Below are 72,089 nucleotides of genomic sequence, written 5' to 3'. Positions count from 1 at the left end.
ATACCTAACCATATTTGGCAGATGGATGTCACACACTTGCCAGAATTTAGAAAATTAAAATATTTGCATGTTACAGTTGATACTTCTTCTGGATTTTTGATGGGCTCCCTTCATGCCGGAGAAAAAACTAAAGATGTTATAGCTCATTGCTTACAAAATTTTGCCACTGTGGGTGTTCCAAAACAGTTAAAAACAGATAATGCCCCTGGTTATACTTCTACCTCTTTTAAACAATTTTGCTCAACATTTGGCATTACTCATATAACAGGAATCCCATACAATCCACAGGGACAAGGCATAGTTGAAAGAGCTCATCAAACTATTAAAGCAAAAAGAAGGAATTGGGAAGGGGTATATATTCCCCAAAGATAAACTTAAAATAACCCTTTTTACTCTAAACTTTTTAAATTTGGATTCATCAGGACTTAGTGCTGCGGAAAGGTATATGTGTCCAAAAAATGTACATAAGCCCAAAGTACTTTGAAAGGATATTCTAACAGGACAATGGAAAGGTCCTGACCCAGTAATTGTCTGGAGTCGGGGGTCTGTTTGTGTGTTTCCACAGGGAGAACAGCAACCGATTTGGATTCCAGAAAGATTAACTAAGGTCCTGACCCAGTGATTGTCTGGAGTCAGGGTCTGTTTATGTGTTTCCACAGGGAGAACAGCAGCCGATTTGGATTCCAGAAAGATTAACTAAAGCGATTTCTACAGACCAAAAAGAAGATGATTTGGCTCAAATCCATAACAACTGATATCCAAAACTCCAGTTTGGCTATTCTTACATCTGCAACAGAACCAGGATGCTTTTTTCAATATCTATTTTATTATTGCCTTTTGCCATATCATGAAGTTCTATTTTGTTTTTTGAGCTCATACAGACCTAGGTTAATGTTTTGCTGATCAGTTCTATTTTTTGACTATAGAGTTTTTAAACATTGCAATGGAGATTTCACCTGTAAAAAGTTATAAGGCCTTTACTATAATGTTATGTGTTGTATGTATTATATTATGTGTGCATACTTGTGTTTTGTGTTATATGTTTGAGTGTACGTATGTCCATATATCATATATGATGAGCGCTCATGATAAAATGGATCCAAATATTTTTTTTTCACGTGATTTATATGGTTTAATTTAAATTGGGTAAACAACTGTTGAGGATTGTTTTAATATGTAAACAAAAAAGAAGGTTAACAGATCTGTTTGTTTACTTTCACCTTTCCTTTTCATTATATTTAATAATTCTCTTAAAGATAATGTAAATTGTTAAGAAAATTGTTTTCTTTTAGTGCCTTCTGTAATGTTACATAATATTTTCTTTAGCCATTATTGCCAGAATTCCTATCTTCATCCCAGTGCCGGTGAAGACAATGTAAATTGTTAAGAAAATTGTTTTCTTTTAGTGCCTTCTGTAATGTTACATAATTTTTTCTTTAGCCATTATTGCCAGAATTCCTATCTTCATCCCAGTGCTGGTGAAGTCAAAGATAAAACCAATCTACAGCTTCTACAATAGCCATCACTGAACTGCTTGCAGAACTTGCCTGGACACATTGTGAGCTCACCTGTATGCATTGTGAACTATCTGTTGGTGCAGCGACTTGTGGTAGTGTTAGGGTTTTTTTGCTGATGATGTCACCGGTGGTACAATTTTTCAAAGGAGCCCTCAATTGGCTTAATGTCATGGCATTTTGCATCCTCCTCTACTAGTGATGGTCTAAAATTTGGGGGCCAACAGAGGTGAGGCAAAGAACCTCACCCCCCCCACTGGTGCAAAGGCCTATCCACAAGTATAGCTGTATGCTGGACCGGCAGTCAGTGACGGGTATGATCTAATTGCAGTGGTACCAACCTAAGACAGGAGGCTGACGCCTAGAGGTCAGTTCATCCGATGACGGGTAAGGACCATATGTTGAATTGGACTGCCTAACAGACACGGTCCCTAAGCCACATGCTTGTTGTTTAAACAGAGAGGGGGAGATGTTGAGAGCCACAGCCGAAGGGGCCCCAGCAAACTTCCAGCTGCCAGCAAACTTCCAGCTGCCGGCTGATGATTGGCTCACAGCAGCCCCAGCAACATATAGCTGATTGGCTCATCAGCCCCAGCAACATCTAGCTGATTGGCTCCTCTGCGGTGATGCTCATTGGACTGTTTCCCTGCCCTTTCAGACCACGGAGCTGCTCATTGGGGGACTTTTTTGGCTCTGCCCACGTGACCCAGCCAATCGGCCTCAAGAGCAGGAGGATTGTGGGAGGTGGAAAGAAGCTTGTGGGGGGAGAGAGAGGCTTGTGGAAAGCCGGTGGTGGCAGTTGAGGCTCTGAGGATTTTTCCTGAGAGGCTGTTTTGTTTGGCGTGTGTGGTTCTAAAAATAAAGTTAGTTTCTTTTGACAAGTGGCTTCTGATTGTGCCCAGCCAGACTGCGGCAACAATCAACCCATTTTTGAATCAATATACTTCCCTTTCAAATATTGTCAATAACATCCAAAGTATGTTTCCCATACCACTTTTCTTATTTTTGCCAAAATCACAAATTTATTAGGCCTAGAATCTCCCTTTCAAGATAATGAAGACAAGTGTTAACAACTATTTTGCAACTGAATAAATGAAGGATTTCTTTCTCAACCTTGGATAATTATTTTCTTATGAACCACTATCAGGTCCTGAAGTCAATGGTACCGATTTGAGGTTTTGTGTTTTTTACAAGATCTCATTCTACAAATCAATTTTCAAACTAGTTTTTACTAACAAGTAATAAGTGACTTAAAAAATCTGTTTCCTTCAGACACATAATAGGATAAGCATGAAGCTATGTGAGATATAATTTTCTTTAGGCTAATGATGGGAGAAACATGTGACTCTAAAAACAATGACAAACTGACATTAAACTCTGGTATTATTGGTCTCTACATAACACTACTACTAAGCAGCACATAAACTTTACTTCCAAGGATTCACAAACCCTGGGATAAGATAATCCTACAAGAAAGGAGTGGAAGTCCCAAGATGGCCGCGAATAGAGTGCATCACACCCCGTGTACTGCGCCACTGCGTGGGTGAATAATGAGTTAGAACAACAAAAAACTATCTTGTTATGAACTTACAGCAAAATGGGGAAGGATTTCCAGCACCAAGGTCCGGTAATTGAGTCTCATACACGAGCCAACTGTGTGACCGGAGATCCGGGCTGACTGATCCGCGCGGCCCGCCCCGCGGCTACAGACGGCAGGGAGCCGCCGAGAAGTGACCAGCAAGCAGGGAGATTCCTGCAGATTCTGTGGAATCCTGCCGCATGAGCACTCACGGAGCCCTGGGCTGAGTTCGGGATTTCAGACGGGGAAGGAAGCGGGACAGCTCTATCCCCCACAACGGAAAATCCACCAAGGAAACCAGCGGCCACCATCTTGGAGAGCTGAAGTAACCACCGCCACTCTCTGACAGATTGCAACAATAAAACAGGTGCGTGTTACTCAGCTCCTCTCCCATACAGCAGGGAATTCACAAAAAATCTCTCCTAGGCTCTCCGGGGGAGGGATTATCAGAGCAAGCCTGCATAAAGATGCGGGGAGAACTAGAGACACCCGAGCTTCAACTCTCCCTCCCATCAGCGGGGAAAACGAAACCTGTATTGCCAGCGCGGGGGGAGGGGGAAGCGGAAAAAATCAAAACAATAGAGTGCTGGGGGGTTTTCAATAGCCACCCTCCACGCCCAACAAACGGCAGGCCCAGAGTACAGTTTGAACTGCCGAGAGGCATCACTCAGGGGAAATCTGGTCTAGCAGGAGAAACCAGGACAAGCAGGAGAAACCAGGGGACTAGAGGCCAGGCCCTCGCGATTGGGCGGCTGGAGAAACTCCACCCGCTGCCCGCGAGACTGGGTGGCTGGAGTCCTCCCCCCCCCGCCTTTGACCGACCGCACAACTGGGCAGCTAGAGATCGCCCGCCCACCAGCAGCAGCCGGCCCACTGCCCCTGCAACTGGGTGGCTAGAGATCGCCCGCCCACCAGCGACAGCCGGCCCATTGCCCCTGGAACAGAGCAGCTGGAGACCGCATGTCCGCCGGCTGCCTGCGCAACTGGGTGGCTGGAGTCCACCCCCCACCTTTGACCCACTGCGTGACTGGGCAGCTAGAGATTGCCCGCCCACCAGCAACAGCCGGCCCATTGCCCCTGCGACTGGGTGACGGGAGACCGCACGCCCGCCTGCGACAGCCGGCCCATTGCCCCTGCGACTGAGCAGCTGGAAACCACACGCCCGCCGGCGACCAATTGCCTGCCGGCTGCCAGCACGACTGGGCAGCTGGGGACCACCCGCCCGCTGGCAACAGCCAGCCCGCTGGCTGCGCGACTGGGCGGCTGAAGACCGCCCGCCCGCTGGCGACTGACCCCGCAATTGGGCAGCTAGAGATCACCCGCCCGCCAGCGACAGCCCACCCGCTGTCTGCGCGACTGGGCGGCTGGAGACCACCCGGCCGCCGGTGTCCGGGAGCTGAAACCAACCAGAGACAGTCCAGTCCAACCCCTCCATTCGGACACCCCAGTAAGGAGCCTGGGGCCCGCCATAGCAGGGAGGTGACTTCACTGGAGCTCGGCCGTCAGAATTCCTTCTCAGCGGAATCCACTTTAGCAAGCATAGTCTACCAACACAAAGGAGAGACAACAGAGATATACAAAACCAAAACAAATCTATAGGAGAGAGCAGAAACACAGCAATCAAATAGAACTGGAAAGTAGCGTGAACATCATGAAAAAACAAGGGAAAAAAGGAGTACAAACAATGCAAGACAACTTAAATCTACAGGAGGACCTAGAAGCATCAGAAACAGGGATAGGGAAAGAACTCAAGGCATACCTAACTCAGATGGAAAGGAATATTAGAGAAGACATGAGACAGCAAGTCCAAGCAATAAAAGTATATTTTGAAAATGAATTAAACAAACAAATTCAAATGGCAAAGAATGAGCTTTACCAGGAGATAGAGATCCTTTAAAAAAATCAAACAGTAATCCTAGAAATGCAGGAAACTATAAATCAAATTAAAAACTCAAACGAGAATATTACAAATAGACTAGATCAAGTAGAAGTCAGAACATCAGATAATGAAGACAAAGTATATCAACTTGAAAAGAATATAGTCAACACAGAAAAGATGCTTAAATCCCACGAGCAATCTATTCAAGAGATATGGGATGTGATAAAAAAAACAAATCTGAGAGTCATCGGGATAGAAGAAGGCACAGAGAATCAAACCAAAGGAATGGACAACCTATTAAATGAAATAATTCTAGAAAAGTTCCCAGAGATGAAAGATGGAATGGATTGCCAAATCCTGGAAGCCTACAGGACCCCAAACATTCAAAACCGTAATAGACCAACTCCAAGACATACAATTATGAAGATAGCCAACATACAGAACAAGGAGAGAATATTAAAAGCTACGAGAGAAAGGAGGCAGATTTCATTCAGGGGTAAACCAATTAGGTTAATGGCTGATTTTTCATCACAGACTTTGAAAGCGAGAAGATCCTGGAACAATGTATTTCAAACGCTGAAAAATAATGGATTCCAACCAAGAATACTGCATCCAGAAAAATTAAGCTTCAGATTTGACAATGAAATTAAAATCTTTCACAATAAACAAAAGCTAAAAGATTTCACAGCCAGAAAACCAGCACTGCAAAGCATTTTGGGCAAAATTCTACAAGAAGAGGAATGGAAAAACAGTGCCCAAAACCAACAGCGGGAGGTATCTCAGTAAAGGGGGAGGAAAACAACCAAAAAGTAAAAAACTAGCCAAACTAAAATAAATAAATAAATAAACATGACTGGAAGTACAAATCATATTTCAATTGTAACCTTAAATGTTAATGGACTAAACTCACCAATCAAGAGACACAGGCTGGTAACCTGGATCAAAAAAACAAATCCAACAATATGCTGCCTTCAGGAGACTCATATGATAGGAAAAGACATACACAGGCTGAAGGTGAAAGGTTGGGAAAAATCATACCACTCACATGGCCCTCGGAAGCAAGCAGGAGTGGCCATACTCATATCGAATAAAATCAACTTCAAACCTAAGTTAATCAAAAGGGATGAAGAAGGACACTATATCCTGTTAAAAGGAACTATTCACCAACAAGACATAACAATTATCAATTTATATGCACCAAATAATGGTGCAGCAACGTTCATAAAACAAACTCTCCTCAAGTTCAAGAGTCAAATAGACTACAACACAATAATTATGGGTGACTTCAACACACAGCTCTCACCATTAGACAGATCCTCTAGACAAAAGCTGAATAAAGAAACTATTGAACTCAATAGCACAATCAATAACCTAGACTTAACCGACATATATAGAATATATCAACCATCATCAAGTGGATACACATTCTTCTCAGCAGCACATGGATCCTACTCAAAGATAGACCATATACTATGCCATAGGGCAACTCTTAGTAAATATAAAGGTGTGGAGATAATACCATGCACCATATCTGATCATAATGGAATGAAACTGGAAATCAATGATAAAAGAAGGAAGGAAAAATCCTACATCACATGGAAAATGAACAATATGTTACTGAATGATAAATGGGTTACAGAAGACATAAAGGAGGAGATAAAAAAAATTCATAGAGACAAATGACAATACAGACACAACATACTGGAATCTATGGGACACAATGAAAGCAGTTTTAAAAGGGAAATTCATTTCTTGGAGTTCTTTCCTCAAAAAAAGAAAAAACGAACAAATAAATGAACTCACACTACACCTCAAAAATCTAGAAAAGGAAGAGCAAAATAACAGCAAATGTAGTAGAAGACAAGAAATAATTAAAATTAGAGCAGAAACAACGAAATTGAAACAAAAAAAAACATTGAAAAAACTAAAAGTTGGTTCTTTGAAAAAATAAATAAGATCGACAGGCCCTTAGCCATGCTAACAAAGAGAAGAAGAGAGAGAACTCAAATTACTAACATACGGGATGAAAAAGGCAATATCACAACAGACACTACAGAAATACAGAAGATAATTAGAAAGTATTTTGAAACCCTATATTCCAATAAAATAGAAGATAGTGAAGATATCGATAAATTTCTTGTCATACCATCTGCCCAGATTGAGTCAGGAAGACACACACAATTTAAACAGACCAATAACAAAGGAAGAAATTGAAGAAGCCATCAAAAGACTACCAATCAAAAAAACCCCTGGACCGGATGGGTATACAGCGGAGTTTTACAAAACCTTCAAAGAAGAATTAATACCAATACTTTTCAAGCTATTTCAAGAAATAGAAAAAGAAGGAGCTCTTCCAAATTCATTCTATGAGGCCAACATCACCCTGATCCCAAAACCAGACAAAGACACTTCAAAGAAAGAAAACTACAGACCAATATCTCTAATGAACTTGGATGCAAAAATTCTCAATAAAATCCTGGCGAATCGAATACAAAAGCATATCAAAAAAATTGTGCACCATGATCAAGTAGGATTCATCCCCGGGATGCAAGTCTGGTTCAATATACGGAAATCAATAAATACTATTCACCACATCAATAGACTTAAAGACAAGAACCATATGATCATCTCGATAGATGCAGAAAAAGCATTTGACAAAGTACAGCATCCCTTTATGTTCAAAACACTAGAAAAACTAGAGATAATAGGAAATTACCTCAACATTGTAAAAGCTATATATGCTAAACCTCAGGCTAGCATCATCCTAAATGGAGAAAAACTGAAGGCATTCCCTCTAAAATCTGGAACAAGACAGGGATGCCCTCTATCACCACTTCTATTCAATTTAGTTCTTGAAATACTAGCCAGAGCAATTAGACAGACAAAAGAAATAAAAGGCATAAAAATAGGAAAAGAAGAACTTAAATTATCGCTATTTGCGGATGACATGATAATATATTTAACAGACCCAAAAGGGTCTACAAAGAAACTGCTAGAGTTAATAAATGAATTCAGCAAAGTGGCAGGATATAAAATCAACACGCATAAATCAAAGGCATTCCTGTATATCAGCAAAAAAACTTCTGAAATGGAAATGAGGAAAACCACTCCCTTCACAATATCCTCAAAGAAAATAAAATACTTGGGAATCAACCTAACAAAAGAGGTGAAAGATTTATACAATGAAAACTACAGAATCCTAAAGAGAGAGATAGAAGAAGATCTTAGAAGATGGAAAAATGTACCCTGTTCATGGATAGGCAGAACTAACATCATCAAAATGGCGATATTACCCAAAGTTCTTTACAGGTTCAATGCGATGCCAATTAAAATCCCAACGGCATTTCTTGTAGAAATGGATAAAGCAATCATGAAATTCATATGGAAAAACAAAATACCCAGAATAGCAAAAGCAATTCTAAGCAGGAAGTGTGAATCTGGAGGTATAGCGATACCAGAGTTCAAACTGTACTACAAAGCAATAGTAACAAAAACAGCATGGTACTGGTACCAAAACAGGCAGGTGGACCAATGGTACAGAATAGAGGACACAGAGACTAATCCACAAAATTACAACTTTCTTATATTTGATAAAGGGGCTAAAAGCATGCAATGGAGGAAGGATAGCATCTTCAACAAATGGTGCTGGGAAAATTGGAAATCCATATGCAACAAAATGAAACTGAATCCCTTTCTCTCGCCATGCACAAAAGTTAACTCAAAATGGATCAAGGAGCTTGATATCAAATCAGAGACTCTGCGTCTGATAGAAGAAAAAGTTGGCTACGCTCTACATACTGTGGGGTGAGGCTCCAAATTCCTTAATAGGACGCCCATAGCCCAAGAGTTAATAACAAGAATAAATAAATGGGACCTACTTAAACTAAAAAGTTTTTTCTCAGCAAGAGAAACAATAAGAGAGGTAAACAGAGAGCCTACATCCTGGGAACAAATTTTTACCCCTCACACTTCAGATAGAGCCCTAATATCCAGAGTATACAAAGAACTCAAAAAATTAAACAATAAGATAACAAATAACCCAATCAACAAATGGGCGAAGGACCTGAACAGACACTTCACAGAGGAGGACATACAATCAATCAACAAGTACATGAAAAAATGCTCACCATCTCTAGCAGTCAGAGAAATGCAAATCAAAACCACCCTAAGATACCATCTCACTCCAGTAAGATTGGCAGCCATTATGAAGTCAAGCAACAATAAGTGCTGGCGAGGATGTGGGGAAAAGGGTACACTTGTACACTGCTGGTGGGACTGCAAATTGGTAAGGCCAATCTGGAAAGCAGTATGGAGATACCTGGGAAAGCTGGGAATGGATCCACCACTTGACCCAGCTATCGCCCTCCTCGGACTATTCCCTGAGGATCTTAAAACAGCGTACTATAGGGATACTGCCACATCAATGATCATAGCGGCACAATTCACAATAGCTAGACTGTGGAACCAACCTAGATGCCCTTCAATAGATGAATGGATAAAAAAAAATGTGGCATCTATACACAATGGAGTACTACGCAGCAATAAAAAATGACAAAATCATAGAATTTGCAGGGAAATGGATGGCATTAGAGCAGATTATGCTAAGCGAAGCTAGCCAATCCTTAAAAAACAAATGCCAAATGTCTTCTTTGATATAAAGAGAGCAACTAAGAACAGAACAGGGAGGAAGAGCATGAGGAAAAGATTAACATTAAACAAAGACGAGTGGGGGAAGAGAAAGGGAGAGAGAAGGGAAAGCATATGGAAATGGTAGGAGACCCTCAATGTTACACAAAATTACATAGAAGAGGATGTGAGGGGATGGGGGGGGGACAAGGGAGAGAACTGAACAACAGCAGATGAAGTAGAGAGGGATGATGGGAGGGGAGGGGAGGGGGGATAGTAGGGGAAAGGAAAGGTAGCAGAATACAACAGTCACTAATATGCCATTATGTAAAAATGTGAGTGTGTAACCAATGTGATTCTGCAATTTGTATTTGGGGTAAAAATGGGAGTTCATAACCCAATTGAGTCAAATGTATGAAAGATGATATATCATGAGCTTTGTAATGTTTTGAACAACCAATAAAAAAAAAAAAGAAAGGAGTGAATGAGAAGAGGCAAACTTATTTACCAACAATGATCATGTCCCTCTGTATCTGTTCATGTTTAGATAGGTCGTTTTTAGCATATAGTTCTAGGACTCTGGGTAATATTTTATCTTTGTATTGCAGTGAATAAAACTTCCAAAATTGCCTGAGCAAACAAGTGCACAACTATAATACTAGCTACTAGGGAGGGCAAGGCAGAAGAATTACAAATTTGAGATCTGGCTTGGCAACTTAGTGAGATTCTGGCTCAAAAACATAAATAAATAAAAATAACAAAGAAAGAAAGATAACATTAAAATGGCTGGAGATGAGATTAAGTGGTTAAATGTCCTCTGGTTCAATCTCCAGTACCAGTAATGAAACAGGTGGGAGAAGAAAAGTTCAAAATCCCAAGAATCATACATTAGGTTAAGAGAATTTTTTCAACGTATTTCTGTGTTTTCCAATTAAGATATTAATCACTAGGAATAACTACTATCAAGTAATTTATGCACAGTTTCAGCTTTATGATGATAATATTATTCTTTTTGAAAGGAATCAGATCTTGGGGGTTGGGTATTTAGTTAGTGGCAGAGCGCTTGCCTAGCACACTCAAGGTCAGGGTTCTGTCCTCATCCCTGGTGGGGTGGGGGATGGAGTGAGGAATCAAATATCTGAATAAGATTCAAAGTTTTTTCATGTTTTTTTTTATTAAGCCGTTTTCACCAACATTTTTAAATAGATGGGTACAATACAATTTAAGATATTTGTGATTGCATATTATCCAATGCAGTATGAATAAAGGGGAATGTCCCTCTGTTCAGACAGGATTGCAACACTTAGGAGTAATAGAATCCCCTCCAGCAATGACAAATTTCTCATGCCACCAAGAAAAGCATTTTTACCCAATCAGCACAGTAACTTTTAGTCACAGGTTTTATTTGGAAATGTATCCACCTCTGAGAGGCATCTATTTCCAATATCTCTGGGTCTTCCCTGGTGACAGAAGAAATTGTTTCATTTTTTAAAATCCATATTAAGGTAATCTACAAACTGGGATGGAGCTAGAGAAGATAATGCTAAGTGAAGTTAGCCAATCCCAAAAAACCAAATGCCAAATGTTTTCTTTGATATAAAGAGACTGATTCATAGTGGGATAGGGAGCAGGAGCATGGGAGGAGTAAACCAATTCTAGATAGGACAGAAGAAGGGTTGGAGGGCAAAGGAGGGGACATGGGGTTATTAATGATGGTGGAATGTAATGATCATTATTATCCAAATTATAGGTGCGAAGACACGAATTGGTGTGAATATATTGTGTATACAACCAGAGATATGAAAAATTGTGCTCTATATGTGTAATAAGAATTGTAATGCATTCTGCTGTCATATACAAATAAAAAGAGAAATTACAAATAAAAAAATAATATTGCTTTCTAAAAAACAGCAACAACAAAAACAAACAAACAAAAAATCCTGAAAGATGTCTAAATCTGTTTCATCCCAATGATTCCTAGTATGTCTAGTGCTTGTATTTAGACTGTATATGCAAAACTCAAACTTTACATTAATTGTAAGGCATGCTACTTTTCCATCAGCTACTAAATGGTTTCCAGTAATTAAGTTCTCTATTACCTTTCAAACCAAAAATATTTTAGGGGTACTGATTATTACATTTATTGGTTTAATTAAATTGACAAACAAAATAATCCATTTTTCTAATTATCAATATGTGTTTTAATATTCTGTCTATATTTTCATGCAAACAATACAGTCACATATTTTTCTAAAACTTGAGAAGAACAGAATTCAAACTTCTGACACTGGAACCATAACATAAATACAGGTTTGACAATGGTGTGTACCACACAGCACTGATAATTGTGGCAGTTAAAGTCAAACAATTTATTGAGAGAATTAAAATGAAAAGATACTTCTGAAGTCAATATATAGGAATTGTAAACTCCCAGGCAGATCTTAGTTTTTCTCTGTAGCAATTGGATGTCTGCACAAAGAACCAAAACATACTTTAGTTATAAATAAACTTTCCAAGCATTTTTTTTTCATGAAAGAATGAAGTTGTGCAACAGTATTAATTTTGAAGCACATTTTCTTTTCTTAAATTCTGTAAAAATCTGTGTAATTATCCTGATGATATTACTAAATATGAATATTCCTATAGCATTTAAAAATGCCAATTATAAAAGAATTATCACACTTCCTAGTTTCAGTAATAGGACAGAGGAGATCCAAAAAAATAGTAATCTCAGAATCTCTTATCACCCAATTTATTTCATGAAACAGAATATAAATTTCCAAAATTCCCACTGTTCATATCTATTTACAAAGTAAGATACTGCAAAACTTCAATTATAAATATTTTTGCTTAAAATTATTTTTATTTCTTCCTTAAACTGTCTTCAGTGATAATTCACCACATTTCCTACATTCTTATTCAGTAACTCTGAAATAAGTTTATATTTAATATATATGTTTATGTGTGTGCTCTCCCCAAGTTGGAATGGCTTAGTGACAGTTTGAAGAAATAAGGCATGGATATCTGTTCCCTATGATGATTTCATTGTAATTCTAAAGTGCTGCCAAGGTCTGAATTGCAAAGCAGTCATGTGTGAATAAAACAATACACCTAATTTATTGCATCAAGTAAAAAAGTATAAAAACTAAATATGGAAATATATGATAAATAATGATATACTGGCAAATATTCTCCAGGCTGAGCTGCTTTGAAGTGAATGATATCAACAGGCTTGTTAAATATAGATAAAGATAATTGAACACGTATATTGAAAGTCACCAGTTAGCTCAGGATTATTGCTAGAAGCTGTCAGATCAAGGGCATAGGAAATAGAATAGGATATTGATTATTCTTTGTGTTTTGTTTATGGTTTTCAATCATATCTATTCAAGATATAGAGAAGAGAATCATGCATGCCTTATTTGCTGTTTCTTTACTGACGAAAGTTTACCATGCCTCTGTATACAATATAATACCTATTCTACATGAAAATAATACTATCTCTAAGGCTACTTATCCATTTAAATTGCTCGCATCTTTGTGAAAAATAGATATGCTTAAAAAAAACAGTCCTCCATATAGCTTGTATTAATGTCTCATTTCTAACATTTTCTCAGAAGTCCCTCGATTGAGTTCTTCTCTTTCTCTTCATTTCACATACTTCATTGTGGAAAACAAAGCTCCCTTGCTTGCTTTCTCTATAGTTCTGATTAAAAGCTCCCTTGCTTGCTTTCTCTATAGTTCTGATTAAAATATATACATTTCAACTTTTTCAAATGTTCTGTTGAAGCTATGAAGGATTCCATATTGCTAGTGCCTTGAATTTATATAGCACAAAAGACAGACAGCAATATCACTTTCTAAAACTATCCCAAGTTTCCCAAATATATATCAAGTTCACCTTTCTTAATGTTTTCATGGCTTGTCAATACTGCCATCCTCATTATCTGAACTGTTGCAAAACACTTCCAATCGAAGTGCCTCCTGTTCTTTCCACCATTCTAAAGACTTGCCATCTTTAAATATATTGTATTCAGCTTTGTTAATATGCAACTGAAATAAATTGGATTTAAAGTGTACAATTTACATTTTTATGAAAGTGTAAATCTATGAAGGTATGACCACAATCAAGGTCATGAAAACATTTATCATCCCCAAAATTTCCCTTGGGCCTAATTTCTTAATCTGTAAACCTTGCAACCAAGAATTCCACATCAGGTTCCAAGGCAACTCATGACTTATTATTGTCATTGCAGATGAGCTTGCATTTTTGACCATGTCATATAAATGCAATCATCCATTGAGATGGTTTTTAGATATAAACTTTTCTACTCTGAACTGGGATCCCAGAAATCCCTTTCTAGTATTATTTTTACTGCAGAGGCAGCATATTTTAGGTGCTCACTTCATGACTTAAGTGGTCTAGTCTGCAGATCCTTGAAGTTCTTCCTTTGCAGCTTTCACCCACCTGAACTCTCCTCTGTGAACTCTATCTTCTTTGGCCTTGCTAGATTCACTTCAGAACTTTTGACTCAGGAAGATCCTTGAGTCCTAACTAGGTTAGCCCCCGCCCCTTGCTTCACCCTCTCACACAGTAAGCTGCAGCAATTGTAGAGATCCTCTCTTTATTTCCTGGCATTCAAGGACCACTGTCCTTCATTGTCTAATGTCGAATGACTTTAAAACCATATTCATCCATTTTGTTGTTTCAACCTTGAGAGCAATCCCAGCTCCTGTTACTCCACCTTGTATAAAAGAAGAAACTGATACTTTTAAAAGTATAAATTAGTCCATGTAACTCCCTCCTTAAACAGCCTTATCAATATTCATAGAATGAAAACAAATTTCTTTTATGAGGGGTAGGTTACCAGGGATTCAACTCAGGGGCACTCGACCAATGAACCACATCTCCAATCCTATTTTGTATTTTGTATAGAGACAGCGTCTCACTGAGTTGCTTAGAGCCTCACTTTTGCTGGGGCTGGCTTTGAATTCATGATCCTCCTGGCTCAGCCTCCCAAGCCACTGGAATTACAGACATGGGCCACAATACTTGGCTAAAAACAAATTTCCTATTAGTATAATGTTTATAAGATTATTTTCCAAGTTCATGTATCAAAACTTATCAACTCTATTCTGGTTACCATGGCCTAATACCTTAACAATAGATACCTCTCTCAAAATTCATTGATGTTCTTGTACTCAGATTTCTTTCTATGTGGTACATTCTTTCTTCATATTGTTACAGTTACAGTTCTCTCCTTTTAAACATGATAGATTAGTTGATTCAGGGAACAAAAAAAAAAAAACCTGTCCCACAGAGATAAGTATTTGAGTACAAAAGCTGTACACTCTATTTGAAACTGATTTTGAAATCATCAGAGAACACCAAGAGAGCGTGAGCACTTGAGAGACCATGATCCTAAAGAAAAGAGAAGCAATTATTCTCTTGTGGCTTTTTCTAATTCTTATCAGAGGGCATAGAAGTTGAGCAAAAGATCAGTGAAATGAAACTGGAAAAAGTCTTACCTACTAAAGAGAAGAGAGGCTTCTTGAATAGACAGACCCTGGAAAACACCTCTGCTCCTAAAGACTAGATAGTGTTATGCCTGAGGAGGTAGGCCTATGCTGTAAGAGAAAGAACTATGCCCTGGAGTTGAAAGCAAAATTAACAACAACAACAACAAAGAGACCAGATTCAACAAAGCCTAAAATTAGTTTTAAGATGATCAATGTTATTTAATAGTTTCTATTCTACAAGGCAAAGGGAAATTAAATGTTCATCAAGGGAGGTGATAGCATCTACATCTGAATAATTTTTATATGCACCATACCTGGCATTCAATAATATGTTATTAAGTATGTCAAGAAAACTTTTAGAATGACCACTAAAACGGTGAGAAATAAAAAGACATATTAGAGATTATTATTCACATGTTATCAAGTTATAAATGTTATTTGATCTGGACTTTAAAATAACTAGAGTATTATAATCAATAAATTAGAGAACATGGATATATATCAAGTCAATTTAATCAATAATAATCCTTGAAGATTATAACTATCAGTAATTCATTAAAGGAAATTAAGGATGGGCTTGTGACATGGGCTTAATAGATTAGAGAACTCAGAATTTCAATAACAAATATAAAAATTGAAGTGCACAGAGAACTAGAAAGAATAATATAGGTAAGTTCAGAGATTTATGCGATAGAAATATACACATATTTAAAAGTATAAATTAGTCCATGTAACTTCCTCCTTAAACAGATAGCCTTATCAATATTCATAAAATGAAAGCAAATTTCTTTTATGATATTTTTTAACAAAAAGGGAAAGACTCAAAACAAAACAATGAATTATGATGAAATATTGTCACATTATTTTCCAAAATAACAAAAAGACATAAAACCCCAGATTCAAGTTAAAGGAACTATAAACTCAAAGAAGTATAAACACTAAGCTCTATTATAATAATACTTCTCACAACCAAAGGAAAACAGTAAAATCTCAAAATAAAAAGGCCAAAAATAGACACTTTTATCTTCAAAGGAGAAACAGATTGCAAGCTAACTTCTCAAGAAATAATTAAAAACAAGGGAAATTACCATCGTATCATTAAAGTGCTGACAAATTTAATTCTGATACAGAATTTATATAGGCAATAAATATACCTTTGAAATACAAAGGTGGAATAAAGGGCATGTTCAAAAATAAACAAAACCAAAGAGAATTAATGACCAGCAAAAACTTTCACGTTTTAAAATAGATCAGAAGAATTCATTAGATAGAAGAATAACGTTCAAGACAGGATTTTAATAATAGAGTGTGGAATGTCAATCATAAAAAAGTACAAGTAGGTGAGCAATATAAATATTGAATTTTAAACTAACGCAAACAAATTTATTGTGAGATTTAAATTACATGTGGAAATAAAATTCAAATCATACCAGTTAAAGTACACCAAAAATAAACTAGCAAATGGAATATAAGTCTGATGGCCTCAGTTGTTCTATAGGCAATGCAATATAATTTAAAGTCCTCTTTGAGTTTATATAGTACACCATTCTACTTCCAAAAATAATATTGAGTTTCTATTACTGGCAAAAGAATAAATATAAAATTAAATTAGAAAACTACTACCAAAATATAGCTATCTACATCCTGAACCAGATTTTTACAAATATGAACAGAATTTAAAGCATACGAAAATTTTCATACTGTCTCTATACATAATAGTTCAAGAATGCTTAGAAAAATGTGGTTCAAAAATATTCAGAAAAATATTAAAATAGATCACATTGTGGTATGGACATGATGTGTCCCCCTAAACCTTCTGTGTTAATGCAACAATGTGCAGAGGTAAAATTATTAGATTATGATAATTTTAAACATAGCAGTAAATCAATACATTGATGGATTAATAATTTGGAAGGACTGCTTTACTGTGGAGGCAACTGTATCTAGGGAAGGTATGGCTGGAGAAGGTGGGTCACAGGGGTCATGCCCCTGGGGATAATATCTTGTCTTCCTTATTCCTTCTCTCTCTCTCTCCTTCCCACTTCCATGAGTCTAGCAGCTTTCCTCTGCCAAGTTCATCTGCCAGCATGTTCTGCTTCACCTTCTTCTGGCCCAGAGCAAAGGAGGCAGCTGTCCTTTGAACTCTGAAGGCATGAGCTCAAAACAAACTTTTCCTTCTTTTACTTTTGCTGTGATGTCTTTTGATCACAGCAACAAAAAACTGATGAACACAGAACCTTCTTTATTTATAGGCACACATTAATTACATAGAATTGTGGGGGATACCTGGGAATGAACTCATGGGCACTCAACCACTGAACCACATCCCCAGGCCTATTTTGTATTTTATTTAGAGACAGGGTCTCACTGAGTTACTTAGTGCCTCACTATTGTTGAGGCTGGCTTTGAACTTGCAATCCTCCTGCCTCAGCCTCCTGAGCCCCTGAGATTACAGGCATGCATCACTGCACCTGGCTGAATTGTGAGTTTTGTCGTGAATATTGACATATGCAATGCATACAATATAGTTTGATTGATTGCATTCTCTAGTGCCTTCCTTCACACTCCCTTTTCCCATGCATCCCTTGTTTCTACCATATTTTTCATAAATCCTTTTTAACAAATACTAAAATAAAGATTCAACAAAGAATAATTTATCATCTTCTAGCACAGGGTATGGAGAATGATGTGGGTCAGTCCTAGCATATAATATCTAGAATACTCAAACACTAGAAATAATTATTGACCAACCAAGGACTATCTGTTATGTAGTATCAAAATTCAGTTTGGGAAACAGTGGAACCCCAATAATTGAGATGTGTATGATTAGGTGGGTGCTTGGGAAAATTTTGAAATACTGAAAAACTCTAAACTTGGGGGCTTAAAAAATGTGGCTCATGTACTTTTGTTCCTCCCTCAATGACAATGAAGAAATTTCTATCCTATGAAAACATTTTTCCGCTCAGGATGGGCCTCATCTTCCCAGGTACACACTAGACATAAGTAATATTAAGTCAAGACATGACTTAGCTGAGAATTTGCAGAGTATCATGAGAAAGGAAAGATGCTATATCTCAAAAGAACTAGTCAGCATGAATTAGAAGGAGCTGGAAGAAAATAAATAGGATTTAATTTTGAGAATTCTTGACCTACAGAGAGAATTGTTTAAATATGGGAGAGTTTACCTAAGAGAAATTTGTAAGATATAAATTTTAATACCCTATCATGGGCCATACAAGATGGTATGAACTAACTACTAGGATAGATTCCAGAAACTGGAAAAGCAATGAATATGCCAAATGAAGGGAAGATGGCCACATTCCCATTGCAGGCAGTAGACAGTTTCAAAAGTTCAGGGAAATGGGACTATTTGAGTGATTAATTGTACATGGGTGGGGACTCTAGCCAGACAATTACATCCCACAGAAAGATGTGGAGAAACCAACAATTTGCCAAAACCATAAGAAACAGCATCATTAAATTGTACATTAGTAAGAGGGGCAACGACGACATTAAAGTATTTAGTAGTTATTTTCCTTTTCATCAGTAAGCCAGAACTGATGGAAGGAGAGGCAGTAATAGAACTAGGAGCAATAACACAAATAGAAATAGAAATGAGAGAACCCCAAACCATAGAGGGTGTGCTTAGACACCAGAAGCCAGGTGGATGCAATTATTGTAATGAGTAGCAGAATTAGATTAACAGCCAAGATGCCTAGCTATCCCACAGATATTTATGGAGACAGTAAGCAGAAAACAGTGCCCATATGTGCAAAATACACAGGCAGAGAAGTATTATTCAGCTTATACAACAGGACAAATAAAGGTTATATGACCTTTAATTGCTGTTTTCTAAAAAGAAAACATTTTCTGCCAAGATTCAAAACTTGAGCTCATTTCAAGTTTAGAATAATTTTGCTGCAAGGAATGTGATTTCCTGTAATACCATCCAAAACAGTGATTACTCTAGCCTGCTCCAAAGAGTGACTTGTGGACATTTCCTTGGATAATTCTGATGGAGATAAGGAAGATTTAGAATACTGTTTTCCTGAAGGTCTAAATTGACCTTAATACTGGGAGATTTGAAACCCCATCACACTCTTCTAGTAGACTGGAGACATTTGAGGCCAGATAATGAGTATAGCAAACAATGGTTTCATGAATATGTGATTAGGATTTGCATAGTTTGTAGTTGTTTCAATTCTCACATTAGGCTCCTAGACCTAATAAAAACTCTCAGAAAGTAATACCAAGTGGAAGCTTCTATAACTAGCCCCAAAATGTAATAAATTAAGTAATTCAACATCATGGAGTACAATGGCAAACATTACTCCATCCTCTGTAGCCTAAAGGATACAGATGTGGAACCCTCCACATTTGTTGAAAACAAATTACCATCCGGCTTCTGAGGAAACCAGAATGACTCTGAAGGATGATACTACATTATCTGACTATCTACCTGTCAATCTAGCTGGAGCCCCAGTCATAGCTGCTGTGTTATATGCTATTTTTTTTCCTAGATATTAGTGCAACACCTGTAAACATATGGTATGCAGCCACTGATTTGGGAAATAATAATTTTCCATTCTGTTTAGAAAATAGATCAGAAAGAACACATGAAATGAGCGATGGTACCCATTTACAGTTTTTTGGTTCTTTCCCATCCCCCAAGGATATGATCTCTCTCAATCTGGACCTTCTTCACATTTATACAATATTATGAAGGACATAGGAAATGGGCATAAAGATTGTAGCAGTTAAAGTTTGACATTTTTAAAGTAAGTACATGTTGAGATCATATATTAGGCACAAAACAAGCCTTAAGCAATAAAAAGGGGGAGGGCACATAAAATAACTTTTCTCACCACAGTGTAATAAAACTCTAAATCAAAACAGAATAAACTTCCAAATACTATAAATACAGTGGAATTAAACAACATGCTCCTGAATAACCAGTGGGTCAATGAGAAATTTTAAAATTTCTTGAGAAAAATGAGAATACAAACACAACATATGAAAACCCACAGGATACAGTGAAACCAGTAGTAAGAGAGAAGTTGGTAGCAATTAATGCCTACATCAAAGAAGAGAAAACTCTCAAATAAACAACCTATTACCACATCTCAAGAAGCTAGAAAAACAAGAACAAACTAAATTCAAAGTTAGTAGGAAAAAAGTAATAGAATCAAAGCAGAAATAAGTTAGTGACTAAACACACACACACAAAATCAACAAAATGAAGAGTTGGTGTTTTAAAATGATAAAATTGACAAATTGTTTTTAATTAGACTTTAAAAAAGCTCAAATAAAATAAGAGTTTATAAACAAATTACAACTGATACCACAGAAGCATATAGATCATTTAGAGACTGTTCTGAACAAATATATGCCAACAAATTGAAAAACTTAGAAGAAATAGATAATTTCTGGATATATAAAACCCACCAAAACTGATTCACGAAGAAATATAAAACCTCCATGGAACAATAATTAGCAAAGCAATTGAATCAGTAATAAAAAGTGTGACTTCAAAAAATCAGAAAAGCCTGGTGTGGTGGCTCAAGCCTGTAATCCCAGTGACTCAGGGGGCTGAGGCAGGAAGATCACGAGTTCAAAGCCAGTCTCAGCAAATGTGAGGCCCTAAGAACTCAGTGAGATCCTGTCTCTAAATAAAATACAAAATAGGGCTGGGAATGGGGAAGTGGTTGAGTGCCCCTGAGTTCAATACCCAGTACACCCCCAAAAAACAAAATCAGAAACAAGCCCAAGACCTAATGATTTCATTGCTGAATTCTGCTAAACATGCCAATTGTAGTGCCAATTCTTTTCAAAGAATCCAGAATTACCCTGATATCAAAGCCAAAAGAGACTAGCACATGTGCACACACATGCACACACACATAAAAGAAAAAATATCTCCAGAACAATATCTCTGTTTAACATCTTTTAGAAAAATCCTAGCAAACTGAACTGCATAGCACATTATGAACATCATTCACTGTGTGTAAAAGGGATTCCAGCATTAGTGGTTCAACCTATATAACCCAATAAACATATTAACTCTATCATAGTAAAATACATTAGCTTAAAAAATCAAAATCGGAAAACTTGTATGATTCCAATGGAAGCAGAAAATGCACTTGATAAAATTTAACATTCCTTCTTGATTAAAACTCTCAGCAAATTACATATACAAAGAATTTACTTCAATACAATAAGGGTCCATTATGAGAAACCCATAGCCAACATCACAGTCAACAGGGAAAATTTGAAAAGTTTCCTCCAATAAAATCTGAAACAAGACAAAGAAGCCCACTTCCACCACTTTTATTGAATATAATATGGGGAATCCTAGCCAGAGCAATTTGTTTGGAATTACACTTTAAATAAATCACCCTGATGGCTTTCTGGAGAGAACTTTTACCTGGGCACAACCTGAGACAAGATAATTGGCATAAAAAAAGGACACTGAAATAGCCTCACTGAAATGTAACAGACGCTGTATTTTTGTGTGTTAGAGTCCTGGCAAGGCAAGGGACCTGGCATACCCAGTTGAGATAGAGAAGAAATAAAAATGGTCCAGAAGGATGGAGCAAATTTAATTCAGATATAATTTCAGAAGATATTGTGAGTGAGAATATGAAAACTCCCCATAGTCTCTTATATGTATCTTTTCCTCTCAAACATAATAAAAAAATTTTTAATTGGGATAATACAGAAAGATAGATAGATCTCTGCCAAAACCCTGAGGAATGACACTTAATGGAGCACTTCATGGAAGAAAGGCCTGTAGAAAAGTCATTTTCCATGGGGGTGGCCAGGAGAACCTGCAGCTCTGTGGTATCATGTGTGACCAAAGCAATTAGTCATTTTACAGAATTCATAAGCTGATAATTAAAATCAGGTTTAGTGACACAATTTGAAGTTTGTATTTTTTTTGTATAAATGAATAATCTACATAATTGTAGATTATTCATTTGTAGTTTTGTTGTTGTTGTTGTTAGTGTTTTACTAGTACTAAGTTTGAATGTTTACAAGTAGGAATTACTGAACTGTGTCATTCAATGCACTGTAAGAATCTCTGAAAAAGGTCTTAGATCAAGTGTGGCTTGGTATCACTCACACAATAGATAGATAGATAACTACTGTGTTTTTGATAAGGTACTTTACATTCTTCAACGGATTTAATTTTGACTAAACTTAGGTGCAGGTGTATTTATGTTGAGAATATTAAAACCAAGAGAGGATAGTCAAAGTTCACATAAAAAGTAAGAAAATGAGTTGGAATTAAAACCTGTGGCTGATTCAAATAGCTCATGTTTAATGACTAAGTGTTCTTATGCCCAGAGTGTGCAAGGTAATTGTAAATATAAAACTTCCACTCAGAAAAGAAGCTATGCAAGACAGTATTTAATTAAATAAAGTTTTAAACAAAGAAGAAATGATTATGGAGATAAGATTGATTATAGTAGGAATTTGTGAAATTAACATTTCTAGAAATAATCACTGCAGTGTTAAAAAGTAGAGATATATTTATCTGAATCTTAAAAATGAAGTCATTATTTAAGAATCTTCAAAGACAAAATAAACAGTATTGTGGATCCTTTGTCTTAGACATTCCCCTTTTAAAGCTTTTTAAATAAGACACAATTTATCTCTGTGAATTTATGTTTTTTTTTATAATTATTTTCTGATTTTCTTACTAAAATTTCTTTAATTGTCCTTGGTAAATAAGAAAACATTTATAATGTCTACAAATTGAGATTTTTCTCATTAGATATGAAAGAAATATATCCATTCTCTGCATTTCTAGCTACATCTTATTTTGTGTAGCCTGACAAAATTTAGTAAATCACAAAGACAGCTTTGGGCCAAAATAATCAGAGAACTTCCATAAAAAGAAAATAGCAATAATCATAACATATAATTTGCTATTTAAGAGAGTTTGAATAAGGTAAATGATTTTATAGTATTATAGTCACAAAAGATTTGATTCTAATATTTTTATGAGTAAAAATATTTTGAAAGTTGAGATTACTTTCCTGTCTTTGCCTTCACGACTACCTGACAGCTGATTTGTGAGTTTGGGTCACACTTGGATGGTGTGCACCCATCTAAGAAATGACAAACATAGGGACCTCTTGGAACAGATGGAAGGTACCCACGGATGGTTTCATCTACTTAGGGGACTGGTAAATTAACGAAGGAGTTTGGGTTCTGATATTGAAATTTTTGCTTGCTGGCATCGCTTACAGAATTCGTCAATGACAGCTGCTGTCGTTACATATTTTAAACTCTTAGTGATGCCTGAGTTCTCAGGACTCTTCGTTTTGTATTCAGAAAACAAATCCCTGCAGCAACTTCTGGAGTTTTCTTGTTTGTGTCATTGGTTTTTGTTCTTCAATTTTCTGAAGCAGTGCTCTTATACTGAGGATGAAAAGTGTTAGGATATGGGTGGGAGCAATGTTGAACTCGTGGATGAGGAAAAGGAACTCTCTGGAAAATAAATACTGAGTTGCAAGTTTTTCAATTTTGCAGATTATTCATTGAAAGTTCCAATTATAAATAGGTTTCTTTATTTTAAAAAAAACAGTCTAATGATAAATAATTTGGGATCTAATGGTGTCTTACCATTCAGGTCCATGTTTTCCCAGAATTTTAAAAATCCTTGCTGAGAGCTGGGGCTGTATGTAGCTCAGCAGCAGAGCACTCGCCTAGCATGCATGAGGCAATGGGTTGGAGCCTCAGCACCACATAAAATTAACAAATAAAATAAAGGCATTCTTTCCATCTACAATTAAAAAAAAATTCTTTCTGAAACAGGGAAATATCATCTATCCTACTCAGAATTTTCAAAATCTCAAAACCAGTGATCACGTCTTGCTTTTCCTTTTTGATTATTTTTGTTACATTTGAAATCTAATTTTGGCTCAGATTATTATCCTTAATTAATAAAAAAAGTCTGTCGAAAATTAAAAGTATTTTTAAAATCAATATTTTTATTTTTTTTGAATTATTGTTGTTCTTAGCCACATTGATAATAATATTTCATTTGCATTCAGACATTTAAAAACTAATATAGATATTTTTCAAATTTCATTTCTCTTTCTCTTTCTTATCAGTTCTTAATGAATTAGGATACTAAGTTTAAGCATTTCTGCAATAGTTGTTCGGCCACAGCTGCTTCTCTATTGAGCATCCTAGCTAATGATATGTAGAGTAAAATTATATACTAATTAAATTCATGGACAATGCTAAATTGAGAGTTATCATTAACTGAAGAAAGTGCAGTAATGCAAAAGTATTATGATGATATAGAAATGTGAGAAGGAATAAAAGTTTGAAAATGTTCAACTTGAGAAAATGTGATTGGATGGGATGTGCCTGGGCTTTCACCTGTCTTGCCTTTGTTCAAAATATTTGTCCTTTTATAAATTCTGATGAGGACCCTCCCTAGAGAGTAATGAACAGGTAATGATTATTTCCTTGAGCTTTGGATTACAGGGGACCTGTAGTTGTGAGTACTTAATACCTTATCCACAGAATATCATGTGGAATAACTTACAACTATCCTTCACTACACACATAGCTTTGTGTCTTTCAGGCTGCTTTTAAGGCACAATTTATTTGAAGATGCATATCTATCCTACTTTGTACAACGTATGACGCATGGGATCTGCAGCTCACAGATTTTGAAACAGATTTGATTTGAATTAACAACAATAGCATTTATTTTTTTTAATTTTTTTTTAATTGGTTGTTCAAAACATTACAAAGCTCATGACATATCATCTTCCATACATTTGATTCAAGTGGGTTATGAACTCCCATTTTTTACCCCAAATACAAGTTGCAGAATCACATCGGTTACACATCCACCTTTTTATATAATACCATATTAGTGACTGTTGTATTCTGCTACCTTTCCTATCCCCTACTATCCCCCCTCCCCTTCCCTCTCATCTTCCCTCTCTACCCCATCTGCTGTTGTTTAATTCTCTCCCTTGTTTTTTTTCCCCCCTTTCCCCTCACAAACTCTTATATGTAATTTTGTGTAACAATGAGGGTCTCCTTCCATTTCCATAGTTTCCCTTCTCTCTCCCTTTCTCTCCCCCCAGTCGACTCTGTTTAATGTTAATCTTTTCCTCATGCTCTTCTTCCCTGTTCTGATCTTAGTTGCTCTCTTTATATCAAAGAAGACATTTGGCATTTGTTTTTTAAGGATTGGCTAGCTTCACTTAGCATAAGCTGCTCTAATGCCATCCATTTCCCTGCAAAATCCATGATTTTGTCATTTTTTAGTGCTGCGTAATACTCCATTGTGTATAAATGCCACAGTTTTTTAATCCATTCATCTATTGAAGGGCATCTGGGTTGATTCCAAAGTCTAGCTATTGTGAATTGTGCTGCCATGATCATTGATGTGGCAGTATCCCTATAGTATGCTCTTTTAAGGTCCTCAGGGAATAGACCGAGAAGGGCGATAGCTGGGTCAAATGGTGGTTCCATTCCCAGCTTTCCTAGGAATCTCCATACTGCTTTCCATATTGGCCGCACCAGTTTGCAGTTCCACCAGCAATGTACAAGTGTACCCTTTTCCCCACATCCTCGCCAGCACTTATTGTTGCTTGACTTCATAATGGCTGCCAATCTTACTGGAGTGAGATGGTATCTTAGGGTGGTTTTGATTTGCATTTCTCTGACTGCTAGAGATGGTGAGCATTTTTTCATGTACTTATTGATAGATTGTATGTTCTCCTCTGAGAAGTGTCTGTTCAGGTCCTTCGCCCATTTGTTGATAGGGTTGTTTGTTATCTTGTTGTTTAATTTTTTGAGTTCTTTGTATATTCTGGATATTAGGGCTCTATCTGAAGTGTGAGGAGTAAAGATTTGTTCCCAGGATGTAGGTTCCCTATTTACCTCTCTTATTGTTTCTCTTGCTGAGAAAAAACTTTTTAGTTTGAGTAAGTCCCATTTGTTGATTCTAGTTATTAATTTTTGTGCTATGGGCGTCCTATTAAGGAATTCGGAGCCCGACCCCACAATGTGTAGATCGGAGCCAACTTTTTCTTCTATCAGGTGCAGAGTCTCTGATTTGATATCTAGGTCCTTGATCCATTTTGAATTTACTTTTGTGCATGGCGAGAGAAAGGGGTTCAGCTTCATTTTGTTGCATATGGATTTCCAGTTTTCCCAGCACCATTTGTTGAAGATGCTATCCTTTCTCCATTGCATGCTTTTAGCGCCTTTATCAAATATAAGAAAGTTGTAATTTTGTGGATTGGTCTCTGTGTCCTCTATTCTGTACCATTGATCCACCTGCCTGTTTTGGTACCAGTACCATGCTGTTTTTGTTACTATTGCTCTGTAGTACAGTTTGAAATCTGGTATCGCTATACCTCCCGATTCACACTTCCTGCTTAGAATTGCTTTTGCTATTCTTGGTCTTTTGTTTTTCCATATGAATTTCATGATAGCTTTATCTATTTCTACCAGAAATGCCGTTGGGATTTTGATTGGCATTGCGTTGAACCTGTAGAGAACTTTGGGTAATATCGACATTTTGATGATGTTGGTTCTGCCTATCCATGAACAGGGTACATTTTTCCATCTTCTAAGATCTTCTTCTATCTCTCTCTTTAGGGTTCTGTAGTTTTCATTGTATAAATCTTTCACCTCTTTTGTTAGGATGATTCCCAAGTATTTTATTTTTTTTGAGGATATTGTGAATGGGGTGGTTTTCCTCATTTCCATTTCAGAAGTTTTGTTACTGATATACAGGAATGCCTTTGATTTATGCGTGTTGATTTTATATCCTGCCACTTTGCTGAATTCATTTATTAGTTCTAGTAGTTTCTTTGTAGACCCTTTTGGGTCTTCTAAGTATAGGATCATATCGTCTGCAAATAGTGATATTTTAAGTTCTTCTTTTCCTATTTTTATGCCTTTAATTTCTTTTGTCTGTCTAATTGCTCTGGCTAGTATTTCAAGGACTAAATTAAATAGAAGTGGTGAGAGAGGGCATCCCTGTCTTGTTCCAGATTTTAGCGGGAATGCCTTCAGTTTTTCTCCATTTAGAATGATGCTAGCCTGAGGCTTAGCATATATAGCTTTTACAATGTTGAGGTAAGTTCCTGTTATCCCCAGTTTTTCTAGTGTTTTGAACATAAAAGGATGCTGTACTTTGTCGAATGCTTTTTCTGCATCTATGGAGACGATCATATGGTTCTTATCTTTAAGTCTATTGATGTGGTGAATAATATTTATTGATTTCCGTATATTGAACCAAAAATGCATCCCAGGGATGAATCCTACTTGATCATGGTGCACAATTTTTTTGATATGCTTTTGTATTCGATTTGCCAGGATTTTATTGAGAATTTTTGCATCTATGTTCATTAGAGATATTGGTCTGTAGTTTTCTTTCTTTGAAGTGTCTTTGTCTGGTTTTGGGATCAGGGTGATGTTGGCCTCATAGAATGAATTTGGAAGAGCTCCTTCTTTTTCTATTTCTTGAAATAGCTTGAAAAGTATTGGTATTAATTCTTCTTTGAAGGTTTTGAAAAACTCCGCTGTATACCCATCTGGTCCAGGGCTTTTTTTGGTTGGTAGTCTTTTGATGGCTTCTTCTATTTCTTCCTTTGTTATTGGTCTGTTTAAATTGTGTGTGTCTTCCTGACTCAATCTGGGCAGCTCATATGACTTAAGAAATTTATCAATGTCTTCACTGTCTTCTATTTTATTAGAATATAGGGTTTCAAAATACTTTCTAATTATCTTCTGTATTTATGTAGTGTCTGTTGTGATATTGCCTTTTTCATCCCGTATGTTAGTGATTTGAGTTTTCTCTCTTCTTCTCTTCGTTAGCATGGCTAAGTGTCTGTCGATCTTATTTATTTTTTCAAAGAACCAACTTTTAGTTTTATCAATTTTTTCAATGGTTTTTTTTTGTTTCAATTTCATTGATTTCCGCTCTGATTTTAATTATTTCTTGTCTTCTGCTATATTTGCTGTTGTTTTGCTCTTCCTTTTCTAGGGTTTTGAGATGTAGTGTGAGTTCGTTTATTTGTTGGTTTTTTCTTTTTTTGAGGAATGAACTCCAGGAAATGAATTTCCCTCTTAAAACTGCTTTCATTGTGTCCCATAGATTCCAGTATGTTGTGTCTGAATTGTCGTTTATCTCTAAGAATTTTTTGATTTCCTCCTTTATGTCTTCTGTAACCCATTGATCATTCAGTAACATATTGTTTATTTTCCATGTAATGCAGGATTTTTCCTTCCTTCTTTTTTCATTGATTTCCAGTTTCATTCCATTATGATCAGATATGGTGCATGGTATTATCTCCACTCCTTTATATTTACTAAGAGTTGCCCTATGGCATAATATATGATCTATCTTTGAGTACAATCCATGTGCTGCTGAGAAGAACGTGTATCCACTTGATGATGGTTGATATATTCTATATATGTCGGTTAAGTCTAGGTTATTGATTGTGTCATTGAGTTCTATAGTTTCTTTATTCAGCTTTTGTCTGGAGGATCTGTCTAATGTCGAGAGCGGTGTGTTGAAGTCACCCATAATTATTGTGTTGTGGTCAATTTGACTCTTGAACTTGAGGAGAGTTTGTTTTATGAACGTTGCTGCACCATTATTTGGTGCATATAAATTGATAATTGTTATGTCTTGTTGGTGAATAGTTCCTTTTAACAGGATATAGTGTCCTTCTTCATCCCTTTTGATTAACTTAGGTTTGAAGTTGATTTTATTCGATATGAGTATGGCCACTCCTGCTTGCTTCCGAGGGCCATGTGAGTGGTATAATTTTTCCCAACCTTTCACCTTCAGCCTGTGTATGTCTTTTCCTATCATATGAGTCTCCTGAAGGCAGCATATTGTTGGATTTGTTTTTTTGATCCAGGTTACCAGCCTGTGTCTCTTGATTGGTGAGTTTAGTCCATTAACATTTAAGGTTACAATTGAAATATGATTTGTACTTCCAGTCATGTTTATTTATTTATTTATTTTAGTTTGGCTAGTTTTTACTTTTTGGTTGTTTTCCTCCCCCTTTACTGAGATACCTCCCGCTGTTGGTTTTGCGCACTGTTTTTCCATTCCTCTTCTTGTAGAATTTTGCCCAAAATGCTTTGCAGTGCTGGTTTTCTGGCTGTGAAATCTTTTAGCTTTTGTTTATCGTGAAAGATTTTAATTTCATTGTCAAATCTGAAGCTTAATTTTGCTGGATGCAGTATTCTTGGTTGGAATCCATTATTTTTCAGTGTTTGAAATACATTGTTCCAGGATCTTCTCGCTTTCAAAGTCTGTGATGAAAAATCAGCCATTAACCTAATTGGTTTACCCCTGAATGTAATCTGCCTCCTTTCCCTCGTAGCTTTTAATATTCTCTCCTTGTTCTGTATGTTGGCTATCTTCATAATTATATGTCTTGGAGTTGGCCTATTACAGTTTTGGATGTTTGGGGTCCTGTAGGCTTCCAGGATTTGGCAATCCATTCCATCTTTCATCTCTGGGAAGTTTTCTAGGATTATTTCATTCAATAGGTTGTCCATTCCTTTGGCTTGAATCTCTGTGCCTTCTTCTATCCCAATGACTCTCAAATTTGGTTTTTTGATGAGATCCCATATCTCTTGGATAGATTGCTCATGAGATTTAAGCATCTTTTCAGTATTGACTATATTCTTTTCAAGTTGATAAACTTTGTCTTCATTATCTGATGTTCTGACTTCTACTTGATCTAGTCTATTTGTAATATTCTCCTTAGCATTTTTAATCTGGTTTATGGTTTCTTGCATTTCTAAAATCACTGTTTGGTTTTTTTTTTAAGATCTCTATCTCCTGGTAAAGCTCGTTCTTTGCAGTTTGAATTTGTTTGTTTAGTTGGTTTTCAAAATATACTTTCAATTCTTGGATTTGCTGTCTCATGTCTTCTCTAAAATTCCGTTCCATCTGAGTTAGGTATGCCTTGATTTCTTTCCCTGTCCATGTTTCTGATGCTTCTAGGTCCTCCTGTAGATTTAAGTTGTCCTGCATTATCTGTACTCCTTTTTTCCCTGGTTTTTTCATGTTGTTCACGTTACTTTCCAGCTCTGTTTGACTGCTTTGTAACTGCTTTCTCCTATACATTTGTTTTGGCTTTGTTTATATCTGTTGTTTCTCCTTTGTGGTGGGAGATTATGCCTATAGATGTTGGGCTTTATTGTACTTTAGAGCTGATTCATTCAATTTATAAAGGGCTTCCGGATTTTGTATGCATATAGTGATTTGTTTTTTGTTCTTAGGACTTTATGATAGGTGCTATGAAGGTATAAGGGTTAGTATGTCTTGGCTACTTTAGAAGATTGCTCTACTGAAGGGGGATGCTAACCGTCAATTGTATCAGGGTGTTGGTAGTAGCTAGGTATTTAGGAGCACTATAGCCAGCCTCGAAACATTCACCTGTTTGCATTTAGACAGTTACACGAAATGGAGGACGTAATGCTTGGGATTAAAGTTGGGGGAAAGGGGAAGGAAGGTGCTCTTGAAAAGAAAGAAGGAGGGGGAGTTAGATAGCATAGAGGAGAATGGAAAGAACAATAAAACTGGAAGGGGAGAGAAAGAGGGAAAAAGGGAGAGAAAAAATAAAATAAAATTAGGTCTTAGAGATCCATTTTCTTCTCTTCCCATAGGCAAAGCTGTGCCCTCCGGGCTGAGATTTGCCCTCAATGTGTCAACAGCAATCCCTGTAAGGTGGCTCCTGGGAGTCTCTCAATCCTGTTGGTCCAGAGCCGTTTCACTTCTACAGCCCCTCCTCCCCTTCCTCCTGCCAGCCAGCCAGGTCCTGTGCACCGGAGGAGGTTCTCCAAGGATTTGGTTACACTTTCAGCCCCTCTGGGTGCTCTATTTCCCTAATGACTGAGCACTCTCTCTGTCATTCATCTAAGCCCCAGTGCTGTGGAGCTGTGTTCTGGGAGTCAATAGTTTAATTTTTCCGGACCCCTTTGGTGGGCACACCTTCGGAGTCTGGCGGCTAAGACCATTGGTGTCGCCACTGGTGGTAATGGGAGTTGGGGGTCGAGGATCCCATCTGCTTCCCTCAGCCCCTACAATCACGACCACTCCGCTGGCGGTAGGAGGAGTTGGGGGTCTGGAGTGTCCTCTGTTTCCCTCCGCCCCTACTGTCACGCCCTCTCAGTTGGCGGTTGGGGGAGTTGGGGGTGGGGAGTCTTCTCTGCTTCCCTCCGCCCCTACAGTCACGCCCACGTCACTGGCAGTATTGGGAGTTGGGGGTTGAGAGTCCTTTGGCCCTTACAGTCACGCCCACGGAGAGATTTTGAAGTTTCCCGGTTGTTTGTATCTGATGCAGGTGGGAGTCACACACCTGCTAAAGTAGATTCCGCTGGGAAGGAATCTCTTTGGCTGAGCTTTGGTGACTTCCCCTCTCTGCAATGGCAGGCCCCTGCCTCCTTGCTGGAGTGTCCGAAGGGAGGGGTGGAACTGGCTTGTCTCTGGTCTGACCCAATCTCTGGTTTTAGTTCCCAGTTCGCTATTTCATAAAGGCTTGGTTAGATTTCCTTCACGTCGTCTCAGGGGGGGAGCCGTTTGCCGGGTGGGCGGGGCCGTTCGCTGTGGGGGCGGGGCCATTAGCAGAGCTGGGAGGGCACAGGCCGTCTGCCGGGCGGGGACCCTTCTCCCCGTGCAGGGCCGCTGGGGGCCGCCTGCAGAGCCTGGGGTGCTGGCCGCGGGCGGGGCGCCAGCACAGCCGGGAGGGCGGGGGGGCCCGTTTGCCGGGTGGGCGGGGCCGTTTGCAGAGCCAGGAGGGCGCAGGCCGTTTGCCAGGCCAGGCGGGGACCCTTCTCGCCGCGCCGGCCGCCGGGGGCCGCTTGTAGAACCCGGTAGGCAGCGGCCTCGTGGCTAAGAGCCGGTCGGGCGGGGTGGCCGATCACAGAGCGTGCGGGGCCGCCAGGAGAGCCAGGATGGCGGGGGCCGTCTGCCGGGCCAGGCGGGGACCCTTCTCACTGCCCCGGGCCGCCGGGGGCCGCTTGCAGAGCCGGTTGGGCGGTGGCTGCGGGATTAGACCTCTGCACCCGCATGGCCGGCCAAGATTCACTTGTCTGGGGCCAACTGTCACCTCTAATATAACTTACTACTTCCTGGCAGGTCTCCTTTCAGCGGAATTTTGCTAGAAGTTCCTCAGTAGGTAGAATGTAGCTGTTTTAATGGGTGTTTCTGATCCGGTTAATGTGGAGATACTGAAAGTGCTGCTTCCTTGCCGGCCGCCATGTTGGATCTCTCCAATAGCATTTATTTTTGCCTCAACTTTCCTGAAGATGCTGATTTAAGGAAATCCTAAGGGAACTTGTTTCATTTATTAATTTTACTGATCATGGTCATCTCAATCAAAAGCACTAACAGGCACCTACATAAGCCATATACTTTTCTAAATAATAAAATGTCTAATAATATCAAAAAACAAATACTGATATGTTAAATAATTAAAATTAGTGAAAAAATAATATAGTACTCATTTAATAGGTATATACATAATGATATGGTTAAGAATTATTCTTTACATAGGAATTAAAAAGTTTATTTAATTAGATGATGACAAAGTTATGTCATTTTATTCAAGTAGATGATTTTATAGTACAAAAAAATTGAGAGCTAAAAGGACTGTGGGTTAAACAATTTACAGCATAATAAAATATTTTATCAGTAAACAATCCTTAACTTTTTCACTGAGAAAATTGTGGCCAATAAAAGAGGTTTATTTTCATAGTTTATATACCTAAAGCTAACACTCCAATGTCTTTACTTGCAATCTGATGCTATTGCTATAGTGCCCTATGGGCATCACAATGCAACATTTCCTAACAAGCAGATATTAATGACCTTTCACCAAAACATTCATTGATCCATAACATATAAAAACTTGTTTTAATCTATCAGCCATAAAAGTATCAATCATATTCTCTGTAAGTCGGTGCTCATTATAGTGAATATTATTCAAATTATAGAGAAATACAAGAGAATATTCCTGTTATGATGAATTTGTAGCTAGACTTTTTACACAGAGAAGAAAAAAATCTCAACAGCAGAGAGCAGTGTCACATGTCTGTAATCATATTGGCTCTGGAAGGTAAGGCAAGAGCTTGATCAAGGGTTCAAAACCAGCCTCAGCAAATTAGAGAGGTCCTAAGAAACTCAGTGAGAATCTGTTTCTAAATAAAATACAAAATAGGGCTGGGGATGTGGCTTAGTGGATAAGTGCCTCTGAGTTCAATCCTTGGTATCAAAAAAAAAGTTTCTAAAATATATAAAAATAATTAGTTTCAGTTGTTTGCAGTTGTTTAAGTCTCTGTAAGTACTAATTATAATTTATTATATTCATAACAAAAAGAGTTCACTGAAATAGAATCATTAGTTAAGACTTTATTAGATGGATGAAGTTCAAAGCAACTTCACAAACATGAATCTATAGAAAACATTAAAGAGAAAATCATTACACTTGGAGATAATCCAATTTAGGGAATGCTTGGCTATACAAAAATGTTTTATCTTGGTTGGTTGATTTTGTTGAAGTAGACATTGATTTAAATATCACAAGAAGATAGTACATAAATTAATTTAAAATATTAGAATAATTATCTTAAACATTCACATCTCTTTCAGCAAGCTTTTCATATTTAGAAGATACTGTGCTAAATTGTGAAAGGAAATAGAAAATTTTGTAGAAATTATTTGGGAGTAAATCTTATAAACTGGTAAAATACAGCATGGGCTTTCAACATTATGCATGCATCAGCAATTGGTTTGAAATTAGATCCCTGAAATAAACAGTTTTCCTCAGTGGGACTGTCATGGAAAGTCTCTCCCATAGGACTTCATAATTAAACAGATATGTAATCTGAACATTTGATATTTAATCTGATAGGTTGCTACTCATTGTAAATTTTCATAAAATAAAACTTGCAAAATAATTCCATGATGCTTCCATAAACCATAGTGTCAACCAGTAAAATTCTTGGAATATGCAAAATGTTTGTTTCTTGACATAATTTACCTCTTACCTCTTTACCTATGTTTCTTCACTATCTTCCTTAATTTGTTGATTGTGCTTCTTTGATCATATTTTAAAACTTAGTTATATAGACCAAGACTGCAAACTGCCTTTGAGGGAGGGAAAAGAGGAGAAAATGGGAAAGTATTGAGGAATAAAATTGAACAAATTATGTTATGTACATGAACAAATATGTCACAATTAATCCTATTATTATATATAAACATAATGCACCACTTTAAATAAATCAATTTTTAAAATTGTTTGACATAATCATAACTTGTTTTCATCACTTACCTACATATACATCTAAATCTATTTCCATTACATGTTATTCCTTTGCTAAATCTAATTTAATAATTGATTTTTTTAATACTTAGAACTAGCCAATTTCTTGCTTTTGCTAGTAAGTAGAGTGTTCTTGTTTGAACTTTGATATTTAATATGCCATTTAAATTTTGTTACTATGAATTTACAACAAGAAAAGATTTTAAAAGATTAATGTAATTAATATGTGAATAATGGATTAATGTGTAAAAAAAACAACAAAGGAGTCTATTACACTAGTTAAGAATGAATGACACTGACCTCAGCTAGGGTGAATATAGTGTTGCTACAAAGAAAGGGATACTTGTAGATATAATAATAACTGGGAAGAGAATATTCTTAAATCCTAGGACCTAGATATTGACTTTAAAAGAAAGAAAAAGGAATAAAAAGGTTATATTTTATGTTAAAAAATGTCTAATAATAATATCAAAAAAATAAATTGTGAAAATAGAAAATAATGTGATTCACAGTAAAACATGGATTGATTATATACACTTAATTTGAGGCTATAACATGCAGATGAAAATATTCTGCATAAAAATCAAAAGCAGAATAACAAATAAAAGTTCAGTACTAGAGAAATATAGTTGAAAATTATGAGTTCAAAACGAACAAAAGATGCCATTATGGTAGGTGAGACCTAAAAACAAAATAGGATATTGTGGAATGACTGAAATCTAAGAATACAACATTAGGAAAAATAATGGCAGATTATAATGGGATGAAATTTTAAATCAATAACAACACAAAAAATAGGAATAATTTTAATATCTGAAGATTAAATAATATTCTTGAATGAAGAGTGGATCATAGAAAAAATCAGGGGAGAAATTTTTAAAAATTTAAAAGCAAATAAGAACAAAACTACAATGTATCGTATCATAATCTCTGGGGCAGTATGAAAGCAGTTCTAAGATAAATGATTATAACATTGAGTTCCTCCATTAAAAAATAGATCACAAGTAAATTATCTAATATGATACCTGAAGCCCATAGAAAAATAACAAATTAATTTCAAAGTTAGTAGAAGACAGGAAATAATTAAATTCAGAGCTAAAATGAATGATATTGAGAATTTTTTAAAAAATGAAGGATCAATGCAAAAAAAGTGTTATTTTTTGAAAAGATAAAAAAGATTGATAAAACTGTAGCCAAACTAATCAAAAGGGAGAAGACACAAATCAACAAAACTAGAGATTTAAAAAAAAAAAGGAGATATGACCACAGGTAATACTGAAATCCAGACGATCATGAGAAATTATTATGAAAATTTATCCTCCAATAAACTAGAAAATATTGACAAATTTATAGATTCATATAACCTGCCCAAATTAAACTATTAGATACAGTATACTTAACCAGATCAGTATCAAGCAATGTAATTTAAGCAGCATTTAAAAGCCCTCCAACAAAGAAAAGTCCAGGACCAAATGGATTCTCAGCTGAGTTCTAACAGACATTTGAAGAATATGTAGTGCTGCACTTTAAAATAATTCCATGGAATAGAAATGGAAAGGAACTTCAATGAAGCCAGTATCACCCTGATTCCAAAACCAAACAAAATTATATCAAGGAAAGAAAAATTCAGAACAATATATCTGAAAAACATAAATAAAAAAATTCTTAATAAAATTTTGGCAAACCACATTAAAAAACACATTAAGAAGACAGTACATGATGATCAAGTGGGTTTCATGCCAAGAACGCAAGTTTAGTTCAACTATGCAAATCAGTAAATGTAACGAACCACATAAATAGAGTAAGGACAAGAATCACATGATCATTTCAAAAGAGTCAGGAAAAGCATTCAACAAAATTGGACACCCAAAATGCTGAAGAAATTAGGGATAGTAGAAACTTACATCAACATTTTAACATTTTAAAAGATTATATATATAGAAATTATATATATATATATAAAACCCAAAGCCAATATCATACAAAATGGAGAAAAATTTGAACTCATTTCCTCTAAAATCAGGAGTAAGAAAATGATGTCCACTCTCATCACTCCTACTCAACATCATAGTTCTTGAAACTCTAGCCAAAGAAGTAAGGTAAGCAAAGGAAATTAAAGGCATGCAAATAGGAAAAGAAGAAGTTGAATTATCTCTGTTTGCTGATGACATAATTCTATATATAGAAGACCCAAGAAACTTCCAGAAAACTTCTAGAGTTAATAAGCAAATTTAGTTAAGTAGCAAAACACAAGATCAACATCAATAGTTTTCCTATGCTCCAATAAGAAATCTTTAAGAAGTCAGGAAAACTATCCCTTTCACAATAAACCAAACCAAACCAACAAACCAATGACTTGGGAATTAATCTAACTAAGGAGGTGAAAGACACCAAAAATGAAAGCTATTGAATACTTGAGAAAAAAGAAAGAAAGAAAACCCTAGAAAGTGTAAAGACTTCCCATGTTCTTGGATAGGAAGAATTAATATTTTCAAAATAACCATACTATTAAAAGCACTATATAGATTCAATGCAATTCCCCATCAACATAACAATGGCATTCTTCACAGAACTAGAAAAAAGAGTCCTAAAATACATTTGGAAAAATATAAGACTCAGAAGAACTGAAGCTATTCTGAGCAAGAATATTGATACTGAAGACATCAAAGTAATTGACATCAAATTATATTATAGAGCTATATTAATAAAAAACAGCATGGTATTGGCATCAAAATAGACATGATGAAAAATGGAATAGAAGAAAAGACACAGAGAACCACATAACTATAATCTCTTGATAACTCACCAATGTGCCAAGAAGCAGTTGGAAAAAAGATTGCCTTTTTAACATATGGTCCTGGGAGTGCTGGGTATCTATCTATATCTATCTATATATATATATATAAATGAAACTAAATCTCTATCACTCACCCTGTAAAAAAGTCCAACTCAACATGGATAAAACACCTAGAAATTAGACCAGAAACTCAAAAAATGCTAAAAGAAAATATAGCCTCAAAACTCTGACATATTGGTGCAGGAACCAACTTCCTTAATAAGGCCCCTAAAGCTCAAGAAATAAAACCAAGAACCAATACATTGGACTACAAAAATTTAAAAAGTGTAGCAAAAGAAACAAATATCAAGAAAGTTTATACAGAGTCTCTTTCCGCAATTCCTCCAACAGGAGATTAACATCTACAAATATAAGGAAATCAAAATTTAACAGTAGAAAACTAATAACTTAATCACCAAATGGGCAAAAGAATGAACAGACACTTCTCAAAAGAAGACATATAAATAGGCAACAAATGTGAAAAAATGTTCAACATCCCTAGCAACCAGGGAAATGCAAATCAAAGCTACATTGACATTCACCTCATTCCAATTAGAATGGCAATTATCAAGACTACAAATAATTATGAGTGCTGCAGCGGATGTGCGGGAAAAATACACTCATCCATTGTTGATAGGACTTCCAATTAGTACAACCACTTTGGAAAGCAGTATGAAGGTTCCTCAAAAGACTAGGAAAGGAATTATCCTATGAACTATCCCACTCCTTGGTATTTATCCCAAAGAACTAAAATCCACATACTATAATGATGAAGGCACATCAATGTTTAGAATAACACAATACACAATAGCTAAGTTTTGGAACCAGATCTGGGTCCAGCCAACAGATGAATGAGTGAATAGAGATAATGTGGTAGGTATTAACAATGGAGTTTTACTCAGCCATATAGAAGAATGAAATTATGTCATTTCCATGAAAATGGATAGAATTGGAGAACATTATGCTAAATGAAATAAGCCAGGCTCAGAAAGTCAAAATGCAAATTTTTTTTTTTTTTTTTTTTATTCATAGAGGGAAGGTAGAGCAAAATATAGAGGAAAAAAATACAAGGGAGAACAGCAGAGGAAGGGATAAAGGAGGAAGAAGGAGGGACAGAAAAATGGAGTAACTGCAGAATAAAAGGATCAAGTTATGCTCTGTACCTGTATGAACAGGCCACAGTGAATTTTACCTTTATGTTTATGTATAAATCACCAATTTAAGGAAAATCATAAATAAATAGAAGGAAAGCCAGTAGATTATAGAAAGAGGAACAAAGGCTGGAGGAGAAGAGGGAAAGAGGAAGTACTGAAGACTGGTGTGGAGAAAATTATACTCCATGATTTCTGATGGTGTCATAATGAACCCCAACATTAAGTATAGCTATAATACACCAATAAAAATATTTTTTAAAGAATGGATACAGTAAAAGACACAGAGAAAAGAGACCAAAAAGATGACAGTAAAAGAGTGGTAGTGTTGGGGGTTGGGGTTGTGGCTCAGTGGCAGAGTGTTTGTCTGTCATGTGTGTGACACTGGGTTCCATCCTCATCACCACATAAAAATAAATAAATTAAATAAAAGTATTGTGTTCATCTACAACTAAAAAAAAGAAGGGTAGTGTGATCTCAGAGATGCCAATATGGGGTATAAAAAAACAAATAAAAGAAAATAAAAGAATGAAGGAAGGAGAGTTAGAAAGAAAAAAAAAAGAGGAAAGGATAGAAAAAGAAATGAATCAGGGCTGGGGATATAGCTCAGTTGGTAGAGTGCTTGCCTCTCATGCACAAGGCCCTGGGTTCAATCCCCAGCAGAAAAAAAGAAAAGAAAAGAGTCATCATCAATGATTTTCAAAGCATCTGGGAAGTTTCAGAGAATGAAGGCCAAAGAAGACCAATGTCTATTAGACATCAAGAACAACACTGCAATTCAGAATATAGGTGTAGCATTTATAATTAAGTCTATATATTTAATAGTGGTTATAACTAGCAACAAATAATGCTTAGCTTTAAAAAAAACAAGAAACACATACACACACAAAAAAAACTTACTTTGAGATACTAAAAAAAAAAAAAAAATGAGCAGTTGGCTTGGTTTGTTATCTTAACTCGTGCAGCCCTGTTAATTACAGAAGCTCTTAATGTCCAGCAAAGATCACACAACACTGTATTGATGTTAGGAATATGCTTTTCTACCAGGTTTTTCTCTTACTTTTTATTTTTTTTAATAGCATGTCTTTTAAAAAAAAATATTTATTTTCTAGTTGTAGTTGGACACAAAACCTTTATTTCACCCATTTATCTTTATGTGGTGCTGAGGACTGAACCCAGGGCCCTGCACATGTGAGGGGAATGCTCTACCGCTGAGCCACAGCCCCAGCTCTCTCTTATTTTTTAAATGATTCTTATAAACAAGATTGTTCCTTAAAAATTCTGAAATTAAATGTAATAAATTTGAATTTTAAAATTAGCATCTGAATATATCATAAATATTCAATAATAAAGACATTTTCATCTTGAAGTCACCTGAACTTTTTGATGTTATGTTTTTCAATGAGAAATTCTCAAATATTTCAAAAAAAGAGGAGCCATTAAGCCCTTAATATTTAAATAAAATGTCAACTTACATTTGGGAAAACATTTATTTTATTTTGAAAATTGTATGTGATAATTAACAGTTATCTATAGACTGAATAAAATATGTAATGTTAAGAATAAGGTTTTGTGAATAGTGTTCAAGGCAGTTCACAAAGCAGTTGTTTATATGAAAGAGGCTCAGCTTTTGTTTTACTCTCAAATCTACTTGGACTCCCCCACACACTCAAAGTAACACACATTAAGATTTTTTTAAATGCAGAACAATAGAACAAGCTAAAATCATACTGGAATTAGCAAATGTGTTTACAATTTTGTTTTTCTTTTAAATTGATTTGACTCAATAATTGTACATATGTATATAATGTGATAATTCAACATGTACCTATACTCTGAAATAATCAAATCGTAGTAATTAGCATTTCTGCCTCCTCATACATTTATTACTTCTTTTTATTTGGAGACTCTGAACTCTCTTTTAGTTCTTCAAAAACTACATAAGAGGCTATGCTCATCCTACCGTACTGTAAAGTCTGATTATATAATTCTCAAAATTGAAAAATCAAGTTACTGGTATATACATCATTGATTAATTTCAATAGCATCATGCTCAATGAAGTGAGCAGGTCACAAAGCCTACCCACTACACTATTGTGAATAAATGTCATGAGATAGAAGGAAACTGGAGTTTCAATGAACAGAGTGGTTCTTATCAAATGATGGGCTTAGGACAGAAGGGGTAAAGTGCAGAGGGACTCAAGGAAGCTTTGAGGGAGTTAGGCACATTGTGTCTTTTGAATTGGGAGTGACCACACAGCTATACATTTGTCAGACACTTAAAGTCTCTTCTTCAAAATCAGTGATGGAAAATAATATATACTTTTTCTTTTTCCAGTACCAGGTATTGAATCCAACAGAACTCAACCACTGAGCCACATCCCCAACTCTTTTTTGTATTTTATTTAGAGAGAGGGTCTCATTGAGTTAGTTGCTTAGAGTCTCTCCAAGGTGTTGAGACTGGCTTTGAACTCACAATCCCTCTGTCTCAGGCTTCTGAGACACTGGGATTACAGAAATATATACTTTTAATGTATAAATTTGAATAATCTTTTTTAAGATCAGTGAATATAACTATTTAATCATTTTTTATTTTTTGTTTTAGTGACTTAAAGAATGAAATTAGCAATTCCTTAAAGTTTTAGATTTGTGAACGATTAGCTAACTATCCTGGGTTAACATAAATTCCTTAAAAGTGTGGTTTTTCCTTTAAATTTTTTCTACATGCTCTGAAAATTCACTAATTTAATTTTCCTATAATGACCTGTAAGTAGGAAACACTATTAATTTATTTTCTTTTAAAGATGAGTAATTTGATATTGAAAATAGATTTGCCATTTGTCCAGGGACTATTATATGGCTGAACACAATTAATATTATTATAACAGTTTCATAAAGCAGATCAAAACTGGGTTTATGAACATCAACATAATTATATTAAAGACACCTCATTTATTGTCTTTTCCACTGTGGGAGATCTTTTATTATTGAGGCAGTGTGGGAAAGGACTTTTCCTAATTTATTCCACATTTTATTTTCAACACGAAGTGCTAAACCTATTGAACCATGGACCTTTGGTGAATTGATCTCTTCACTTGCGGTATTTACCGCTCCGGTAAATTAGGTGTACATAATAACCAGCTGTCGACCTCCAGATGCAGCAGAGTCAAGCCGCATAAATTCCCAGCCTTTCAGACATACACACTGCAATGCCTTTATCTGAGAATTCGGTCTGCCGCTGCTGTAAATAATTTCATACCGTGGAAACTAATTTCATGCCATCTTTGTTTTTATTTATTTAAAAATAAGGAAAATTTGTGATAAAAGTTCAACCATCGTAGCAATACAGCTGAAGTTTTAAAAAGAGGACATTTTATATGACACAAATTTCACATTTAAAATTGCCTCCACTTTATGTATATCTAGTATCTGAGGAATATCTTTTTCTCAACAAGATCATCTATAAGAGAGAGAACTGTCCATTAATTGAGTCACACTATCTTTACACTTTAATTTCAACCTAGCTAATGAATAAACAAATAGGATAATTATCTTTTTTGAAAAGCTGGAAAAAGTGATTATAGTGTTGATTGGAAAAATAGTTAATGTAGATGACAGTGGCAAGAAAATCGACTAATCAGGGAAAGAGTATTTTCTAAGATCAAAATTTCCTTAAATTCTCATGTATATTAGGAAATCAAAATAATGCAACCCACATACATACATATATACACATATTAAATACTTTGGATTACCATGAGCCACAAGGAATAAAATAAGCAAGTACATTTGAACTGAATCAAAAACTCCTAAAAGAAATATCCGTGTTCAAAGAGAAGCATCATTTAATCCATTTGTAGATTAGTAGAGGAGGTACCCACATCAGCGAAACACTAATAACATGAAAGACAAAGGTCAACAGAAAGGACTTAAGTAATTATTGAAAGGTGCAAAGTGGCCATTTTGGAACTTCATCTTCATTTCAAAAATTGATGGTATTACAGTTATAAATAGATCGATAAATAACAGAAGCTGACTAAGACAGTTAAGGGCTAATTGGTCTTTTCTCAGTCAGAATGATAAATGGAGCAAAAAACTCGATTGTAAATTGCTCCATAGAGACTTTATGATTGACAAAGAAAACACAATATGAAATACAGTTTTATGTATTCTTGAGAATTATAGGAATATTTTTAAAAGCTGTTAGTATGCTAATAATGTATGAGCAATTAAAGTGTTAGCATGACAATTATTACCCATGTCTCATTTTAAATAAAGGCTTATAAAATGAACATATTTAAAGAAACTCCAATTATATATTCTAGAGGAATAAAATTGTATTAAACTTGATGAGATAATGTCCCTACACATAGCAAACTGCTAGTGGATGAGGAGGGGTGGCCATGGACAATTGAATAGTGATAGATCTCTGTTTCCACCACAACATGGTTTGCTTCCTACATATGCAACACATCCCTGCCTCTATTATGAAGATAAAGAGGTAACTAGATTCTATGAAGCAATAGAACATTAGAGGCAGGACTATTCTTGTTCCAGATGAAAGTAACCAAAAACAAAACAACCATCCAAAGACATCCGGGCAGGCAATGTTTTCTTGAATTATATACAACAATTTTTCTAGTTAAACCAGAATTTGCTCCCCAAAGAATTGATAATTAGGAAGTTATAGTGAAAGACACAGATTTATTGTTGCAATAATAAACCTTGATTAACAATTTATGTGGATGTAACCTGTGAGAAGTTAGTCAGTAACCTGTTGTTAAGTTTTATGCCAATAAAATCAAGTTCAGATGATTGATACCATGAAATCCACTAGGACCATGTTGCAAATATCAAACTGATCTACAAGGGCAATGTCCATAAAATAAAAGGTATGAATAGAGAGACTTAGCCTCTCATCTTTCCTTAATACAACGCCTAATCTCTAAGCACATCTTTTAGAGGATATAATGGGAAAAATTATGTTAACAACATATTTCACTAATAGACACTCTTTATAATCCACATTTTACCATAAACATGATTCTGAAAGTCCTGGTTACTCAGATACTAATTATATGCTGCTGAAATCCTACAGTGAAATCCTACAAGAACAAAGGATGTTTACTCCTTTTGAAGAAACTTTCTCCCAAGTAGAACTGCAAAACTAAAATATTATTTTTAAAATAATTTGTATTAATAATTTTCTATCAATCAATATTTTCTCACTAGCACATGGTATATTTTACAAACTGATAAAACTTCTTTTCTATTTTTCTAATAAAATTTGTGTTCTTAGGTATCAGATAAACACTGAACTCTAGATATTTTCAGCATGCATAAGGTAAGTTAGTTTTCATGAGAGTTAAACAATAAGCTGCATCTTTTAATTACTGTACTACTTATCAGAAAGTAAAGAAACCCTAGTACAAAGAAAATAAACCCTTTAGATCAATATTATTGGAAATAATGGGAAAATGGGGGCCAGACTCTGAATTCTCAGTTCTCACAAACAAACTCTCATTTTTAGATACTTTTTAAAAAATAATACAGTATATTGATATCATGCATGACCTTTTGAGTTGTATTAGGGATTTTGACTAATGCATTTCAACATCACATTTTATTATACCACATGCTACCATGGTCAGAAGAGCTCAATTAGTTGAAACCATATAATTTTTAGTTGTATAAGGATTAGTGTTATTTGGATTTTTTTATTCTCCAAACCTTAACATTTGGGGTATTACTGAAAAATTGGATTTCAGGTAGTAAATGAATCTTAGGATGCATGTTATTCTAAATCCCTTATCAGACTACATGAATTTCACAGGTCCTACGGAAATTTCTGTACACTGGTGTTACAGAGAGGTTATATCCTCCATGTTAGTACCAAATGTGGACCATGATCTAAAAATCAAAACTGTCTATGTCAATTCTTTATATATGTTTGCCTTAATGAACTTGGGCTTTCATAAATAATGTCCATAAACTAAGGGGCTATAAACAATAAGAATTAATTTCCCACAGTTATGGAGACTGGTAAGTCCAAGATGAAGGTGCAGACAGACTCATTTTCTGTTGGGGATGTACTTACTACTTCATAGGCATTTATCTTCTCAATGTGGCGGAAGGGGTAAGAGCTCTTCAGGTTCTATTCTATAAGGGCACAAACTGAGGGGAGTCCATCCTTACAATATAATCATCTACCACAAGCCTTACCTCCCAATATCATCATATTTGGGTTTAGGAATTCAACTATGAATTTTAGGGAGACATTTTCAGTACATAGCAATGGCCTAAGATGGCTTGGACAATATGTCTGAACCTTTGGAATTGGGCCATAGAGATACTTAGACATAGTTTAATTCTTCTGGGTTCTGACTGATGTATTTTGTTTTTCACATGTATCAAAGCAGCAAACACAGAGAGGTTCAAGAATAAATTTACCAATTGTCACCAATATTTTTATTGCTCTCTTCCTTTTTTCTTAAAGATTCATGGAAGTAGATACAGATAAGACACTGGTAAGGTCACATTTGAGCAAAAACCTGAAGAATGTGAAGTAGAGCAGTGAGGCATATGTACATTTGGGGAAAGAACTGTCCATGTGGGGGAAGCAGGAACCTGAGAGCCTTATGGGAGGAGCTTGCTAGATGTGTTAGAGAAAGCACAAATAATATACGGTGTCATTTGAGCACTATGAGCCAGAAGATGAGGTTGATGAGGCATTAGATTGTTCAGACACACAGCAATTTGCAGACCATCATAAAGCTTTTGCTTTTCCTGAGCTGTAAAATCAATGCAGGATTTTGAGCAGAGGAATTATAAGATTTAAAATATATTTTTAGAGGAGAGATCTGTCTTGTAGAAATTTTACTGTAGTGACTGAAAAACAGAAATAGGATAACTAGTTAGAAGATTGCTGGAAGATTGCAGGTGATAGAGTTGGTGTATTGGACCAAAGGGCCAGTAGGAAAGTCAATGAAATGTAGTCAGAGTCTTGATATATGCTATACTTAGACTCAACAAGATCTAGTGCTGGATTAGATAGTGTGGAAGATAGAACTAATTCAAGAATGATGGAAAGACTCTTGCCCTGGGAAATTACAGAATGGCCTTACTTAAAAGACAAAGAACATGGCAGTTAAAAACAGGATTACAGGATTTGGGAAGAGGTCAACAGTTCAGTTTTAAATGCTTTATTTTGGTACTCTGATTAGAAAAATAAAGGAAATATTCAATATTATTTACCTACGCAATACAAGATTTTTTAGTATAATCTGGAGTCCTATGTTTGGTGTTTGGAAATCATCAAAATATAGGAGTATTTAAAGCCAAAAGAAAGGAGAAATGCACATTTTCTTTGTGTGTGTGTGTGTGTGTGTGTTTGTGTCCATGTAGAAAGTGTGTGTGGGGGTGTGTTTGTGGAAAGTCTGTGGGGCGAGGAGCCGTCCAATATTCAAAGGTGAGGGAAAAAGGAAAGAAAATGAGAAGAAGACACTTTTAATAGACTATCTCTTTGTTTTTAATTTGCTATAAGATTGCCTATGTTGCCCGTTAGTATGCTGATATGATAGATTTGCTAGAAAGAATCAGATACTACAAGAGTGAAGTAATTATTTTGGCAATGTCCTTGGGTAGGAAATAGTAGAAAATTAGTTTTATATAGTGGTGTAGACAATTCATTTATACTAAAACAGGATGGAAGGTAGACTATGTGGATAAAAATATAAGTGCATTTGATAGTTTTGAAGTTGAAAGTAGAAAATATTTCTTATTTTATTGCTTTATTTCCTCATTGCATTAGTAAACAAGGCCACTGACTGAGACAATAAATTATGAAATTTGCATTTGGGGCTTGGATACAGAGATTTACATTATAGCCTAATAAAAAGAGGCAAATATGGAAATGTAGCAAAATATTCAGACAATACTAAAGGTCCACTACTGGCAGTTGATTTTAACATTGCATCAGTCAGCACAATTTTGTGGTTTTCTCCAGTCACATATAGCTGCTTAGCTCTAGAGGTATAGAGCAGCAGACTTTGGATTAGCCAGAAGACTTTTTTTCCCCATATGAATGTAACTGATAGAGAATGAGACTAGGGGATTTAGGACCTCTATAAGGGTATGGATTGTGGCATCTCAATGAGGAGATGAATAAAGGTATGATATAGGTAAGAAAGAATGAAAAGTCAGTGGACAAAAGGTGACAGGCATTTGTAAGACTTAATAATTCTCAGAACAGGGAACCAAGGAGAGTAAGCATGGGTATAGGGACAAAGTGGGTGTGGAAGAAAAGGAAAGTTAAATTTTAAATTATGTATTAGTTATGATCAGCTTTGGTTTCATGAATACAAGAACAGTAGAGCATTTATGACTCCACACTTATAAGAGTCCTTTCCTCCTTAGTGTTCTAAGGTCATTAACTTGAAATTCTTATTAACTGAAAAAGCAAGGACTTGTGCATTTTCATTTTTCTTTAGTCCCAAGAAAATGGTAACTTTTGAACTCATAGCTAGAAATAAACCCTCACTGCTGATGCTCAACATGTGATTTATTTTTTTTTACTTTATGATGGTTTGAAAGTGATATACATTCAATAGAATGTGTACATCAGATTTTAAATTTTGATCTTTTCCAGGTACCAATATGCAATATAATACTCTGATGTAGCTGAGCAGCAGCCATAAGCCAGAGCTGCAGACCCACATCCACAGAATCATAATGGTAAACACTTGATACACTACAGTGCTTTATGTTACTAAGCTAGAATGTTTTGTAGGCTAAGTATATGAATTTCACTTTCAAATTATAATATTGTCAAGTTCAAATGTGTTCCTCAGTATATAATCTCATCTTATGTTGAGGAACATCTATATGGAAAATAACTGTATCTAGAATACAGTCATCAACATGAGTGGCAAATTTAGTGGTCAGAGAATAATATCATCAGGGAGAAGTAATAAAGTAACTGAAAGGCCCACATACTGAATGAGTTATTTGCAGGGATACTAAGGTCATAGGAATTACATCGTTATTGTAAACAGAAATAGTAGGCCAAGATTTTATTCTCTCTTCAAGATATGGCACGCACAATTTAAATAACCATATATGACTGCCAAAACTAATGATTAATAGCTATCTCATGTCATTAGCTTTAAAACCTTTGACTTTTTTAAGATGAAGAGAGGGATGGGAATAATAAAGTATCAATAAAATACAAGAAAGATACTTATCTCTTCTTTTTTAAAATATTTTTTAGGTATAATTGGGCACAATACCTTTATGTTATTTGTTTATTTTTATGTGGTGCTGAGGATCAAACCTAGTGCATCACACATGCTAGGCAAGCGCTCTACTGCTGAGCCACAACCCCAGCCCCTACTTATCTCCTCTTAAGATACCAAAACAATATTCTTAATTAATCTCAAGGAGGAGAATATTTGATACAAAATAAGAAGTTGAAAGGAAGATTCAGATGAGTTTGTGATTTGGAAGATTCAACTGCTACAGTGTTTAATATTTAAACATGTTGTTTAAATATTTACTTTTCCCATGCCTCAAGACATACCCAAGATAATCAACATATAAAGAGAAAAGACTAATTTTGGCTCACAGTTTTATAGATTGCATTTCATGAACAATTGATCCAATTGCTTTTGGATTGTGGTGAGGCAGCACATCATGGTGAGAGCACATGATGGAGAAAACCTATTTACCTCAATGCTGGGAATGAAAAAGAAGAGCAAGAGATCAGGGTCTCACAGTCTCCTTTGAGAAGATACCTCTAATGACCGAAAGTCACCCACCTGACCAAATCTCACACGGATTTCATCATCTCCTGGTAGAACCATGCTGGCCATAAGGCCTTCAGCACATGGATCTTTGTGGAACATGCAAGATCCAAACTATAGCACAGGGCTAATGAGAACTCTGGTACTAACAGAAAAAAAAATCATTCTATTAATTATAATATAATGTATATAGCGTGCTTCTCTTCTTGTTGTTTTTGTCTACCCAAGTCATATTTAGAATCATTTTACCTACTCCTAGGATACCAAATATTGTAGATGTTTCCTGATGAAAGTCATATTTTGTTTATTCTACTTGTTTCTTAACATTGTGATGAGAGGGTAATATTATTTCAAAATAAAGACTCGTGTTGTACTTCAAAACTGGAAATTGCTTATTTTGTATGTGTTTTCTAGAGGATTAAGCCTATGTTCTTATTTTTTTTCTCTCATATGTTTGTTTTATGTTTTCTTCTACCATATGTGATTACTTCTGTGGTATTTAATGCTTCTGGAATTTCTATTGATATTTTTTGAAGTTTTTTTATTCTCTAAATATATTTTATAATGCTCTAATAGTTCTTTTAATGGTCATATTCTGTTTTAGGAGGACAATGAGTTCCTGATTCTCTCTAATGTATCAGATAAAATATTGGGGGTTTTGGGAGGGGAATCTCTCATTGTTTGAATTAAATTTGTCATTTTTTAAATTTTCACCTAGGACTGCCTGTTGTGAACTAGACTTTTTTTCCTCCCTTTTAGGGAACTAGTAATCTTCAATCATAACACCACTTTGTTAGTTATCCATAAAGAAAATTTGAAGTGACTCTGGGATTTTTTCTATTAGAAAATGGATGTGTTCATGATAGAATATCCCTTAAGGCATCCTGACTTTAATTTAAGGTAGAAGGCAGAAACTTATTCTCAGGCTACATGGCCTCCAAGTCTCAAAGTGTTCCAAATTTTATTCTCTGCTACAAATCTCTATAATGAGCCAATAATTCTTCTAAAATGATTGCTCACTTTCTATAATGAGAGTATTCTGGTATTTTTCTGTGAATAGTTGTTTATGTGAATGATAGTGTCATAAATTAGATGATACTATAGAAACTTGTGGAAAATGTTTTCTGATACGTTACATTATATATAAAAGCACTATTTCAAAATAAATTATTTTTATTTCTATATTATTTTATTTCTGTATTTCCATATTATAGTTATGGATTTAAGTTTATTTTAAAACTATATATGTAGGTGGATGATACTATTTGATTTTCAGTTTGGATAGTAAAAAGCAGCTTTGATCTGATATGGTTATGGCCTGGCTGAAAATTCATTTACTTGGCTGCTTCTATTAATGACCTGAAGTCCAGGTGACAACCATGCTCCCTTTGAAACTATCTTCCTCACAAAACTTTGCTATAGCTTCCCCTCTCCATCTTTTCTTACTATTGTGCATTTATTTGTTTGATATATTTTAATCTCAGTTGGGATCTCTGGAGATATTATGCATGAGTCAAAATAACAGCAAGAAAATATTGGCACAATCAGAATGGTTAGTTAAGGAAAGGTTAATAGAGGTGAATTTAGCAATGTTTGCATAAAGCTAAATAACATAATGGAAGATTCAGCACCCCAGACTAGCAGAATTTGAAAACTAAGTACCTGCTCCTTGTGTCATGGACTCAGCGTCAGTGAGTTGATGGATAGGCTAGAATGAAAAGGTCAAGTGGTTTTCATTACTGTTTTTCCACACATCTTGTGCATTTCTGGTTGTATTAATTTCCTAGGATTTCCATAACAGAATGCCACAAACTCTATAACTTAAAACAACAGAAATTTATTGTCCCATAATTTTGGAGACTTGAAGTATTATATCTAGATGTCAGCAGTGCCATGTTCCCTTTCAAACCTGTGAAATCTTTCCACACCTCTTCTAAATTCTGATGCTTGCTGGCCATATTTTGCTCCTGGGTTCACAGGTATGTTACCAACCATACTGAACTTCCATCATCACCTGGTTTTCTTCTGTGTTTTCACATTATATCATTTTCTTATAAGACTATCAGTCATACTGGATTAAGTGCCACCTCTGCGTAGTATGACTTCATTTTAGTTAAACAAATTACATCTGCAGTGTCTCAATTTTTAAAAGAAATTCTTACAGTTTGAGGTACCCAGAATCAGGAATTAATGTTTTGGGAACACAACCAAATCCAAAAAAAAGTGAGGATGGTAGAAAGCCTAAAATCAATAATGGACTACTCACACAGTTGTACTCTAAGGTAGCCAGACTTCTTACATTGCAAATGTCTCCCTCCTGAGTGAATGATTCCAAAGACAAAAAATGGAACATAATACATTTTTGAGGTTTGGACTTAGAAACTGGAAACTGTTACAGCTAAACTTTCCTATTCTATTGACCAAAACTGCTACTAGGTCCAACCAATTAAAAAAAGGAAGTTTTTTTGTTTGTTTGTTTGTTTGTTTTTGGTGTGTGTGTGTGTGAGGAATTGAACCCTGGGTGTTTACTCACTGTGCTACATTACAGCTATTATTATTATTATTATTATTATTATTATTATTATTATTATTATTATTTTGAGACAGGGTCTCACTAAGTTGCTTAGGATCTTGCTAAGTTGCTGAGGCTGGTTTTGAACTTGTGTTTCTTTGCCTCAGCCTTCTTAGCTGTGGGGAGTAAAGGCATATGCCACTGAACTCTGCCTTTACTTGGTAGAATTGGCAAGTAATTAGAAGAAGTCATTTTTATTCTACCAAGGGTCTCAAATGAGCTGACCAAAGCCTTAATTCCAGGATTCAATATCCTAGAGATCCTGTCTTTAAATGAGCTTTTGCAGATTTTCATTGACCAGTATTATTGAGAAAAGAAATACTAATAACTGTGAACCTTGTTACTTCAGATGTCATCTTTCTAACTACACTAAGAAGCAATTCAAGTTCTTCTTCATATTTGGAATCAAATAGCCAGTGCACAATGAACCCTCTTCTCTGAGTATTGGGCAAGTTGCATGAAGACTTCAAAATGACCTTATTTATTCTTAGCTTCCAAATCAATTGAGCCATGACTGTGTTTCTTGCAAAGTATTTCTTCCTTGGACACTAGCTCACTGAAACCTACAGACCTCAAGTTCACAGGAATAAGAAAAAAAGTTCTTTAAAAAGCATAAGGCCCAAGTACAAAGGGGGATGCTGCCTTCCCCTTCTTTTTGTCAGAGGAGCTTCTGAGAATGCTACACCTCTATATTGGTCAGTGGTTGAGAGAAAAAGAAGATCAAATACTGCAGAAAATCACCCTAGGTACAAAGTGCTATATCTCACCTACCAGGTCATTCCATTGTCTAATTGTCAGTTACTTCTTGATGAGGACAATCATATTAATATCTGTGAATTCCTTATAGTTGTATGTTATTGCAATAAATAACTGTACTTGCAAAATTTTTCATTATGTGCTATATCAGTACAAGGAAGGCAATGGACTGCAAGAAAAATTATGCATGAAATGTTCCTTGCACATGAATATATACTGTTTCCGATTACTTTTGATAACATGTATTGAAAATAACCATTTACTGTAGGGATTCTGACCGTGGAAATATACAGGGAAGCATTCCTCTGGTGAGCAAACTACTGGGGGGTAACTGGCACTCTGTTTCCAACCCTTAGAATGCCCAGAAGTCTCTCCTAGGAACTAGTAATACAACTAATACATGTGTATGTCTACTTTGCTGTGGCAATGCCACTAGAGTTTTAACAGCCACGATCTTCATCTCAGGCACACAGCTCCTGGGAATAAAGAAATTCTTTTGTCAGACAACCACAGTGTCTCACAGAGCCTAAACCTGTCTACATAACAGTAACTTTATACAATGGACTTTCTTGAGAGCTGCACAAAACTCTGAACATTGCACACCGCAACTTAGTATGTGACTGAGGAATAAGCTCCATAATGGTGTTAAGTCTGTAACCTGCCTAGTAATACAATGAACAATAAGCACTAATGATGCCAATGACCTTAAGTAACCTATTGATATAAATAAAACTTGGCAGCTTGGCCTCTCTGCCATTCTGCCATCTTTCTTTCTTGCCCCTGTATCTTGTCTCTGTGTCTCTTTTTTATTTTCCTTACAATTTACCAGGGCAAATGATACATGCTGGATGACTGGTCTATTGTGCTTTGATCCAGTGAATATACCACATATTGATCTATGGATTGCAATACTGTCAACTCAGGTTAATTTTCTAATAATACATATTCTCCTGTAGAGGCAAAATATGAGATAAAAGTATGGGCTATAAATGATCATCTCTGATTTTTTAAAACCATTGATTTTGGTACCTATAGGTCCTTCAGAATAGAACTCCTTCAGAGAAGCTGTATTATTTTTAAATATAAGGCAGAAGTTGAGAGGAATTAAAGAACTAAGAATTGTCAATGGTCTACTTAGACCTACTAGGAAACAGGGTCTGATCAATGCTTACAAATCACAAAACTTCACTTATGGTGATATCTTAATTTACAGGGATATGCACCAATTTTGTTTGCTATTTTATAATTTTATGAAAATTCAAAACATTTCCTCCTTTTTTTTAAGGGGGAGGTCCAGAATCCACTATCCACTCCTTCTACGTATCTTACTGTGATAATAACCAAGCTCTCTCTTCTTATTTTCTGAGGTGTCCCCACTGTCCAAAACCAAGAAGAAGGCAAGGAAATCTGTCTGGTGCAGAATATAGAAACATATTCCTCAATAATATGGAAAGATGGATTATGAAAGTGTAAACATGTCAATCATCCAGGTGTTAAGATTTCATAGCTGTATTTTTCATTTTATTTAAACTTGTTATTTTGGTTAACCTGTTATATTTTCTTCACTAGAATGCTTTATTTTTGTGGAAGTAGTGAATATAACTCATTTAGCTTATACCTTATTATTTGAATTTATTTTCAGGTTTGTTTGACAAAAAATGGATATGACATTAAAATACAAATATCACAGCTATATATTCCCTTTTGAGAATTGCATATAGGAGAATTCAATTGGATTATCTGGATAGTATGGATTACATATTTCAAATTGAAAAAAAGAGTAAAAAATTTGTGAGTTTATGTTACTATATTAATGTTTGTATACGTGTTTAAAAAATCAATCAATAGCTGTAGATATTTCTAAATTTTATTTATTTTTAGAAATTTAAACTTATACAAAATGAGGAGACTTTCACTGGTGATAAAAACATTAGCAATTTGAATCCAAGTGCTGTTGATACTATGACATCTGTCATGTTGAGATGTTGAATTGATACAGTAAATGAACCATAACAAAAGTGGAAAAGATAAAACCTCTGTTATTTTTTTTTTTCACACAACTCCCTGTTTCCAGTGATTACTAAAAGTCAAACTACATGCATTCTTTTCCTTAGGATCAGTAAACATTTTAATCAAATGAGCTGCTTACCTAATTTAGCGTAATAAGAATATCTACCACTGATCTATGAAAATTAACACCCTATGGAAAGTGATTTTATATATGTTACTAATAATAATTGTTCAATATCCTTTCCATAATTCAGAGAACTCACAAATTTTTTATATACCTTCTAATAGATTCCCAGGTAAACGAATGATATAAGCCTTTGTCTGATGGTTGAGTGTTTTTCAAATTTGACTTGGTATATTTTTAAAAATATTCTATATAGTTAAAAGTAAAGATATATCACTTAAATTTTTACTCAATAATCAAAATATGACCAAAGAAAAATTATTTCATCTCCTTGGAACTTTTTTCTTCTCTTAAAACACAAGAATAAGTATATGAACATCAGTGTCAACAATCTTCACAGAGGGAATACAGGCTTAACAGGAGAAAAAGTATTACTTCCACTGCTTTTGTATGTAGAAGATTATTTGTTTATCTTATTAGTAAAATCAACTAAGTGAAACCAAACTGGATATGCCTGATAGATTCTGTTTTTCCTTTCCTTTTTTTTTTTTCTCAGAAGTGGTACATATGTGGAAGATGCAACAGACTGAAACAACTAAATCTTTTGTTTATGTCAGATTTTCCTACATGCATTGAGACCTGCATATAGATCTAATCTCAAATCACTCATTTGGGCCTCATAGACTCCTTCCCAGACTATAAAAAAAAATAGAATAGTATGTTACATGACTGTACTAGGAAGCACAAAAATATTCTATCTGCAACAAAAAGGTAGTATGTTTAAACTAAAGTAAGCTGAAAATAAATCTCGAATAATTATAAACTTTGTATATTTTAAATATAATTTAATTTTCTGTGCTCTCCAAACAATAAAGGATTGCAGAAGGACAATATCTCTTTAGTTATTAAATAAGGTTTGATATGTGAATGAATATTATAAATACCAATCAAACAACTATAATCCAATATAAACAAACTCAACTAAATGTGCATTTGTGTGGGCTTATAATATTTTACCAATTGTAATACCACTTAAATTGGATGTATTACTTTCACTTCTGGATGAGTAAGTATACTTTATAGTACAAGTGTTCTGCTGAAAACACCACCATCCAAAGTAAAAACCTACTCTGATCTTTTTTTTATTTCTGATTGATCCATCCTCCCAGATGGCTGTGAGCAGAATATTGCCTGAAGTGCATTACTGCCATATAATGGAGCAAGAGGTGGCATGGCTATGTGTGAAGGGTCAGGACGTGATGTCTGTCATAATTATTACTATATCACCCTGACTAAATGTTTATAAATTATAAGAATTGTGTAAGCAATTAAAGTCTGACAAAGAAAGGTCATTTATACTTAATGACACTAGATCATGTATCAGAGGATGCAGCTATGACTACATGACGTTGAAAACCTGTGAGGTAGCTAACAGAAATATAAAAAAAAGGTGGAGGAGATATTTGAGGAATTGATAAGAAACAGAAAAAAATCAGTTACTAGAATTTAGATGAATTAATATTGGTTGTGAGAACACACTGTGTCATATTGAAACCAAGATACACCAGAAAACACATTGAAAATAGGAATTGATGTCTGGGGGCAGGGCAAAACTGTCAGACTCCATAAAAAATACAGAGAATATGAATATATAGTTCTAAAAAGTAAAATCAAATGAACAAGACTAAAGGAACATGTGTTAATTGTCCAATACTATCAAAATGTCAAGTAGAGTGAAGAAGAAAAAATGGATAGTGTACTCAGAGGATTGCAAATGAGTGCATATATGAATGTGTCCTGATGAATCCTACTATTATGTATAATTATAATGCACAAATAAAAATTAAGTTTAAAAAGAAGGCTATACATGATTGGAGGAAGTATGTTATTCCTGTAAAATAGTGATGGTTGTAGTTACAGTGTAAAATAGTGACAGTTATAATTATAGCGCAGTGTAAAGAAAATCTTGATTGCAAACATGTTGAGACATGGATGTATAATTTGTGATAAAAAGAAAAAAATCTATGGAAATTTACTTTAAGGTTTTATTTTAAATAAATATGACCTGGTAATATTTAATACACAGAACAAAGGGGGGAAGTTATTAAATGTAAAAAAGAGGTTGATCAATGACTATTAATTTATAGTTAGGAGCAGGAGCTTCTGGTGTGCTATTTTAGAGTTGGATAGCCACAGAAGAAGATAATGTATTATACATTTAAATAGCTAGAAGAAAGGATTTTGTATATTTCTCCATAAAGAAATAATATCTGTTTGAGAAAAGAATGTTTAATTTGATTTAAAAGTTACATAACGTATAGATTTGTCAAAACATCACATAGTATTTCTTAAATATGCATGAACCAGAAGTTTCTATATATCAGTAAAAAATAAATTTAATTAATTTTGAAAACAACAGAGAAAAGACTGAATATGAGATCCCCATCCCAGAGTAATATAAAAAAAATGAAATGTCAAAAATTTTATAGGTGAAATCATACTTTAAATTATCCAACAGATAATTTAAACATGCCAATGGAAAATGTAGGAATATTTGTTTTCAGAAAGTAAGATTATTATTATGAAATCTCTATAATAAAAGCAACTGTGCTAGATATGAAGGATTTGATTTAAGAGACATGTACCTAAAAATCACATGATACTGAGGAACAAATATCATACAATCTATAATAACTACTTAGCCATAATAGCAGACATCTAATTGTTTAGTATGTGCTATAGGAAATACCGTAAATTTAGGGCTACAGGTTAGAACTAAGTTGCAAAAATAAAATGGAAAAAAAAATTTTGCTCTTGCTACCCCATATTCTTTCATCTATAATTTCATTCCCAGTCTCAAAATCTTCATGTCTATAGGCAGGATTTTTTTGTACAACATAGAAGAGGCTGAGTTTATAATCAATATGAAATGACTTAGGAATTAATACAACGACTGTCAAGCACCATTTAATTAATGCTTTAATTTAATCCCCTATCATATTAGAGAAGAGGAACCTGGACCAGCTTTTAGAGAGTTCTTTTGTTACTGTTTTAGAATTTGACATCCAAATTAGCAGGTTATTTATACATTCAAAGAGCTAAAAAGAGTATTTGGGGGGGAAAGCATCCATGGTAATAAAATTTTTGTATTTCTGAGTCCAACATAATAATAGAAAAGCAGTCATGTCACACAAAAAACAATACAAAACACACAAACAAAAACATTCAGAATAAGAGTAGTTGACATACACTAACAACCATAAAATCAGTACATTTACTGGTAGTGGTGTGAGAAAAAGCAGAGGGGAGTAATGGAACATTGTATGAAAATAGAAAAACCAAACCATAGCTAAAGGATAATCAATCACAAGTCCATGGGTCCAAGAAAATAGCAGCTGAGGTAACATTTTGCCTAACATAATGGTACTTGTCTTCGATAGGTACAGTGAGGAATAAATGGGTTGGAAAGTCCAGCCCCCACAAACTCGCAGGACTCATTTCTCCCATTGAGGAGTGAGATCCACACAAAGAAGAAATTCCTGAAAGTGGAATTAACCTTCTTTGAGTTCTATGCGAGCGTACAAATTGAAGAGGAGAACAGGTGAAAAACACTAAAAGAAAATAGTCATGAAGTCTCAGGTGACTATGAAGTTAGAAAGGATATTATCTGCCTTAAGTTTTGGGAAACTAAATTCACATTAACATAAGACCATAATATTAGCAAGGTAAAATCAATAAAAATGATTAGTGAGAATAAGAAAGAAGTAAAACAATATCTCCACTTAAAAGGAAAGAATGTCAGAGTCAAATCTTTATGGCAGGTAAAACTGAGAACAGAGAGGTGTTGGACTAAGAAGTTTTATGGAATCTGTAAAAATCATATGTGTGGGAAGATCCATGTGTCAAATATCTACATTGTTTTGCAGATAAAGTTTAAAGAAATAACAAATATGGATAAATGAAGACACTGTTAGGGGAATCATGACCTGAAATTAAATAGATTAAGTAATTTCTTTCTGAAGGATTCTAATCCTTGGTTATTTGGCAGTATTTTTTAAAATATTAGTTCTTTGTTTCCCAGTATTTCATGTGTAAATAATATAAAAGTAGTACTATAACTTTTGAAAAATTAAAATGCATCTAAATATGTAAATCTGTTTAACTAGAATAATGACTGGGTATATATCCGAATGTGATCTCTTGATGGATATTTAAGGGTTAAGACTTTGTTAACAGACATATTTGTCAGGATTATAGCATGTCGGTTGTTTGCTATATTTTTACTCTATATAATCTTTTTATACCTGTGGGATGAAATGAGTAAAATGGAAAATTCAAGATGATTTTTTTTAATGTGAATAATTTAATTCTCTTAAAAAAACTGTTTTTGACATATTGAAAATTTTATTTGGTACAATATTATAGTGAAAATCGAAAATGTTTTTTTTTTTATGTTTATGTTAAACTACAAATTCATAGTGGACATGGTTCATTCTCCATAAGAACAAATCTATAGGACAGTTACAGACATATTGAAAGAGATTTATTATGAGGGACTGGCTCATGCAATTATGATGGGTAAGAAGTCCCATGATCTGCTGTCTGCAACTTGGAGGCCTGAGAACCAAGGAAATCAATGATGTAAATCCTAAAGTCCAAAGACCCCCAAACCAGGAGTGTGGATATTTTAAGACAGTAAAAATTTGAGCATAAAGAGAAAATTCACCTTTTTTTTTCTGAATTTTGGTTCTATTCAGACCCTTGGAGAACTGTGATGCCCCTCTCACTGGTGAGGGTGATCTTCTTTATTCAGTTCTCTCATTCAAATGCTAATCTCTTCCATAAACATCCTCATAGACACACCCAGTAATAATGTTGCACCAGTGGTCTGGTCTCCCTTCTCCAAATCACACATAAAATGGACCATCACAGATGAAGACATAACAACTTTATTTAGGTGCAAACAACAATAGTCTACATTACTTGATGAATTAAAGAATAAGAACTTTAAAGGTAGCAAGTTCCAAAGTTATTAATCAGGAATACATATAAGAAACTGCAAAGGTTTCAGTGTTTTTAATGAGGGAAGTATATTCTTATGAGCCTTGATGAACATTAGCAAGTAACAACTCATGTTTAATGAGGAAAAGTTACAGTCAGATAGAAATCTTTCAGTTATAGATTCTTTAAATTTTGCTGAAATAAGTTGCAAAATGAAATTGTAAATAATATGTAGTATCAGATAATCAGATCTGATTTGATTATAATTGTCCGAAATTCTGAGTTTTGGGGGTTAGAATTCATATGATAATTTGTTATTTTAAAGAGTCTATCATCTGTACTTAAAATTTTACTTAGTGTTTTGTCACTGTACTTTCTCATCATTACAATTTACCTCCTTATGTTTGTTAGGATTGGTGATTCTGTGTGTGTGTGCGTGCATGTGTGTGTGTGTGGGGGGGGGGTGTGTCTATGAATGATGAACAAGTGTCTGTAATTTTCTCTAATTTTGAAGTATTAATGACTTAAAAATAGTATAGATTGTACATGTTGAAGTATAATTTCAAATTCTTACTTTCACACATGAGATATCTACAATTAAACATTTATATGGACTTTAATTTTTTTTAAGAGAAAAACTTCATAGAGATAGATCACTTAGGGATCCACCAGGTATTTGTGTTATTAGAGTGGATTAGAATTATCACTCATGTGAATATAATTTCTTAAAAAAGTGTGTATTGAGTTGAATAGTTTTCAATGATTTAAGAATTCTCAGGAGCCACTAAAGAAAAAGTACAACTTTGAAGAATAGAATAAAATGTCCCTTGCCTTATAGAAGAAAAGAAAAATTGATGTCTACACTGCTGATTTTCTCATACTGCTTCAGAAGCAAACATGTAAAGGAACAAGAAAATTGGGTGGTTTTACAATCTAGTAGACCCAATTCATCAATAAATACCTTGACAAAAGAATAGTTATAGATTTTTTTTGACTCAAAGTCAGTGATTTCCATCTGTTCAGAAAATTTGAGATATCAAAGAAAGCAGTATGTCTACTTTTAGAAAACACTACTGTAATTCTTTGAAACAAACCAGAGAACAATAACAACAACAAATCCCAAGAATAGTTTGTAATGTTAATAATATTGTACATTTCGAAGGTTTTTACAAAATTGGTGGAATAGGTAAATGGTATAAGAGATGGTTAAACTATTACCTTTGTCAGATTACATGTTTTCATATTTTGTAAGTATACTTAAGATTTAAAATAATGATATTTTTGTCCATTTTATTATTTTATCCTTGGTCTCTTCTACTAAGTGATTGAATAAATCTATTGTTGTTTCACTGTACCCTCTTTTAGATAATCCTGATGCAACTACTTGTCATCCTAAAATGGTGACAAATTCATTGTGCCCTCCAACTCTATGCTTTATTTCCCATTGTTAATATATTCTATCAAACATATCTGTCATGCATAGGTTGGATACATTCCCATGTGCCATCAATTCATGTTTGTAATTCCTGCTCAGGCATAATTAATAACAGTGCCATGTGTCATTCTCAAAACTTTCCTACTTTTGCCAATGAATTACACAGTTATTCTAATTCATATGCAATTCTCTTACTCCTTAAAAGGACTTAAAATTCTGCCACACTTTCTCCAAGTACAGAAACCTAAGTTTACTAAACTATTGGTATAATTAAAAAAATTCACAGTTCCATCTAGATGTTTTCTCTCTGTACCTTTCATTGCATCAAAGAACTAGATTCGGATTGCTTATTTTTCCATAATCTGGGATTTGTATTTGTTTACTCCACAAAACTAAATCAGGATTCTGTATACTTAAGGGTATGTTTATTAACTAAATATGCATTCAATATTTTTTCATTGGTAGCTCTTGATTTTAGAGAACAGATGTAATGAAGAGTGTGTCAACCAAGTATTCATTTGAATTGATCTCTGCTTTCCACTACTCTAGCGAAGCATTACACACCACTACTACTGTAACACCCATCCATCCTGTATTTCAGATTTCTCTTCTCATAATATTTTTGGAAGTTTTAAAAACTCTATACCATTGAGATGATAAAAAAAAATAACGGTATTCTTGACACCCAGAATCAATGATATCAAGAATATCTATGTTTCCTTCAGGCAACTACTTAAATGGATAAAGGAAAATATTACAAATATGTTTGAAAATGTCTTCACTACGTAAAAAATATTTTCACTTAACACACTCTTAAAAAATTAAAAAATAGAAACAATAGTTTTGGGTATATCTTCCTAATATAGCATATATTTATGTAAGTAGTTATCAAATGCTGTCAAACTGTACTAGAGTTGTTTTGATTATTTTCAAATAACACTTGAGAAAATGTGCCACTTTCATTTATAATTTAGCTTTTGACCTATACCTTAGGCAGATCTGACTACTATCAAATTGGAGACACTATAAATTAGAATCAAAAATTGATAGACCAGCATACCACCAACTGTATCACCAATCTATCTCATTATTCATTTATCTAATTCTCCTATGAATAACATGCTATATTTTACTTTTCATAATTAAATAAAAAATAATACAGCTATCATCTTCATGGAACTGCATGCTTTCCTCCAACCCCTCCTCCCTCTCTTTCTCTTTCTCATTTGCTATTATAGACAGCGCCACCATGTTGTTCTTCCTAGGCACATGTATGGGAGGTGGAACTCTTGAGTCCTAGAATGTTACATCAGGCTTCACCATGAATGTAGTTAAAGTGGCACCAGTTAACTACTTCTCATTTCTCTTTGGAAAATGGAACATTTTTATGCTTGCTATATTTTGCTAATCTCATGCATGAAATATGATAGTATTTTGTTTCATTTCTCTTTCTGTGGTTATAATAAGATCTTCTTTTCATTTATTTTAAAATTAGTATTCCCCTATTGCATTTAAAGAAAAAATAATTTTCTCAGCATCAAATTAGCTTTATTCTTTTCAAACATATACAGTCAAGACTGAGAGAATTACTTAAAACCAAGAAACATATTTTAGTTTTGTGTTGTTTTTAATTAGGATCCAGTGTTAATTCCTAAAATATCTCTGCTCTTCTTCACCTCTTTGAAAACACTGTTGGAACTTTGCATATGCTTTCATAGTTCACTTACTTTTATTCAGTTAATGTTTAATGAGCATTTTCTATGTCATTTACCATTCTAGATGTCAGGGATTTGACTAAGACAACAAAATCTCTTACCAAGTAGAGTTTCTAACTTTAAGTTAGAAGTCAGACTATAAATAAGATATGTAAAAATATATTTTTTATTTTAAATACTGGAGGGAACTAAAGGAAAACATAAAACAGAATTAGAATGTTGGGAGGGCTACAATTGTAGTTAAAACAGTGGAGATATGACTGAGGTGACATTCAGTAAAGCCTGGAAGGATGTAAGGGAGCAAAGTACCCATCAGGACATCAGAGTTTAGTAGGAAGAATGATCAGGAGATTCAAAGTCACCTTTGTAAAACCCACTTATACAGGTTTCAACCCTGATACTAAAATAGCTGTCTTTCTGAATGAACAGTAAAAATAAAATACTTTAAAAACAAAATTATTCCAGAGAGACATAATTCCTAAAACTAAGTTACAGTTATTTATTAATAATTATTTGTAACATATTTGGAAAAAAATAAACATTTCTCCTGTGCCTGTGTTCATAATCCCACTGCATTTTGTTTTGCCAGATTATTTATTTACATAGAGGTGTCTATTATAAGAAAAATAATCCCAAATTATACAATTTTTGCCCATCATAGTTAAGGTTAAGAGGAAAATGAATAGTTATTCTTTCAGAAAATGTCACCATGCACCTTTTCAACTATTCCAATCAAACTTTTGGTGATTTCCATAAATTGGCAAAAAGAAGTTTATGTAAAGATAATAAACAAATATGTACAAATAAACTACTTGAGATATTGCTTGGATAAGGGACACTACTTTCTGCCATATGTCAAAAGTTTCCACTAATTTATGATTTCCCAATTTTCCATTAAAATCATTATATTTCCTGTTTCACTGAGACTAATTCTCCTATGAATAACAAATAGAAAAAAAAACAGGGACTGTCAATATGGCTTGAGTGTTCAGGAGACTCATAATCAAATCATTCTTGCTCCTCGTTGTGCTTGGAATGCATTTCCCCAACTTCATTTAGGACAGCATTCTTCTGCTCTAAGTGTCTTTCTACAAACTCACTGGTCACTGGGTTTGTGTTTATAAGGTCGGAGTAGAACTTAATATTTTGAGGCATTTAGCATGTTTTCTTGCTTAATTTTGCTTTAACCGCTTATATGATCTTGGTGGAAATAAAGTCACATCAGACACCTTGTTTAAGGCACTGATACCAGTTGCTTGAACTATTTCAGGTACCTATCTTGGTCTCTACCTGCCTTTCTCCTGGCAGAATGAAATGGACAGTTCATTGGGAAGGGGTATATATTCCCCAAAGATAAACTTAAAATAACCCTTTTTACTCTAAACTTTTTAAATTTGGATTCATCAGGACTTAGTGCTGCGGAAAGGTATATGTGTCCAAAAAATGTACATAAGCCCAAAGTACTTTGGAAGGATATTCTAACAGGACAATGGAAAGGTCCTGACCCAGTAATTGTCTGGAGTCGGGGGTCTGTTTGTGTGTTTCCACAGGGAGAACAGCAACCGATTTGGATTCCAGAAAGATTAACTAAGGTCCTGACCCAGTGATTGTCTGGAGTCAGGGTCTGTTTATGTGTTTCCACAGGGAGAACAGCAGCCGATTTGGATTCCAGAAAGATTAACTAAAGTGATTTCTACAGACCAAAAAGAAGATGATTTGGCTCAAATCCATAACAACTGATATCCTTACATCTGCGACAGAACCAGGATGCTTTTTTCAATATCTATTTTATTATTGCCCTTTCCCACATCATGAAGTTCTATTTTGTTTTTTGAGCTCATACAGACCTAGGTTAATGTTTTGCTGATCGGTTCTATTTTTTTGACTATAGAGTTTTTAAACATTGCAATTACATTTCACCTGTAAAAAGTTATAAGGCCTTTACTATTATGTTATGTGTTGTATGTATTATATTATGTGTGCACACTTGTGTTTTGTGTTATATGTTTGAATGTACGTATGTCCGTATATAATATATGATGAGCGCTCATGAAAAAATGTATCCAAATATTTTTTTACATGATTTAAATGGTTTAATTTAAATTAGGTAAACAGCTGTTGAGGATTGTTTTAATATATGAACAAAAAAGGAGGTTAACAGATCTGTTTGTTTACTTTCACCTTTCCTTTTCATTATATTTAATAATTCTGTTGAAGATAAGGTACATTGTTAAGAAAATTGTTTTCTAAAAAAAATTGTTTTCTTTTAGTGCCTTCTGGAATGTTATATAATTTTTTCTTTAGCCATTATTGCCAGAATTCCTATCTTCATCCCAGTGCCGGTGAAGACAAAAATAAAATCAATCTACAGCTTCTGCAATAGCCATCACTGAACTGCTTGCAGAACTTGCCTGGACTTTGAATCACTTGTATGCATTGTGAACCCACCTGTATGCATTGTGAACTATCTGTTGGTGCAGCGACTTGTGGTAGTGTTGGGGTATTTTTGCTGATGATGTCATCGGTGGTACAATTTTTCCAAAAGGAGCCGTCAATTGGCTTGGTGTATCTTCCTCCCTTCTGCTTCTCATGGTCATTCAGCTAAAATTTGGGGGCCAACAGAGGTGAGGCAAAGAACCTCACCCCACCTCCCCCCCCCCCCCCGTTGATACAAAGACCTATCCACCGGTGTGGCTGTATACGGGACCGGTAGTCAGTGATGGGTAAGATCCAATTGCAATGGTGCCAACCTAAGACAGGAGGCTGATGCCTTGAGGTCAGCTCATCCGATAACGGGTAAGGACCATATGTACTATTGGACAACCTAAGGCAGGCGCGGTCCCTAAGCCACATGCTTATTGTTTAAACAGAGAGGGGGAGATGTTGAGAGCCACAGCCGAAGGGGCCCCAGCAAACTTCCAGCTGCCAGCAAATTTCCAGCTGCCAGCTGATGATTGGTTCACAGCGGCCCCAGCAACTTCTAGCTGCCAACTGATTGGCTCCTCTGCGGTGATGCTCATTGGGCTGTTTCCCCGCCCTTTCAGACCATGGAGCTGCTCATTGGGGGACTTTTTTTGGCTCCGCCCATGCAAACCAGCCAATCGGCCTCAAGAGCAGGAGGAGTGGGGGAGGTTGAGAGGCTTGTGGGAAGCTGGTGGGCTCTGAAGGTTTTTCCTGAGGATCTGTTTTGTTTGGAGTGTGTGGTTCTAAAAATAAAGTTCGTTTCTTTTGACAAGTGGCTCCTGAATTGTGCCCAGCCAGACTGCGGCAGTTCATAGTTAAATTGATCTTAGAGGTAAAAGATGATGTAAGGAGAGAAATCAAAGAAAATATAAGAAGTGAAATAGCAATTCAATAAGGAGACAGAAATCCTGAAGAAGAATCAGTCAGAAATCCTTGAAATGAAGAAATCAATAAAGCAAATAAAAAACTCAATGGGAAGCATCATCAACAGATAGAGTACTTGAAAGATAGAGTTTCAGGCAATGAGGACAAAATATGTAATCTGGAAAATATAGTTTACCATGGAGAAAAGATATTAGGAGAACACAAACAGAACTCTTGAGAAATACTGGACAACTTGAAAAGACTAAATTCAAGATCTATCTTTGAAGGCTCAAAGATGCAAACCAAATGAATGCATAATCTTTTCAATGAAATAATATAAAAAATTCCCCAAACCTTAAGAATTATATGGAAAGTCAAATACAGGAAACTTACAGAACTCCAAATATAAAAAAAAATTACAACAGACCCACACAAAGACACATCATTATAAAAATGCTCAACATACAGAATAAGTATAAGATTTTAAAGGCTGGTAGAGAAAAACAACAGGTCACATTTATAGGAAAATCAATCCAGATCTCAGTTGATTTCTCAACCCAGACCCTGAAAGATAGGAGAGGCTAGAATAATATATACTAAGACCTGACAAAAAACAATGGATGACAACTGAGAATTCAATACTCAGCCAAATTAAGCTTCACATTTGATGATGAAATAAAAATCTTCCATGATAAACAAAAGTTAAAATAATTCACTACTAGAAAGCCTGCACTAAAAATGAACTTCATACAATATTTCATGAAGAAGAAATGAAAAATAAATATGAAAAACAGCAAAGGAAGGAACTAAACTAGAATAGTCGATAAAAGGAGAAACTAATTCAAATTAGAAAACAGAAATAAATGAAAATGAATGGAATAAAAATCATTTCTCAATTATAACACTGAATGTAAGTGGCCTAAATTCCACAATAAAAAATCACAGACTTGAAGTTGGATTAAAAACCAATTCCAACAATATGTTGTTTCCATAAGACTCAACTCCTAGGGAAAACATCCACAGACTAAAGAATTAAAGAATGTGAAAAAAACATATTATTTATATGAGTCTCATAAACAAGCAGAGGTCTCTATTCTCATTTCAGATAGAGTGGAATTTAAACCACTCTATCTGAAATGAGAATAGAAGGGACCAAGTTGGTTATTCCATATGTACTAAGGGAATTATATATCAATAAATTATAACAATCATAAATATTTATTCTCCAAACAATGGAGCATCTACATATATCCAATAAACCCTTCTCAATTTCAAGAATCAAATAGACCACAACACAATAATACTGGGTTACTTCAACATGCCTCTATCATCATTAGATAGATTGTCAAAACAAAAACTAAAAAAAGAAGCTATAGAACTATAGCTAAGAAAACAATTAATAACTTAGATTTCATAGACATACAGAATATTTCATACATCAATAACTAAATACACTTTCTTCTAGGCAGCACATAGATGATTTCCTAAAGTAGACCACAACTTAGGCTACAAAGAAATACTTAGCAAATATAAAACATAATAGAAATAATATTTTGCATTCTATCATAACACAATCAAAGTAAATTAAAAATAAACCATATAATAAAAAATAGAAGCTTTTCTAATACCTGGAGAATAAACAATACATAACTGAATGATCAATGGATGTCAGAAGAAACCAGGAATAAAATAAAAATACTTAGAGGTAAATGAGAATAGTGACAAAACATATCAAAATTTTGAACACTTTGAATTTAGTTCTAATAGGCAAGTTATTAGGACTGAGCTCATTCATTAAAAGAATAGAAAGTCACCAAATAAATAAACTAACATGACATCTCAAGGCCCTGGAAAAAGAAGAACAATTCAACACTAAAAGCAGAAAACAGGAAATTATTAATTTCACAGCCAAAATCAATTAAATTTAAACAAAAAAAATTAAGAAAATAAATGAAATGAAGAGTTGGTTCCTTGAAAAAAATCACTAAAATCAATAAACCCTTAGCTATGCTAACTAAAAGAAACAGGGAAAAAAACTCAAATTTATAAAGTTCATGTTGAAAAAGAAAATATCACCATGATTATTATCAAAGTACAGACTATAATCAGAAACTATTTTGAAAACTTATACTCCAATAAAATAGAAAATCTTGAAAACATTGACTGAGTAATATAATCTACCCAGATTGAATCAGGAGGACATACACAATGTAAACAAATCAATTACAAAATGAAATTGAAGATACCATCAAAAGACTACCAACAAAGAAAAGGCCAGGAACAAATGGAATTTCTGCTGAGTTCTACCAGACCTTAAAATAAGAACTAACAGCAATCCCCTCAAACTATTCCATTAAATAGAAAAGGACAGAACCCTTCCAAACATGTTTTGTGAAGCAATTATCTCCCTGATTCCAAAACCAAACAAAGACCTAGCAAGGAAATAAAACCTCATCCCTGATGAACATAGATGCAAAAATTCTAAATAAAATGCTGGAAATTGCATAGAAAAAACACATATAAAAGATAGTGTATCATGACTGAGTGAATTTCAAGGGCATAAGTTTGGTTTAACACACAGAAATAAATAAATGTGATTTATCACATCAACAGACTTCAAGATATTAATCACATTATTACCTCAATTGATGCAGAAAAAGCATTTAACAAAATGCAGTATGCATTCATGTTCAAAACACCAGAAAAAGCTCAATATTTTAAAAGCTATATATATATATTAAAACCAAAGCCAACATTATTTTAAATGGAGAAAAATTGAACACATTCCCTCTAAAACCTGGAACAAGACAGGGATGCCCTCTTTCACCACTCTATTTAACATAGTCCTTGAAATTCTAGCCAGAGAAATTAAGCAAAGGAATGAAATAAAATGTATATGAATAGGAAAATAAGAGATCAAACTATCCCTATTTGCAATGGCATGATCCTACATTTAGAAGACACAAAAATCTCCATCAGAAAGTATCCAGAACTCATAAAGAAATTCAGCAAATTAGTAGGATATAAAATTAACACCCATAAATCAATTGTGTTTCTATGCACCAATGATGAATCAGCTAACAAATTAGAAAAAAAAAAATGGGAATATATCTAGCAAAAGAAGTGAAAGACCTTTACAATGAAAACTACAGAACTCTAAAGAAAGAAATTGAAGAAGACCTTCAAAGATGGAAAGATCTCCCAGATTCCTGGATGGCACAATTAATATCAAAATGGCCATATTACAAAAAGTGTTACACAGATTTAATCAATTCCTTTTAAAATTCCAATTCCAATTTAAAATTCCAATGCTGTTCTTCATGGAAATAGAAATAGCAATCATGAAACTCATTTGGGAAAATGAGAGGCCCAGAATAATCAAAGCAATCCTCACTGAGAAAAGTCAAACAAGTGGCATCACAATACCAGACCTTATTCTACAGTGCCGTAGTAACAAAAATGACATGGTATTAACACAAAAATAGACAAGAAGACCAATGGAATAGAATAGAAGACAAAGAGACTACCTCCATATAAATACAGTTCTCTCATACTGGATAAGGCACCATAAACATAGATTGGAGAAAAGATCGCCTCTTCAACCAATAGTACTGGGAAAACTGGAAGTCTATATGTAGCAGAATGGAATTTAACCCCTATTTTTCACCCTGCACAAAACTAAACTCAAAATAGATAAAACACCTAGACAGTAGATCAGAAACTCTACATCTCCTAAAAGAAAATACAGGCCTAACTCTTCATCATGTTAGCTTAGGAAATGATTTCCTCAACAAGATCCTTGAAGCACAAAAAGTAAAATCAAGAATCAATAAATGGGATAGTATCAAGCTAAAAACCTTCACTACAAAGGAAACAATCATGGACATGAGCAGAGAGTCTACAGAATGGGAGAAAATGTTTGCCACCTGCAACTCAGGTAGAGCATTAATCTCCAGAATATATAAAGGACTCAAAAAACTTAATACGCCTCCCCCCCAAAAAAAACCCTGCAAATAACCTAATTAATCATTGGTCAAAGAAACTAACCAGAAAGTTCACATAAGAAAAAATACAAATGGTGAACAATATAAATCACCAACATTTGCAGCATTTAGAGAAATGCAAATTAGTACTACACTGAGATTTCATTTGACTCCATACAGAATGGCAACCAACAATCAAGAATACAAGTGACAAAAATATTGGGGATGTGTGGAAAAGTGTACCCTCATACATTGCTGGTGGGACTGCAAATTGCTATAAACTATCTGGAAAGCAGTATGGAGATTTCTCAGAAAACTTGGAATGGATCCACCATTTGACCCACTGCTTAGTGTATAGCCAAAACCCTTTTAAAAAGCATACTTCAGTGAAGCAGTCTCATTAATGTTTATAGCAGCTCAATTCACAGTAGCTAAACTATGGAACAAACCTAGGTGGCCTTTAATAAATGAATGGATAAAGAAAAAGTGGTATATGTACACAATGGAATTTCCCCTGCCATTAAAAAAAAAAAAAAAGAATGACTTTATGACACTTGCTGGTAAATGGATGGATCTGGAGAATATTATGCTAAGTGAAATAAGTCAATCCCCAAAAAACAATGTCAAATATGATATGTAGATGTTTAACACACAATGAGGGGGGCAGGTGAAGAACAGAAGATTAGACAAAGAGGAATGAAGGGAAGAGAGTTGGGACAGGAATAGAAAATAAATTGGAATGGGGCTGGAATTGTAGCTCAGCGGTAGAGCGATTGCCTAGCATGTGCAAGACCCTGGGTTCAATCCTCAGTACCACATAAAAATAAATAAATAAATAAATAAATAAACAAATAAATAAAGTGAAATGTACTGTGACCACCTACAACTAAAAAAATATTTAAAAAAAAAAAGAAAAGAAGAGATAGTGGAATGTTTCCGACATAACTTTCCTATGTGCACTTATGAATATTCCACAGTGAATCTCTATATCATGAACAACCACGAGACTGGGATCCTAATCAGAATAATATGTACTCCATGTTTGTATAAATGTGTCAAAATATACTCTACTGTCATATATAACTAAAAGGAACAATTTTTTTTTTAAATTAAAAATGCAAATAATGCCAGGTTGGATGGGTGCATATAAGCTCTTTGGAATGAATGCCTTTTTTTTTTAATCTTCCTGCCTTTTCATGTCTGCTTTTTCCCTTTTCCTTTCTGCATGGATTCCTATATTAAAAAAAAAAAAAAAAAAAGGCTGATGAAAGGAGACATCTAACTGTGAGCAACACAGAATAGATTTTGGAGAAATGGCAAAACTGCTGTTTAGCCTGTGCCCTTCCCTGGCAAGCACCATTACCAGAAATGGATTAAAATGTGTGCTCATCAAAATAATAATAATAATGGTAATTATTATTAATAATTAATTAATTAAAAAATTAAGTGGTGCTGTAATTTTTTAAAATTTTTATGTTCTTTTTTAGTTATACATAACTGCTGTAGAATCCATTTTGATCTAATTATATAGCATGGAGTATATCTTATTCTAATTAGGACTCTGGTCTTGTTGATGTGCATGATGGTGAGATTCACTGTGGTGTATTCATACATGTACATAGAAAATTTATGTTAGATTCATTCCACTGTCTTTCTCAAGATTTTCCTTTATGAACTACAACACATCCATAAAGTTTTTGCATTTTTATATGCCTAGATTATGGTTTTCTATTATGATTCTTAATTAGAAATTATTTCTGTGCAAAAGGCAGCTAGTATTTATGTATTGATTTTAACAATCAATGACTTTGTAGAAGGTTATTGGTTCTGTTCCTAAATTAGATTTTCTTCACAATCTTACATAGAGCACAATAATCTCTTCAAATATTAATAACATCTTTAATTCTTTTACATTTTAATAATTCTCTTGGTATGTTTTATGTTCTTTTACCAGCTAGAGCTCTGTTGAGGTGCTTCATTGTAGCACTATGTTATTATTGAATTGTAAGCTATTATTGTAGCAAAATGTTAATTTACATGTGTATCAGGCACTTATGTATAATATTTGTAAAGTTAAGATGAAGTAAATAATTTGGATTTTATATTTCAAAGATAGGAATGCTAAATTATCAATGATAAAATGCACATTTAAAGTATTCCCAGTTGTAATAAATGGCACCTATGTATGGAACCAAACAAACATACTCAAGTACAAACTGCCGCAGAATACTCAGGTATTTTATGATTATCATAAATCTTCATATAACCAAATTATTATAGTGTAAAAATAGATATGTACTCTGTAAAACAGTGCCTAACTTCGGCTAAATCAGATCTTTAGTGAAAAGAGCATTAGATAAATTTGTGGTTCAAAATGGAATCTACATAATTTGGATACTCACTAACTCTTCAAGGGCTAGAAATTATGTTACAAACTAACTCATTTATAACTGATTGTTGTCATTTGCACTTGTTGTAAAGGAATTTTTATATTATATAAAACCTAAACATATTATCAATGGTTCATAAAACACTTAATACTATAACTTGCTTTATCCATTTTGGAACTTCAATAATCAGCCAACTCATGATGATTTGTAGAGTATTGGTTTAAAAGGTAGTGAAAATTTATTTGAGAAGATTAGTTATAGAGTGATTAAAAGTGTATATATTTGAATGTGACTCAAATTATTCAATTCACAAAAAAAACAGGTTGGGCTTGATTATTGAAAGTTAACTACGCAGATTTAATTCCCACTATTGTTAAGTTGCTGCTCACATTCTGCCTGGTATTGTAGCTATTTTGTACTGATCCCTTTTTTCCCTATGAGATTGATCATACCCCTTGAGTATATTAATAGAAGCCCAATTAATCTTGTCTTTCTGTTGAAAAAAGTAGCCCTTGACAAGTGTTTGCA

The 72,089-nt window shown here is 34.8% G+C and overlaps 1 non-coding gene across 1 annotated transcript; it reads left to right on the top strand.

Moving 5' to 3' along the window:
* The first annotated feature begins 39,048 nt into the window (after window positions 1-39,048).
* Window positions 39,049-39,116, top strand: Trnae-cuc (transfer RNA glutamic acid (anticodon CUC)). The gene has a single exon. It is a non-coding gene; the product is annotated as a tRNA-Glu (tRNA).
* Window positions 39,117-72,089: the final 32,973 nt, after the last annotated feature.

This window comes from Marmota flaviventris, chromosome 12, assembly GCF_047511675.1.
Source record: "Marmota flaviventris isolate mMarFla1 chromosome 12, mMarFla1.hap1, whole genome shotgun sequence".
Taxonomy (NCBI): Eukaryota; Metazoa; Chordata; class Mammalia; order Rodentia; family Sciuridae; genus Marmota; species Marmota flaviventris.
This window is presented reverse-complemented; position numbering and strand designations above follow the sequence as displayed.